Raw genomic sequence first — 72089 nt, forward strand, 5'->3', positions numbered from 1 at the left:
CTGATGTCCTGGGTGTTAGTCTTAGCAGTGCACAGTGGCAGCGTAAGTTATGGTTGCTTAGTTTACCATAACTTGTATTTTTATTTGTATTTATTTTATTTATAGAGCGCACCAGGCCCGAGGGCATCCGGCTGTGTATTTTAGTTACAACATGATAAGGCAGGCGTGGCAATACAATTACAGTTTAAATTACAATAACATTTATAAACATATATACATAATGCAGTTACGGGTGAGCGGGCGGCTATAACCTAAGTACAAGAGGTGTGGGCAGGTGGCTAGCGCATTGGAGGTGGTTGGCAGATAGGTGATAGGTCATGTGCGGTTAGCCAAGCTTTAGCCATGTTTTTGAAACTGTGGAAGGACGGTTCAGATTTTAGCAAGTTGGGAAGCGAGTTCCAGAGTTTCATCGCCATTACTGGGAAGCTGGCTCTGCCAGATTTTTGAAGGTTGAAGTGTGGTATAGAGAGGCAGTTAGTCTGAGCAGTTCTGCAAAGTCTGTTAGTGTTGTGTACGGTGAATCTATTGGCTAAGTAGCGGTGTGCTTGGTTGGATAGGCATTTATGGGTGAGGGCAAGTGTTTTCAGTGTAATTCGTTGAGGGATGGAGAGCCAGCGTAAGTTACGTCTGGTGTCTGAAATGTGTTGGTTCCTAGGGATGTTGAGAGCGGTTCTAATCACATTGTTTTGGGTGATTTGTAACTTGTTTAAGTTACATCTGTTAGTGCCCAAATAGAGAGCTTTACAGTAGTCAATTCTTGATAGTACGAGAGTCCTGGCAAGTGTGACACAGTTGGCTGGTGATAGGAAAGGGCAGCTGGCTTTAATAAGCTTAAAAGTGTATGCCACTGCAGAAGAAACTGCATTTGTTTGTCTGGCCAAGGATAAAGTAGAGTCGAGGTAGATCCCTAACATTTAAGTGTCCCTAGAGGCCTTGATAGTGTTACCATCGATGATGAAGGAGTTGAACTCAGGGGCCAGTTTGGATAGTTTTTGAGGAGAGCCGAGAATCAGGAGCTCTGTCCTCTTGTCATTCAGACAGAGTCCGTGTTGCGCCATCCAGGCTTGGATAACTAGGTAGCTGGCATTCACGCAGAAAGAGTCAGCAACGTAGTCTCCTGAGATTGGGATGAGTATCTGGGTGTCAGCATAATTTGTATATGTGACACCCAGATAGTCCAAAATATCGAATAGAGGTTTTGTGAACAAGTTGTACAACATGGGAGAGACACACAAACTTTGTGGTACCCCACAGGTGACGGGTGCTGGCGATGCTGCTGCTAGTGGAGAGAAGACACACATTGATCTATTGTTCAGGAATGAACTGATTCAGGCTGTAGCTTTATCAGAAAAATGGGCGGCTAGTTTGAGGTGCCGACACAGAATTTGATGATTAACGAGATCAGAAGCCGCAGAGAGATCAAGAAGAAGTAGTAGAGCAAATTTACCCTTATCTTTTAAATCTTTGATCTTTGTTTTGAGGTCGATAAGGGCAGTTTCAGTTTCGTGACAAGGCCGCAACCTAGATTGCCTTAGACCCAGGAGATTATTGGATCTTGAATCTGTAGGTATGCAGCTCGATTAAGGATTTTTAGTAGGAACGGCACCGTGGTGATGGGCCTGTATTTGTGGGTATATTGGCATCCAAGGTTGTTTTTTTTAGGAGCGGGATAACCTAGGCATCCTTCAAATTGTCTGGTCCCTGTGCTGAAAGAAGAGTTGATGAGAGTAGTGATGAATGGAGCTCTTTATCGTTGATTTTGACTTGGAGAGTGGCTATTTTACCAAGGAGAGCATTTTGGATATTAGAGCACCAGGTGCTGTCTTTGATGAATGTGTCAGGTGCAGTGACAGGGGTTTCCAATTCTTTCAAGATTCTGAAGAGTTCTTTAGTATTAGATTTAGCTTACTCAATGTGTTTGTTGTAGGTTACTTTTTTCGCCTGCAGAATAGCTTCCTTATAATTTAATGCAGCTAGAGTGATACTAGATTTATTAGCTTATGTAGAGTTACTCTTCCAATGTGATTCAGCGATTCATTTTTCTTTACGAAGGATTCTTAGTTGGGGTGTAAACCAGGAGTTGAGGTGAGCTTGTGGTTTAGGTTTTCTCAGTTTGGAAGGGGCAATGAGGTCAAGGGCTTTGAGCATAGTATGTTTGAAGGTGTCAACCAGGACAGTAGGGTCTGTGCATAATAGCGCTTGTTCATTCAGGACTGGAAGGATGAGAGGGAGGAGTTTGTCGCAGGTTATATTGCGCTTATTTCGTTTGGGGATAGCAGGTGCAACGTCTGGAGTGGAGCTGATGGTTTTGGCAGGGATGTTAAAGGTGATAAAGTGGTGGTCGGTCCAGGCACAAGGTTGGTTAGCTACCACATTGATTCTGCAGTTGAGGTCAGCTATCCAATCAAGGATTCTACCTTTGGAATGTGTGGAGGTGTTGATGTGCTGGGTAAAGCCTGCGTTAGTAAGCAGGTTGTGAATCGACAGGGCAGCCGTGTCATTGGGGTCAGTGAGTCCCAAGTTAAAGCCACCAGGTACAATAATTTGGGAGCTGGTTTTTGTATTGTCCGTCAGAATGTTGGAGAGGTCTTGTAACGCTCACCTGATTCCCGTAGAGGCGCCGGTCTTGACTGGGCGTATACCGTATCTTCAAAGGTGATGTGTAACACACGGCTGGCTCTTTGGGCTGGACCTCTGTGCACTATATGTCTGATTCGAAGGGTAAGATGTCTGCAGATAGAAAATATGGGATTAAGGAACTGGGTTATTGAATGTCTCTCTCTTCTTCCCTTTCTCTTCTCCTGTAGAACCCCAAAGGTTAACGCTCTCACCTTAGGTAAGTGAACGCCGTGCTCTCCATCTGCCTCGGGGCAGGGTGCTGTAACCAGTTTCTTCACTGGATAAGGGGAGCAGGCCTCTTGACTTCAGAGGACTGCTGTCCGTCGTTTACTGCACAAACGGTAAGTTTCGAGTAATTCTAATGTCTTTAAAGTCTTTAGTAATGATGATTCTTGTTTTGCAGGGTTCCGGCGATGGCGGATGACGGGCTGAAGTGAGTTGAAGATGGAGCCCGTGTGATGAATAGAAGCGCCTGGTAAGTAAGCGCTTGTTGCCTGCTTCACGATGCGCTCTAACTGTCTTTTTATTTTGCAGGTACAAGTTCGGAGCGGCTGCAGGGTGCCGGAATGCCCACTGGGTTAGATGTGGAAAGGAGTAATGGCACGTGAGTATTAAAGTTCCCCAATGTCTTTAAACGCACCTTGTTTTGTCTTTCAGATGCGGGATGCAGCGCCGAAGGCCTCCGGAGCGTGCAAAGAGTTGGTAAGCTTTTGTCTTTCAGATGCCGGAATGCAGCGCGAGGCGTTGGTGACAGCCGATGGACCAGGTAAGTGAAGAGCTGTCACTGAAGACCGTAATGCTAACCTGTTCTTTCTTGTCTTTATAGGTGTTGCTGAAGACTGGATTCAGGATGGTAAGCCTTTTTCCTTAGGCCCAGGATCAGATGCAGAAGACACGATGAGCGTTCTGCTGCAGAGGATGCAGAATAACGCAAAGCAAGATTCATCCATCGGGTGTGGTTTAAATAGCCTCCTGTAGTGCTTAGGTGTCTCCTTCCACAGCCACGCCTAGGTAAGAAAAGAGTTCCTGCTTTCCAGAAGAGTTCCAGTGTTCTGAATCTAGGGAGTGGCTCCTGCCCCACCCAACAGGAAAAGTAGATCCAAACAGAAGAGGATCAGAGGCTCAACTGGCAGGCAAGTAAGCAGCATGGTCTGCTGCAGGTAAGTCCACCCAAGCATTATGAGCCCGGCGCTTCCAGCGCTGGGACTGGGCATATTTATGAGCCTGGTGCCACTGGCGCCAGGACTGGGTCCAAAAGGTCCCAATTGGGACTGGTTGGCACTCGGAACCTGGGTTATGGATCTGCTTCCAAGGGAGTTGAGAAAACCCTGACCTTTTGGAAGCAGAGATCATGACAGTACCCCCCCTCAAGGCCCCTCCCAAACCGGGCTTCTCCGGGGGTTTTGGCTTGTCAGGAAATGTTCGGTGAAATCTTTTGATTAGGCGAGGAGCGTGGACATATTCAGCAGGTTCCCAGGATCTCTCTTGGGGGCCGTAGCCTTTCCAGTCAATTAGGTAAAATAGTTTAGATTTGGAGATCTTGGAGTCCAGAATGCTTTTGACTTCAAACTCGAGTTCTCCATCAACTAGGATAGGTTTTGGAGATTTAGTTAGTCGGGTTTGAGGTTGCACGGGTTTTAATAGAGAGACGTTGAAGACCGGATGTATCTTCATGTGCGGGGGCAAGTCCAACTTGACCGCTACTGGGTTTACTATGGTAGTGATGGAATAGGGACCAAGGTATCTTGGGTTGAATGTGCGTGGCCCTTTTAGAGGTAGATATTTGGTGGATAACCAGACTTGATCCCCTACATGATATTGAGGGGCTTCCTTCCGATGTTGATCTGCTCCTTTCTTGTATTGTTCTTTAGCCCTTTGAAGGTGAGAAACAGCTTCCTTAAAGGCTTGGGTGATTTTAGAATGCAGGTAGTCTACTGCTGGTGTTTCAAGATCTTGGAGGGGATCCAACTCTGAGGTTCGAGGGTGACTGCCGTACAAAAGAAAAAACAGGGTTTTCTCAGTTCCCGAATGGACAGAGTTATTGTAGGCATATTCGGCTATCCAAAGGATGTCTTTCCAAGTTTTTTCAGTTTGTTGCAGCATGCAGCGTAAATACTGTTCCAGAGTTTGATTGGTCCTTTCGGTTTGTCCGTCGGTCTGAGGGTGGTGACTGGTCGATAGTCTCACATCAATTTGAGCCGACCGACAGCAACTTCGCCAAAAATGAGAAATAAATTGACTACCTCGATCCGAGATTAGAACCGAAGGAAAACCGTGCAGTCAGACGATGTTTTCGAGAAATTCTCGGGCCAGAGTTGCTGCTGTTGGCAAGCCTTTGAGCGGAATGAAATGCGCCATCTTGGAGAATAAGTCCACAATTACTAGAATCGTATTGTATCCGGAGCATGGAGGTAGATCGGTGATGAAGTCCATAGAAAGCGTATGCCAAGGGCGAGGTGGGATGTCAATAGGGCGTAAGAGGCCTGCTGGTCTTTCCTTTTGACTCTTGTTTTGGGCGCATACTCCACAGGACATTATAAAGTCTCTGATATCTTTTTTCCAAGACGGCCACCAGAAGTAGCGCTTGATCTTTTCTGAGGTCTTGGCCATACCGGGATGTCCTTCCATTAAAGAATCGTGATAACAAGAGATTACTTTTTTCTGTAAATCTGTGCTGGGTAGGTATAATCGTTCTTGGAAATACAATGAGTTATCCTTTACTGCAAAGTCCTTTCCCTGCAGATGCCAATTCTGTATGTCTGCTGGAGTTACAAGTTGCCTGGCTTTATCCTTAACTTCCTCTATGGATTCTGTGGCGATTACACCCAGAATTCTTTGTTCGGGAATGATTGGTACAGGTTTAGGGTTGATCAAGTGTTCTTCCACTCCCATCCGAGAAAGGGCATCAGCTTTACCGTTCTTTGTACCAGGTCGATAGGTAATTATGAAGTCAAACTCGGCAAAGAATAATGCCCAACGGAGTTGTCTAGAGGATTGGGCTTTTGCGGTTTTCAAATATTGCAGGTTTCGGTGATCCGTAATCACAGTAACGGTGTGTCGGGCCCCCAGCAGATAATGCCGCCAAGCCTTAAAGGCAGACTTGATAGCCAGAAGTTCCTTGTCAGTAATCGTGTAATTGATTTCAGGAGGCGAGAATTTGCGGGACCAAAATGCCACGGGATGCAACTGATTGGTTACCGGGTCCTTTTGTGATAGAACTGCCCCCATGGCAAGGCTTGAAGAATCAGTTTCCACGATGTAGGGGAGTTCGGGGCGAGGGTGTTTTAAGATTGGTGCAGAGATAAATTTAGTCTTCAAATCCTGGAAAGCTTGTTCCGCCTCGGTGGACCATTCAAAACGTTCGTTTTTCTTTAACGAGGCAGTGATGGGCTGGACTATTCGAGAGAATTCGGGGATAAACCTGCGGTAAAAGTAAGCGAAGCCTAACATGCTTTGCACACCTTTTACGGAGGATGGTGATGGCCATTTGAGAACTGCATCGACCTTCTTTGAATCCATACGCACTCCGCCAGGTGATAATATGAATCCCAAGAATTCAACTTCAGTCACGTTGAAAACACATTTTTCCAACTTAGCGAAAAGTTTGTGTTGACGCAATCTTTCGAGGACCATTTTCACGTGTTTCCGATGTTCAGATTCCGATGAAGAATAAACGAGGATGTCGTCAATGTAAACAACAACACACACACCTATGAGCTCTCTGAGGACATCGTTCATAAAATATTGAAAGGCGGCCGGGGCATTGCAAAGTCCGAAGGGCATGACCTGATATTCAAATAGCCCATACTTGGTGCGGAAGGCCGTCTTCCATTCATCGCCCTCTTTTACTCGTACCAAGTGGTAAGCTCCTCTAAGATCCAGCTTTATATATATGCATGCTTTTCTGACTTGGTCCAGGAGTTCAGGGATCAAAGGTAACGGATATCTATTCTTAACGGTGATCTGGTTCAGGGAGCGATAATCTATACAAGTTCTAAGGTCTCCTTCCTTTTTTTTGGAACGAAGAACAAAGCTGAAGAAGCAGGGGACTTGGAAGGACGAATAAACCCATTTGCCAGGTATTGATCCAGGTATTGTCGAAGGTGAAGGTTCTCAGGCTCGGTGAGGGCATAAATTCTACTACAAGGAGGAGTAGATCCAGGTATCAGGTCTATCTGGCAGTCATAAGACCTATGAGGAGGTAGAGAGTTAGCCTGATCCTTCCGGAAAACATCTTGGTATTCTAGGTATTCGGGTGGTAACTGGGGAGTCTCTGAAGAAATTGCTGCCAGTGCAACACCAGGTGGAGGGTGACAAGTAAAGACACATTCTGGAAACTGGACCGTTCTTGCTCGCCAATCGATCAGAGGATTGTGTTTCTCTAACCAAGGTATTCCTAGAATAATCTGAAACTGAGGGGCCTTGATCACATCGAACACGATCTTCTCATGGTGTCCATCTTGACTTACTAGCGTCACCTCTTGAGTGGTATGCGTTACTGGCCCGGAGGCTATCTCCGTACCATCCACCGTAGTAATGACGTCCTTTACAGCCTTGGGACAAAGAGTTAGATTCATCCTCAAAACCATTTCATGATCCACATAATTGCCGATGGCACCGCTGTCGACGTAAACTTCAATTGCATGTAATCGATCCGGATTATCAGGGCTAATGAGGACCATAGGTATCACGAAATGCGATGTCACGGAACTGGTTTTCACGCTCGGCAAGAGGACCTCTATTCTTGTCGGGCGAGGTCGTTTCCCTGCTCAGAGTTTGTAACTTTGGTAACTGCAGCTCCTACTGCCTTCTTGGCAGGTTTCACCGGACAGTCTCGAAGAAAGTGCCCTGAGTTTCCGCAATAGAGGCATAATTGCAACTGTTTTCTCCTTTCCCGCTCCTATTGTGTTAGAGGACCTTTCAGACCCCGTATTTGCATGGGTTCCCCGGAGTCTACTCCTTTGGAAGGAGTTGGCGGTTTGGAAAATACTCGAGCATCAAACTTGGAACGATCGGCCTTCCTGTTCTGCAGTCTGTGCTCTATTTGAACGACTAAGTCTATATAGTCCGAACAATCTTGTGGGGGATTCACTACTTGGGCTAACACATCTTTGAGCTCTCCACGTAGACCTCTATAAAACAGCGTAATCCTTTTGTCCTCAGGCCATTGAGTTTCCACTATCAGTCTGTTGAAAGACGCAATATAAGCCAAAAGGTCTTGATTACCTTGTCGCAACGAAAGAAGCTCATTGTCCAAGGCCTGCCCCTGTGGTAGAGGTTTTGTGAACAAGTTGTACAACATGGGAGAGACACACAAACTTTGTGGTACCCCACAGGTGACGGGTGCTGGCGATGCTGCTGCTAGTGGAGAGAAGACACACATTGATCTATTGTTCAGGAATGAACTGATTCAGGCTGTACCTTTATCAGAAAAATGGGCGGCTAGTTTGAGGTGCCGACACAGAATTTGATGATTAACGAGATCAGAAGCCGCAGAGAGATCAAGAAGAAGTAGTAGAGCAAATTTACCCTTATCTTTTAAATCTTTGATCTTTGTTTTGAGGTCGATAAGGGCAGTTTCAGTTTCGTGACAAGGCCGCAACCTAGATTGCCTTAGACCCAGGAGATTATTGGATCTTGAATCTGTAGGTATGCAGCTCGATTAAGGATTTTTAGTAGGAACGGCACCGTGGTGATGGGCCTGTATTTGTGGGTATATTGGCATCCAAGGTTGTTTTTTTTAGGAGCGGGATAACCTAGGCATCCTTCAAATTGTCTGGTCCCTGTGCTGAAAGAAGAGTTGATGAGAGTAGTGATGAATGGAGCTCTTTATCGTTGATTTTGACTTGGAGAGTGGCTATTTTACCAAGGAGAGCATTTTGGATATTAGAGCACCAGGTGCTGTCTTTGATGAATGTGTCAGGTGCAGTGACAGGGGTTTCCAATTCTTTCAAGATTCTGAAGAGTTCTTTAGTATTAGATTTAGCTTACTCAATGTGTTTGTTGTAGGTTACTTTTTTCGCCTGCAGAATAGCTTCCTTATAATTTAATGCAGCTAGAGTGATACTAGATTTATTAGCTTATGTAGAGTTACTCTTCCAATGTGATTCAGCGATTCATTTTTCTTTACGAAGGATTCTTAGTTGGGGTGTAAACCAGGAGTTGAGGTGAGCTTGTGGTTTAGGTTTTCTCAGTTTGGAAGGGGCAATGAGGTCAAGGGCTTTGAGCATAGTATGTTTGAAGGTGTCAACCAGGACAGTAGGGTCTGTGCATAATAGCGCTTGTTCATTCAGGACTGGAAGGATGAGAGGGAGGAGTTTGTCGCAGGTTATATTGCGCTTATTTCGTTTGGGGATAGCAGGTGCAACGTCTGGAGTGGAGCTGATGGTTTTGGCAGGGATGTTAAAGGTGATAAAGTGGTGGTCGGTCCAGGCACAAGGTTGGTTAGCTACCACATTGATTCTGCAGTTGAGGTCAGCTATCCAATCAAGGATTCTACCTTTGGAATGTGTGGAGGTGTTGATGTGCTGGGTAAAGCCTGCGTTAGTAAGCAGGTTGTGAATCGACAGGGCAGCCGTGTCATTGGGGTCAGTGAGTCCCAAGTTAAAGCCACCAGGTACAATAATTTGGGAGCTGGTTTTTGTATTGTCCGTCAGAATGTTGGAGAGGTCTTGTAACGCTCACCTGATTCCCGTAGAGGCGCCGGTCTTGACTGGGCGTATACCGTATCTTCAAAGGTGATGTGTAACACACGGCTGGCTCTTTGGGCTGGACCTCTGTGCACTATATGTCTGATTCGAAGGGTAAGATGTCTGCAGATAGAAAATATGGGATTAAGGAACTGGGTTATTGAATGTCTCTCTCTTCTTCCCTTTCTCTTCTCCTGTAGAACCCCAAAGGTTAACGCTCTCACCTTAGGTAAGTGAACGCCGTGCTCTCCATCTGCCTCGGGGCAGGGTGCTGTAACCAGTTTCTTCACTGGATAAGGGGAGCAGGCCTCTTGACTTCAGAGGACTGCTGTCCGTCGTTTACTGCACAAACGGTAAGTTTCGAGTAATTCTAATGTCTTTAAAGTCTTTAGTAATGATGATTCTTGTTTTGCAGGGTTCCGGCGATGGCGGATGACGGGCTGAAGTGAGTTGAAGATGGAGCCCGTGTGATGAATAGAAGCACCTGGTAAGTAAGCGCTTGTTGCCTGCTTCACGATGCGCTCTAACTGTCTTTTTATTTTGCAGGTACAAGTTCGGAGCGGCTGCAGGGTGCCGGAATGCCCACTGGGTTAGATGTGGAAAGGAGTAATGGCACGTGAGTATTAAAGTTCCCCAATGTCTTTAAACGCACCTTGTTTTGTCTTTCAGATGCGGGATGCAGCGCCGAAGGCCTCCGGAGCGTGCGAAGAGTTGGTAAGCTTTTGTCTTTCAGATGCCGGAATGCAGCGCGAGGCGTTGGTGACAGCCGATGGACCAGGTAAGTGAAGAGCTGTCACTGAAGACCGTAATGCTAACCTGTTCTTTCTTGTCTTTATAGGTGTTGCTGAAGACTGGATTCAGGATGGTAAGCCTTTTTCCTTAGGCCCAGGATCAGATGCAGAAGACACGATGAGCGTTCTGCTGCAGAGGATGCAGAATAACGCAAAGCAAGATTCATCCATCGGGTGTGGTTTAAATAGCCTCCTGTAGTGCTTAGGTGTCTCCTTCCACAGCCACGCCTAGGTAAGAAAAGAGTTCCTGCTTTCCAGAAGAGTTCCAGTGTTCTGAATCTAGGGAGTGGCTCCTGCCCCACCCAACAGGAAAAGTAGATCCAAACAGAAGAGGATCAGAGGCTCAACTGGCAGGCAAGTAAGCAGCATGGTCTGCTGCAGGTAAGTCCACCCAAGCATTATGAGCCCGGCGCTTCCAGCGCTGGGACTGGGCATATTTATGAGCCTGGTGCCACTGGCGCCAGGACTGGGTCCAAAAGGTCCCAATTGGGACTGGTTGGCACTCGGAACCTGGGTTATGGATCTGCTTCCAAGGGAGTTGAGAAAACCCTGACCTTTTGGAAGCAGAGATCATGACAGTACCCCCCCTCAAGGCCCCTCCCAAACCGGGCTTCTCCGGGGGTTTTGGCTTGTCAGGAAATGTTCGGTGAAATCTTTTGATTAGGCGAGGAGCGTGGACATATTCAGCAGGTTCCCAGGATCTCTCTTGGGGCCGTAGCCTTTCCAGTCAATTAGGTAAAATAGTTTAGATTTGGAGATCTTGGAGTCCAGAATGCTTTTGACTTCAAACTCGAGTTCTCCATCAACTAGGATAGGTTTTGGAGATTTAGTTAGTCGGGTTTGAGGTTGCACGGGTTTTAATAGAGAGACGTTGAAGACCGGATGTATCTTCATGTGCGGGGGCAAGTCCAACTTGACCGCTACTGGGTTTACTATGGTAGTGATGGAATAGGGACCAAGGTATCTTGGGTTGAATGTGCGTGGCCCTTTTAGAGGTAGATATTTGGTGGATAACCAGACTTGATCCCCTACATGATATTGAGGGGCTTCCTTCCGATGTTGATCTGCTCCTTTCTTGTATTGTTCTTTAGCCCTTTGAAGGTGAGAAACAGCTTCCTTAAAGGCTTGGGTGATTGTAGAATGCAGGTAGTCTACTGCTGGTGTTTCAAGATCTTGGAGGGGATCCAACTCTGAGGTTCGAGGGTGACTGCCGTACAAAAGAAAAAACAGGGTTTTCTCAGTTCCCGAATGGACAGAGTTATTGTAGGCATATTCGGCTATCCAAAGGATGTCTTTCCAAGTTTTTTCAGTTTGTTGCAGCATGCAGCGTAAATACTGTTCCAGAGTTTGATTGGTCCTTTCGGTTTGTCCGTCGGTCTGAGGGTGGTGACTGGTCGATAGTCTCAAATCAATTTGAGCCGACCGACAGCAACTTCGCCAAAAATGAGAAATAAATTGACTACCTCGATCCGAGATTAGAACCGAAGGAAAACCGTGCAGTCAGACGATGTTTTCGAGAAATTCTCGGGCCAGAGTTGCTGCTGTTGGCAAGCCTTTGAGCGGAATGAAATGCGCCATCTTGGAGAATAAGTCCACAATTACTAGAATCGTATTGTATCCGGAGCATGGAGGTAGATCGGTGATGAAGTCCATAGAAAGCGTATGCCAAGGGCGAGGTGGGATGTCAATAGGGCGTAAGAGGCCTGCTGGTCTTTCCTTTTGACTCTTGTTTTGGGCGCATACTCCACAGGACATTATAAAGTCTCTGATATCTTTTTTCCAAGACGGCCACCAGAAGTAGCGCTTGATCTTTTCTGAGGTCTTGGCCATACCGGGATGTCCTTCCATTAAAGAATCGTGATAACAAGAGATTACTTTTTTCTGTAAATCTGTGCTGGGTAGGTATAATCGTTCTTGGAAATACAATGAGTTATCCTTTACTGCAAAGTCCTTTCCCTGCAGATGCCAATTCTGTATGTCTGCTGGAGTTACAAGTTGCCTGGCTTTATCCTTAACTTCCTCTATGGATTCTGTGGCGATTACACCCAGAATTCTTTGTTCGGGAATGATTGGTACAGGTTTAGGGTTGATCAAGTGTTCTTCCACTCCCATCCGAGAAAGGGCATCAGCTTTACCGTTCTTTGTACCAGGTCGATAGGTAATTATGAAGTCAAACTCGGCAAAGAATAATGCCCAACGGAGTTGTCTAGAGGATTGGGCTTTTGCGGTTTTCAAATATTGCAGGTTTCGGTGATCCGTAATCACAGTAACGGTGTGTCGGGCCCCCAGCAGATAATGCCGCCAAGCCTTAAAGGCAGACTTGATAGCCAGAAGTTCCTTGTCAGTAATCGTGTAATTGATTTCAGGAGGCGAGAATTTGCGGGACCAAAATGCCACGGGATGCAACTGATTGGTTACCGGGTCCTTTTGTGATAGAACTGCCCCCATGGCAAGGCTTGAAGAATCAGTTTCCACGATGTAGGGGAGTTCGGGGCGAGGGTGTTTTAAGATTGGTGCAGAGATAAATTTAGTCTTCAAATCCTGGAAAGCTTGTTCCGCCTCGGTGGACCATTCAAAACGTTCGTTTTTCTTTAACAAGGCAGTGATGGGCTGGACTATTCGAGAGAATTCGGGGATAAACCTGCGGTAAAAGTAAGCGAAGCCTAACATGCTTTGCACACCTTTTACGGAGGATGGTGATGGCCATTTGAGAACTGCATCGACCTTCTTTGAATCCATACGCACTCCGCCAGGTGATAATATGAATCCCAAGAATTCAACTTCAGTCACGTTGAAAACACATTTTTCCAACTTAGCGAAAAGTTTGTGTTGACGCAATCTTTCGAGGACCATTTTCACGTGTTTCCGATGTTCAGATTCCGATGAAGAATAAACAAGGATGTCGTCAATGTAAACAACAACACACACACCTATGAGCTCTCTGAGGACATCGTTCATAAAATATTGAAAGGCGGCCGGGGGCATTGCAAAGTCCGAAGGGCATGACCTGATATTCAAATAGCCCATACTTGGTGCGGAAGGCCGTCTTCCATTCATCGCCCTCTTTTACTCGTACCAAGTGGTAAGCTCCTCTAAGATCCAGCTTTATATATATGCATGCTTTTCTGACTTGGTCCAGGAGTTCAGGGATCAAAGGTAACGGATATCTATTCTTAACGGTGATCTGGTTCAGGGAGCGATAATCTATACAAGTTCTAAGGTCTCCTTCCTTTTTTTTGGAATGAAGAACAAAGCTGAAGAAGCAGGGGACTTGGAAGGACGAATAAACCCATTTGCCAGGTATTGATCCAGGTATTGTCGAAGGTGAAGGTTCTCAGGCTCGGTGAGGGCATAAATTCTACTACAAGGAGGAGTAGATCCAGGTATCAGGTCTATCTGGCAGTCATAAGACCTATGAGGAGGTAGAGAGTTAGCCTGATCCTTCCGGAAAACATCTTGGTATTCTAGGTATTCGGGTGGTAACTGGGGAGTCTCTGAAGAAATTGCTGCCAGTGCAACACCAGGTGGAGGGTGACAAGTAAAGACACATTCTGGAAACTGGACCGTTCTTGCTCGCCAATCGATCAGAGGATTGTGTTTCTCTAACCAAGGTATTCCTAGAATAATCTGAAACTGAGGGGCCTTGATCACATCGAACACGATCTTCTCATGGTGTCCATCTTGACTTACTAGCGTCACCTCTTGAGTGGTATGCGTTACTGGCCCGGAGGCTATCTCCGTACCATCCACCGTAGTAATGACGTCCTTTACAGCCTTGGGACAAAGAGTTAGATTCATCCTCAAAACCATTTCATGATCCACATAATTGCCGATGGCACCGCTGTCGACGTAAACTTCAATTGCATGTAATCGATCCGGATTATCAGGGCTAATGAGGACCATAGGTATCACGAAATGCGATGTCACGGAACTGGTTTTCACGCTCGGCAAGAGGACCTCTATTCTTGTCGGGCGAGGTCGTTTCCCTGCTCAGAGTTTGTAACTTTGGTAACTGCAGCTCCTACTGCCTTCTTGGCAGGTTTCACCGGACAGTCTCGAAGAAAGTGCCCTGAGTTTCCGCAATAGAGGCATAATTGCAACTGTTTTCTCCTTTCCCGCTCCTATTGTGTTAGAGGACCTTTCAGACCCCGTATTTGCATGGGTTCCCCGGAGTCTACTCCTTTGGAAGGAGTTGGCGGTTTGGAAAATACTCGAGCATCAAACTTGGAACGATCGGCCTTCCTGTTCTGCAGTCTGTGCTCTATTTGAACGACTAAGTCTATATAGTCCGAACAATCTTGTGGGGGATTCACTACTTGGGCTAACACATCTTTGAGCTCTCCACGTAGACCTCTATAAAACAGCGTAATCCTTTTGTCCTCAGGCCATTGAGTTTCCACTATCAGTCTGTTGAAAGACGCAATATAAGCCAAAAGGTCTTGATTACCTTGTCGCAACGAAAGAAGCTCATTGTCCAAGGCCTGCCCCTGTGAATGTCTTGCGAACAGTTTTTCCGTACTGAGCTGAAAAGCTTGAAAATCATGGAGGACCGGATCATCTTGATTTACTAGAGGGATCGACCAGTCTGCCGCATTGCCACTAAGGTACGAAAGCACGAAAGCTACTTTAGCTTGATCAGTTGGAAAGGCTGCTGGCCGGCATAAGAAATGCAACCGGCACTGATTGATAAATACTGCAAACCTCTTTGGGTCACCAGAAAATCGTTTGGGCGGAGCCAGAGGTACATTCCCAGGTAGGTTGATCTGCACTGGATTCATAGAGGATGTAGAAGGAAGATTTCCCCCAGATGCGGGTAACGGGGTCTGTCCGGCTTGTGACTGTAGCAATTGTCTAGCGAGATCATCTGTTCGCTCCTTGGAAATAATCAGTTCCCTTCTTAGAGCGTTCGTTTCCTGACGGGCTGCATGCACCTCTGCCCTTAGTTCCCCAAGTAACTGGGCTAGCTGGTCGGTATCCGAGGTTTCCATAGCGCCTGGACGGGAGTTTTGTGGTTGGCTTTGCGTTCTGTAATGCTCACCTGATTCCCGTAGAGGCGCCGGTCTTGACTGGGCGTATACCGTATCTTCAAAGGTGATGTGTAACACACGGCTGGCTCTTTGGGCTGGACCTCTGTGCACTGTATGTCTGATTCGAAGGGTAAGATGTCTGCAGATAGAAAATATGGGATTAAGGAACTGGGTTATTGAATGTCTCTCTCTTCTTCCCTTTCTCTTCTCCTGTAGAACCCCAAAGGTTAACGCTCTCACCTTAGGTAAGTGAACGCCGTGCTCTCCATCTGCCTCGGGGCAGGGTGCTGTAACCAGTTTCTTCACTGGATAAGGGGAGCAGGCCTCTTGACTTCAGAGGACTGCTGTCCGTCGTTTACTGCACAAACGGTAAGTTCCGAGTAATTCTAATGTCTTTAAAGTCTTTAGTAATGATGATTCTTGTTTTGCAGGGTTCCGGCGATGGCGGATGACGGGCTGAAGTGAGTTGAAGATGGAGCCCGTGTGATGAATAGAAGCGCCTGGAAGCACGTAAGTAAGCGCTTGTTGCCTGCTTCACGATGCGCTCTAACTGTCTTTTTATTTTGCAGGTACAAGTTCGGAGCGGCTGCAGGGTGCCGGAATGCCCACTGGGTTAGATGTGGAAAGGAGTAATGGCACGTGAGTATTAAAGTTCCCCAATGTCTTTAAACGCACCTTGTTTTGTCTTTCAGATGCGGGATGCAGCGCCGAAGGCCTCCGGAGCGTGCGAAGAGTTGGTAAGCTTTTGTCTTTCAGATGCCGGAATGCAGCGCGAGGCGTTGGTGACAGCCGATGGACCAGGTAAGTGAAGAGCTGTCACTGAAGACCGTAATGCTAACCTGTTCTTTCTTGTCTTTATAGGTGTTGCTGAAGACTGGATTCAGGATGGTAAGCCTTTTTCCTTAGGCCCAGGATCAGATGCAGAAGACACGATGAGCGTTCTGCTGCAGAGGATGCAGAATAACGCAAAGCAAGATTCATCCATCGGGTGTGGTTTAAATAGCCTCCTGTAGTGCTTAGGTGTCTCCTTCCACAGCCACGCCTAGGTAAGAAAAGAGTTCCTGCTTTCCAGAAGAGTTCCAGTATTCTGAATCTAGGGAGTGGCTCCTGCCCCACCCAACAGGAAAAGTAGATCCAAACAGAAGAGGATCAGAGGCTCAACTGGCAGGCAAGTAAGCAGCATGGTCTGCTGCAGGTAAGTCCACCCAAGCATTATGAGCCCGGCGCTTCCAGCGCTGGGACTGGGCATATTTATGAGCCTGGTGCCACTGGCGCCAGGACTGGGTCCAAAAGGTCCCAATTGGGACTGGTTGGCACTCGGAACCTGGGTTATGGATCTGCTTCCAAGGGAGTTGAGAAAACCCTGACCTTATGGAAGCAGAGATCATGACAGGTCTTCAGCGAAGGTGGATAATGGCCATGGGGGCCTGTAGAGTTGTGGAGTGCGATGGTGTGGTTGGGGGTGAGGGCGAATTTGGTTGTTAGGGCTTCCATAGATGGCATTTGATGAACAGTGGAAAGGTGGAAGTTGAGGGATTTTTGTGGATGATGGCAATGCCACCGCCTTTAGATTGGCTAGTATTGCGGTCATGTCTGATGATATTATAGCTTGCAGGAATGGCTAACGAGAGTAGAGGTCCAGAGGCTGCGTGAAGCCAGGTTTCCGTGATGGCCAAAAAGTCCAAGTCAAGGGTGAGGATGAGGTCTGCCACCTCTGTGGTGTGGGTTGTGAGAGAAATAGCATTAATTGATGCCTCTTTGATAGTGTTCGCAACAGGGTTTATTGGTTTGACAGTTCAAGGGTTTTTCATAACCATTTTTGAGAGTATTGCCACACCCTTGAGGAACTGCGCCACATTTAATATTAATTAACTTGTTTTTTGTTTATTGCCTTGCCCTTTTAGGATAACACGTGTTTTGACACACCAGTGTCCTTTTCAAATCAGGGCTAATATCAAAGCTACATCAGGTAATCAGTACATACATACAATGATATCAACAAATCAAATGTGTATAGTGATTCAGAAATACAATGCATAGTCACATTGGTGTAGTAACAAAAACCCAAATAATAGTGTTCATGTTGTAAAATCACAGACAGTTAGGAGGGGTAAAAGGGGAGGAGGTTTAAGGTACAAAGAGAGACAAAAATCGGGAGAAAAACATAAAAACATCATGTAAGTCTTTGGTTTAGAATGGACAAGTCATACAAACGTTATGTGATAGGTCATTTAAATATATGGTGTGCAGTTTCAGCCATGGGAGCCTTACCTAAGTTCCAAATCTAGGGTTCCAATACGTTGAATCAAAAGAGTCACGGGATGAATCCCCCTATTAGAGATTAGGTCGAAAATCTCAGGTTAAAAACCGTTTTGGCACTTGGTCATCATTTATTAAATAAAAAATAAAAAATAAAAAATGGAGCTTAATTTGTAAACTTAGTCATATATATAATTCCCCTGACGAGGGTACACATGTATGTCTATTAAGAGTATGCTGGTATACCATGCAAAATTACTTAAAGTCTGTCATTCTCAATGAACTTGTGGTCTACTTTCAAAATTGACTGAATGCGGGTTCGTGCTCAACCTGAAGGAATTACCGATTCGTAAGCAGCCGTTCGCTCTAACGTTATTGCTGCAGATGCCCAAACGCTCCAAAGATATTAAACATCTAAGCACTAGAATCTGTGATAAAATAATGTCTAAAAGCACTCAATCCACTTATTCGCGCGTCCACTGATGTTAAAGCTTACCTTGCGGTTGTTCAGAATATCCTGCCATCGGGTTAGGAAACAAGCCGCACTAACCTGTGTATACGACGGTTGTCATGACGACTCAAGTCCTATTTCTATTTTGATTAAACGTCCTATTCTGCATGTAGGAAAGCGAATGATGTAAGAAAACGAGCGCCATGTTTTGGGCTCCCTTTCAGTATTACAGATAGCATAAGCCGAGGACAAACCTGGCAAGTTCCCATGGTCGTGCATAACGTTTAAGTTAAAAAGGAATGATCATATTTTAAATACCAATTTCTCTGCATATAGGTAGTTTGTGCAGTGAATTGCACCGCTTGGTATTCCCATTCAATTATAGATGAGACATGGGTACAATTAAGTTTATGAATAGCCAGATAGCTATTAGAGGGCTGGGCGGAGATATGCTGCACTCATACTCATAACAAATGATTGTTATATATTACATACCTATTGGACTAATTCACTGAACTGTCCGGATGCATCAAATATAGTCATTTGAATACCCACGCTATCTATCTGTCACCAAAGCAAAATGAGCGTGCTACAATGATAGGACCAGATGTGTATTAATAGCGTACATTGTATGAGTGCAGCCTGTCTCCCCCCCCCTCTAATAACTATCTGGCTATTCATAAACTTAATTGTACCCATGTTTCATCTATAATTGAAAGGGAATACTAAGCGGTGCAATTCACCTTTTTGTCCAATTCATTTAAAAATGTAAAAATGTTTTAGCACACAATATAATGGAATGCACCAAGCACAAACCATAACTGTACACCTCATATTAGCACTTCAGTACAACTCTTCATACAAACTCAGATACAGCAGGAGCTCATTCCAAAACAACCTTGTTCCAAATAGAAAGTACACTGTGTTTATTTCTCTATTATTGCCATGTATTATATTAACATTTCTCATACGGAAATATCACAATGTTTTTATTGTAACAGAAATGGAAAAATTGGAAGAACACTTTCCAAAAGAAGAAATGATTGATGACAACATCTCTAATGGTGAGCAATACATCTTTCAATATAAAGAAAGAATGTAATTTATACAGAGCTCATTGAAATAATAATTTCTTCTTTCTTATAGTACATACTTTACCTGAAGAAACAACACCCCAATTTAATTATGGAGAATCCCAAGACTCACAAACACAATCCCTATCCCCAAGTGTACAAAATGAAATCATTATCTTGTCTGCAAAATTGGATGAACTTAGTAATGGCTTTAAGGAACTTTTAAATTATGTTAAAAATCATATTATTAGAAATACTGTTTACCACTGTCCTTCCTGTACCTGTCTTCTTTGCCACCAACAATTAACCCCATCAAATTCCTTATGTATCAATGAAAGATGCTTTGATGAAACTTCTCCCATGTATTTTTCCCTTTCCGATACACCATCCCTTTCATAAATACATGTATTTGTTTTACTATAAATATCTTGTATATCATTCTTTGATGAAAAAGAAATGTTTAAAAACCCCAATTAGTAGTCCGCAGACACAATGAATGTCCGTTCACGCAATGGGGTGTCTGCGGTTATCGCGCTATGTCTTGACATGTCCGTTCTCTCATGATGCACTTTTAATCAGTCCGCGGACAGGGAGCCCATTTGCAGACATACATGCACATGCACTGCAGTCTCCTGTGCAATGCTGTCTGCGGACACACGTCAGCACTGTGGATGTCCGGGAACATCAGCATTTGACCGCACCTGTGCAGCATGACGTGTCCACAAACAGTGTCTGTGACCGCAAACAGTTTAAAACCACATTTTCTGCCAATGTTGGGAACTTTCAAAGTAAAGTGAAAGTTAACCCTTCCAGAGTTGATAGCTCCATTTTTAGTTGATCTGTCAAACTTTTACAACTTTTCAAGGCCTGTTTTCGACTCAGTAGTCTGTGGACAGTCACGCGGTCCACAGACAGTTCCTCTGAAGGAACTCACCTATTACTTTTAGTCATTCTCAATGTGGCTATCCAGGAAAGAGCAGCTGACAGCACCTGCTTTGCAGTACAAGTTCATTTGCAGCAATGGCATCTACTATGGCCATCCCTGCTCTTTCCCTGGGGCCACCAACATGTATTGCTTTTGCATCATGTGTAGTTGCCCTAGAAACCACTTACCAGACCACATAGACCAACAGTTCTTGGACTCAAGGAGGCAATATGCAACACTTTGACCAATAGTTAGAATATAAGTGGCCCTTTACAGGCCCTTTATTCACATAAAATATAAACACATACACCACTATGTAAATGAATAGGGTTGAATACACATACACATACACATATAAGTAAGGATAAAGATGTTACATCACCGTTAGTGAAGTTGAAGAAGAAAACCTAATCTCGGCCACCACGTCAGTACCCAGTCCCGAGGCAGGTAGGCAGAGAGATCACACATGCTAACGGGGTCTGGAGCGGAGCGTCCTCCCTCTCAGTGAGACTTCATCACCCGGGGTTAAAATTCAGATTCTACCCCCTCTCTTATGAGGACCAGATCCCCGCCACCGTAGGTTGCCAACCATCCTAGCCGAAGCACAGACAGCAGACATGGGGGCACAGAGTGGAAAATTCCCGTTAATAGTGGAGAAACTCAGCTCGCCTCCTGTGTGCTTGTTCCTGGCACCCCTTTACACTGCACCTGCACAACTCTGACTCCCTTCTTGGAGCGTCCATGATTGAACAATGCACTGACTATCCTCCATAATGAGCTGATCTGCTTCCAAATATACACATCACAACCATGGCAGAACTCATGTCTGCTAATTGAGCTTACAGAAACCGAGACTTCCATTGTGGTTATGGAAGTGAATGGCCAAAATGGCCGTACTCTGGCACCATGTTTGTTAGCTCATTTTCGCACACACATTACATAACAGCACCACAACAACCATCTGGAGGGCCTGGAGAGGGCAACAGGTGTGGTGAGGCAGAAGAGGATGAAGAGGAAGTGGAAGATGAGGTAGAGGAAGTGCCTAACTCCAGCAACCAGCGTGAATCATGGGTGTGGCAGTTTTCACCTCCATTGGGGGTGTCCCCAAGGGTTGGGCAGACAAGGTCAGATGCACTGAGTGTTGTACTCAGTCACGTAAAACCTGGTCTGTACTCCTACGGGACCATCTCGATGTGGTGCCACACCAGATTCAATCACCAGAGTGCTCTGAGAAAGGCTGTTCCTTTCTCGGGGAGAATAATAATAATAATAATTTGGCATTTATATAGCACTACGAACCCTCAGGTATCTGAGCGCTGCTTAATATTACCCACGGTGTGTGGTGCTCATTTATCGACCTCGGAAGGATGAAAGGCTGAGTTTGGCCCCGCCAGGATTCAAACCTGTGTTAGCAGGCTCTGCACAAATGTCAAAGTGAGCACTCTACTCGCTGTGCCACTTGAATAAGGTTGACAAGCTCTACTCCATCTTCCTTGAATCCTGTGTGGCTGAGGATCCCATTGGATGCCTCTCATGCCACACAGGATGCTTTTGACCCTTACCCTTCAAGGGTCACAGTACTATGTTTGAACTGCGACATACCAATCTGCAGGGGGGAGCAATTTCAAAGTGCTTTTGAGGCCATGGCCACGGCACACAAGAAACACATTGAAGGCCTGCACAACATCTTCCCCTGGCAATCTGCCCCTCCGTCTCTGTGCTTGGTGCCCCTTCCCTCCATTTCTTCACTTCCCCCACCTTAGCTCTCCTATAAAAACAAAAAAAGCCACCAAAAATAATTACAAAATACAAAATAAATTTTGCTTTAGGAGCCACCGTTCACATTTTAAAAAGTAGAACTGAAAAAAAAAAAATCACACAACCCTTTTGCAGTCTGCATAGTCCGCGGACAGTGCTAATGTCCGGGGACATCTCGAAAATTCCAAGAGCGGGGTGGGGGAATTAAAATCAATTAAATTGTTTTTCATTAAAAAAAATGGTGGCTCTTAAATGAATCATTTTTTTGTTTTTGGTTTTTATATTTTTTGGGCATTTGTGTTTTTTGTCGGAGAGGCAAGGTAAAGTGGGGGCTGGAAGAGAGGGAAGGGAGTGAATGGGCAAATGCTTGATTACATATTGTATATGCTCAGAGAATCTGCATGAATGGGTTTTGAACATTTTCAAGATAATGCGATCCATCTCTTTGGAAAAAGTTGACACTTTCAAATTTTATATTTGGATCATGAAAGATGTCCTGCCAACATCCAGGAAAAAAGCACATGCTGCTTTGTTAACATTGCACCTTGCTATATCAATTTGAGGACAAAATAATTTTTAACGCATCCACATTTGTCTCTGAGCTTTCTGTGAAAAAACTATTTTAGAATGTGGAACTATTTCCATGAACTTCCCAAATGTATCCTTTATTTCAAACTGTAATGACATTCCAGTGACATAGCCCAAACTATTGCCTCCAAAGTGAACAACAATAATGTTCGGATGTATCAAATTAACCATTCTCTCACAAAACGGGAGAAATTCTGCCAACTTTATTCCACAAACTCCATACCATGAAACTTCTAATTGTTCTAATCCAAGATTCTCAGGCGATCCATACTGCTCAGAATACAACTTCAGCCAATGGATCTAAGAGTCTCCCAGAATCCATACACTCTTCTCCCTCAAAGACATAGCCATAGCCATCTTCAGTTCTCCCAACAAACAAAACTCCTGCTACCCTGTCTTCCTATACACCACAGCCAAGAAATCTGATTAGCTAATCCCTGATATCTGCAGATATCACGACTGTCTGTGGTCTCTGCAATCCCCTTTCCATGCTTGGCATTTTCAGAGGACCCACGTGGCATGTGCAGTGTCTGTGGACAGCACAACCAATTAAAGTGGGTGGGCAGTGTTACACTCTATATAAAAAAAAATATTCTACAATGGTGGCAATTAAAATAACCTTTTTGGGGGGGTTTCGGTTGTCAATTTATTTTTGTTTTTCTCATTTATTTTTATATCCTACACCTACTAACAAATGCTTTGCTATACCCTCCACATTTTTCCATTAAGTTGTCAACTTTTTCATAGCAATTGATACCCAACATCATTTAAATGCACTCCATCGCTCCAAAAAGTACCCTATCCAACATTATATTTTCATTCTCAAAAGATGCCATCCCTGAAGCATATAAAAAAGCAGATACACCTTTATTAACAAGTTTCGTAGCTTTTTCCATGTCTGGACTGAATGCATATCGACATCTCCATATTTGCCTTGGATTCATTGCAGAAAAATCATCTGCACAAATGGAAACAGTTCCATTAGCATTTCAAGTAATCCTTAATGGCAAACTGCAACGATACAGCAGTCACATGGCCCAAATTGGTCCCTCCACAATACACAATAATAATGTCTAGATGTTAAAAGTGAGCCATACTCTCACACAATGACAATAAAGTTGCCCAGTTTACCCCACAAACGACATACCGGTAAACTTCCACTTCTTGCAATCCAATACTGCCAGAGATGCCACAACATTCACTCTAAACCTTCAATGAAGGCACCCAACAATCTTCCATCATCCACATGCTCTGCTTCTTAATAGCAATAGACACATCCATCTTCACTGCACAAAACAAACAAAACACCTGCTGCACTGTCTTCCTATGAACCACAGCCACAAAATGTGATTCGCTATTCCCCACAGTCGTCTTTTCATGGCAGGCATCATTAAAGAACCCGGATGGCATGTCTGATGTTCGCGGACTACCGCGGTGTCTGCAGATCCCATAGCACAAGGTATCCATTCCACACTTTCTACTTTCATGTTTCAAACACTCCCTCATTTGCTGCTTTCAAACAGTCACACATCCATCCACCAATCACATCCAAAAACTCTACACCTAACCCTGTCATCTCAGTTCCACACTTAATGCCATATATGACAGCACTCTGCAACTGTTAATAATATGGCAGTTACTTACATGCACTGACAACATATTCAAGTTCCACACACCAAGTGCCACTTAAAAATGTTCTACACATCTTTCACATCAGCCTTTCCTTTCTTTTACAAAATACTTAGACACACTGCTGCTGTATATGCGCATATGCATGTTTTTACATTCAGCAAAATCCTTCCCAAACTAAACACTTTCAAGTGGACATCATTTTCCTTTCTCATTACATCCCTTATAGTACCACCATTCTCCACCTGCTTTCATATACGTTTGTACTACCAAAGGGCCTGATTCATCAAATTTTGAGCACAGTGCCAAGTGATTTTCCACTGCTAAAAAGTACATTTGCATTGCCAACACAAACCCTTATTTACGGTACTGTGCAACATCTATTTTTGTAGTAGAAAGTCAATGCAAACTCACTTTATATTGCAAAAATGAATTTGCACTGACTTTCCACTGCAAAAATACACTTTGCCCAGTCCCATGAATCAGGGTTTCTATCGGCAGTAGAAGCTCACTTTTCAGCAGTGCAAAGTCACTGTGCACTATGCAAAAAAATCCATTAATTGGGCCCAAAGTATTTATATCCAACACTTCCCTTTACATATAAACTATTGTTCTTTTCCAACCACTACTATAAGACACCAAACACTGTTCCAACTATAATCTGCCATTGCATTACCACTAGACCATCATTTCCCTGTTCTTTAAAAACACTACAACACATTACAAATAAATTGTACCACAAACACAGCCCTTCTCTCATTAAAATCCCCATCACAAACATACCGTAGATATGCATAATGTTTACACACCCATTTTTCCCTACACCTTATAATGTCCCAAACAACAATACTCACAGTGCCTCATTACAAGATGACCAGCAAAACCCACAGATAGCCAGCGTGTTGCCATCAAATCTCTGTTTCATTACCACCACCTGACATCCTGATACTACCAAAATATCACAGTCAGTACACTAAGTTCCCATTCCGATACAGTCCTATAGGACTCCATGGGAATGGGAACCATGAAGCACCTGCACCATTAGCAACAATGCCAGTGTTGCAGTGTAAAGCCTGATGGTAGTGGCCTCAACCACCAGCAGCTAACACTACTCAGCAGTACAGTGCCCCTACAACAAAACACAGAGTGAGCCGGTACCTGTACCTTTATTACAGACTAGCTCATTCATAATAAGATCCATAGTCCAATTTTTCTAACCAAATACTTAGCACACTTTACTACACCACCCATAACCTACCTTTATTAACTCTTTTTCCCAACAACTTCTATTACCTTAATAAATAAAAAAACTCTCTTACTAAAAGTACTTCGACATTACCACATATACCCACTCATTTTGTTTAACAATTACAGGAAAAAAGAAGATTGAAGAAAACAGCTATTGAAGAAAGAACACTCTTCACATCCTACCAAGTAAGTACATGATTATAGCATGTTCACTGCTCTAATTGTTACAATGTACTTTCACTGTATATTAGCCTAGCATATTCTGTTCTACCCACAAACAGTGTATTTCACTGTTACTCATTATATTGCAACATTCACACTCTTTCGATTCCCATCCAAACACTGTTCTTTATTCAAAACACTGCCCATTCCTTGCTACCTAACAACGCAGCCACCTCTCAACAACTTCTATACTACAATTTACTTCCTTAATATTCCATACCCCTATGCACGTAAGGTACTAATTCCAATGAAATAACTTTGAAACTCATTGTATTACTAAACACTTGCACACATTAGCGCACACAGAGGCACTTATTCACCCCTTTTCCATTACATCCACACAACCCTCATACCTATGCAGTAAATCACACCAATATAACAACCATTGTTTTGCTAAAAACATCATAATGTCTCTACTATCATACCACCACTCCCTTACTCACTAACCCAAGCCTATCACACCTATAAAGCATCTTACTCTTACAACCTTCTCAACCACTCCTATCAATCCACTGTGCAATCACACACACAAACCCATGCATAATACATGCATAAACATTCAACAATTTTCAAACACAATCTTTCTTTTTTTAGCAACAAGCAAAACACAATGCCTACTAAAAATCAACTCTGTAAAAAACAAAGAATAAATAGAGCTGTTAAAAATAAAAACAAGCCATATAGTCATCCTCCTCTAAAACAATGTATACAAAACATTAAAACAAAACAGTTAGTAATTTCAATCAACAAAATTAAACCAGCTACCACTAAAAAAACAAACGCCACTCGTGCAAAATTTAAAATAAAAACATTTACAAAAGAAACGGACCAAATAATTAACCTAACAAAATATCTACCAATATTAATGTAGCCACAGAAAAGCAATCCAAAAAATGAAAAAAATTATTTTACCAAAAAATCTCCACCGTAGATTTCTTAACAATCTTATAACAAAAGCTACAAAGTCGCGATCTACCCTTAAAAACTACAGCAGAAAATTAATTCAAGAAGCTCTAATTTAAGGTATTTCTACTAAAGAGAAAGTTGTTTGTATTAAGATTAAACAGAATGAAGCCACAAAATAAATGTTTCAATAAATTGCTAAAGGTTCTTCTAAACATGCACAAAGTCAACAGATATACATTTTGATGGTGAATAGATTGACACAAGCAGCACAGAAACATATTTCAATGAAGACACTTCTAAACAAGAACCAAGAAACGCAATTGCCATACACAATAATGGCAGAGGCTATGAAATGGTAGAAGACACCATTATGGCAAAAGAAATCCTTATATAGGAAAATTCCCCAACACACTTTCAAACCCAATATTTCTTTTGCCCAAGCAAACCATCCAGTATACAAATGGACGTGCAGCTCAATACTTAATGTACAACAACAATCCTTCAAATCCTTACCACAATTCCTAAATGACTATGTGAAACTAAAAGACAAAAATAAATTAAAAACGTTATAAAGCAGGACTCCTGCCCAGTGCACATCCACACAGGACTGTAAGGACATTCATTAACCTGCATTTCAGGAAATGCTTGCAAAAGCATGTTCCATCACATCAAAATGTTAGCAACACACTATTCTGCTATAAAAAAATGTTGTTCATAGAGTATACTATCCAAAATGTCCTGCTCTAAAACTGCAACATTTAAATAGCATTCCCCTACATGGCGTTGCCAAAGAACTCCTTTGAGAAATAGAACAGATCCAAAGTACATATTTTTGAACTGAAGCTGACTTACAAAATTCAGTAACTTTTGAAAACATTGGTGAAAACCTCACAAACAGTACCTATCTTACAAAAACTTGCAAAAAGGAAATAGCTAAGTTTTAAAACACATATGCTGAAATACCAGACAAAGGGCCTGATCATGAGTTGGGTGGTAGCCCTCACATTTTTAGCTGTAGGTGAAAATCCAATTTAGCACCATGTTTTCAGCGTGATTACCGCTGGCCGCATTAGCCTGCACTATTTGCACTGAAAATTCCCAATTGGGTCCATGGGAATGGGGATTTACCATTAACGCCCAACCTGTGATCGGGCGGTAATACCGCTGGACTGGGTGGCGCTAATGCTTTTACAGTTGGGCGGTATTACAGCCGGGATACTGCCCAACTGGTGATGAGGCCCAAAGTATGTCTGTGCTGTAGAACATTTCATAAAAAGAACACAAAAATAGTAGATATGGCCTAAAAAATAGAAGACAGTTAGAATCCCAATGGTTCCAATTAGCTTTATATCTAACAGCAGAAAATAAATACAAAATAACTGACCCCTCAATAGTTTCCGCATACTGCAATACAAAGCTGTACAATGACCAAATGCCATCATATGCTATTACAAATTACTTAGAAGTCTTCCCTCTTCCAAAAGCACTCCAACAACTTAACTTGCATGAGAGCATTATAATCTAAACAGTGCACCCATTCCAAGCTATAATACGCCTTCAACCAGACAAACAGACAAATTGCCTCAATCAAGTTACTAAGGCATTTGTGGCAAAGTAGTATATTTGTCATTTGATTTTAAAGAAAATGTAGAATCTATAGAAGTAGAATAGCCAATACATCAATCATTGACTATACTAATTAATGGTGCACCAACAAAAGACAAAACAATTTGGCAACAACTAGTTGACTTAAAATAAGTTAGACAAGACCTACAATACCTTAAAGCAAACAATGGATACTACAAAGATATAAACATTGAGGAAAACTTAAAAGAAACCACACAAATAATTCAAGATTCCCCACAAACTGCCCAATTTCAATATGTAGATCCTGTTACTGCAGCCAACATTTTAGACCAGTATAAAATGTATCCACTACACTGCAAAGAAGATGCATTAGAAACATATCAAATGTGTCAATAAACCCCAATCAGCATACATGAGAAACGTGTAGAAGCACATTCTTTCCTCTACTCTTTCCTACAGGAAAAGGAGGAAGATATGATGAAAGATCCACACAAATTAGTGCATCAGAATATATTTACTTTATTAGCTTTAGTTTCAACAAAACATTTTTAAAAAAGTACATGGTTAATAAAACACATCAACTGCAACATCGTTATCACTTAACTCATAGGTCACTTCCACTCAGAGTACAAGTTCATCATTTTAAAAGAGAGAACAAATAAAAACAGAGTCAACATGTACCAAACATGACAGCTCCTAGAACTAGGTTTCTTTACCGCATAGCATTATTCAACCCTTTAGCCTTTCTCATGTGAATCCTTCCTGACCAACTCAAGTAACTCATAGTGGCATGAACAGCCTCATTGTCTGCTGTGTCCAGACATATTGCCATAGCAACACCTAATGACCTGCAGGCACGACTTAGGAACAAAGGCTTCAGGAAGTGCTTCCTCAAGGGCTAGTGACCGGAAAAAGTAATAAGTGGTGTTGCACTGTCTATGCCGAAATACGTCAGTTGACAGAATTCCAATACAGAACTTTAAATATAAAGCCCTTTCCCACCTAAGTAAGACATAATCCAGCTACTCTTTGCAACCTGTACATGTCTTAATTAAAGGATATCCGACCAGCTGCCCTGAGGGCCTGGATTTGTGGAAAAAATGTCCTCCCTGGACAATGCCCCTGCTGGACTCTTAATCACTTCTTTGGAAACAGATGTTATCACTGAGGGATTTGCCAATACTCATCCAATCCCAACAAGCCCAAAAAGCTTTTCACATGACCAGCCCACTTTAAAGAGCAGCTCCCTTGCTGGGACAAAACATCCATAACTGCCTCTTTATATTTACAAAGGTGATGATTGGACCACAGACGGAAGACCGGGAGCAATTTGCAAATCGTTTCAAACCCCTCTAATCCAGTTTCCAAAAGCACTGGGATATTCGGGGTAGCAGTGGGCAACCAAAGGATGTTTTTAAAAAATGTTGTCTCCGCTACTACAAGGGACTTAATCAGAATATCGCTCTTTACAAATGTAATCTGAAGACCCTAGATTTACATGAAATTGAGAATAGAATTTCCACCTGCTGTTTGAAAGTGAACTAACAACGCAATGTTATGGAATTGCACACTCATTAAAAACAGACTCTAATTTTTCAAACACATCTGCTACCCAACTGCTTCAAAACATAAAAGACAAAGATGAAGTATTGTAGTCATGTATCACAAATCTCATGGCAAACATGCGTGGTACAAAAGAATACTGGTTCTGATGCCACACTGATGTAAGATGTATGCTAAGGAACCTAGGCCCACCCACATTGTTTGTTACTTTAAGTTGTGCAGAATATGCATGGGATTACTTGCACAAATTATTACGCACTGCAAACCAAAATAAGGAGGGAATAGATATAAAAACACCAGGAGAACTTTGTTCTCTTGACCCTTTGAATGTATCAAGATACTTTCACCATCGCTTCATTGCTATGCTGGACTTCATCTGCAATAAAAATACCTCTCCACTCGAAGTAGTGAAACACGTCTTTTGGAGAAAAGAATATCAATCTAGAGGAGCACCACACATCCACATGCTTTTGTTGATAAAACATGCTCCCAAGTTTGGCCATGACAGTGATGCCAATGTTTTACACAGTATTCAAAAATACATTACCTGTGACATCCCTTCAGAAAGTACAGATATGGACCTACGTACACAAATCTTACACCTCCAAAAACATAAGTGTGGCAAATACTGCTGGTGTCGATTTAAGAACGAAGGTAAATACTGTACCAAAGGTTGCTTTGATATACTTAGACCAGTGTGCACAGCAGGAAAAGTAAATAGTGTAATGTCTTCTGTTAGAGACAGTGTAAAATGGAAATCCCATAAAAACACACACATCATTAAAAGGGACTTAGCATCAAAGTACATCAATGATTACAATGCAATCATTGATTTCTTGTGGAATGCAAATATAGACATCCAATATGTTGCAGACAATTCCACTGCATTTGCAAGATATGTCACAACAAAGCTGACAAAACACTGTCACAAAAATCGCACAGCTTTGGTATAAAAAAAGCCCTCCCATAGAGAATGTGGGTGATACAAAGCTGCAGACCATTTAACAGGTAAAGCCTTATATGGCAACTCTCAACACATTGGGCCTCATTACGACCCTGGCGGTATGGAGTGAATGGCGCCGTAAAAGGTTCCGGTGCCGTTCACTCCGTACTGCCGCATTACGAGTTCCCCTCGTGGGACATGGTAAGCACGCCTGGGAAAACCAGGCGTGCTTACCGGGTCCCGTGAGGGGAAGAGGGAGAAAACTACAGGCCATCTCGTAATGGCCCGTTGTTTGCTCCCTATCCCATTCCCATTCAGCCCTATGGGGGCTGAAATTGGAATGGGGAAGGACCATGTCTGGGTCCTTGGAGGGAGGAATTACCGGCCAATCCGAGTTCGTAAGTCCTCATTCCGTTCAGAGGACCCGGACCCCGACGCGATTTCGGCGGCAGCCATGCCGCCAATAGCGGCATGGTTACCGCCGAACTCGTAATGAGGGCCATTGTCTGGCCAAGCCTTGGTCCAGCTTAATCCTAGTCCTGCCAAGAGTTAGAAACAATAGCCACACATGATTCTAACAGCCGCGACATTTTCAAAAAACAATTTAATTGACACATACTACCCAAAAAGAAGTACTATGTGTGAAAACATGTGTCTACACTACAAATCCCAAAACTACTCCTACAAAAGCAATGTCACACCAGATGAGACAACTGGCAAATATTCAGTCTCAACTTGTAAAGGAAGCCTAGTAAAACTTACAAAACCCAGCCCAATTAATCATATAAAGTTATCATTTAAATCTCTGCAGTAGAGAACTTTGTTACATGGCCCTACTACAACTTTCTAAACCCTCGAGAAAAGAAGAAGAATTATAAGCTGAGCATGACTCATTTGAAGCTGCATTCAAAGCAAATGAAAGCAGGTATAACACATGTCAATTTCAAACAATACAAACAAATGTTGGACATGAACTCCAGCAAGAGGAAGACATTGAAGCTATACTAGATAAAAATACTCCTGAGGGCAGTCAATCTTCCCTTACTGGAAGCTAAGAACCACTTGGAGAATCATATATTCTAAATGAAGCAGAAATAGCGATGGCTGAGGTAGAAAATGCCATGTATCAATCTTAATAATCTGAAGAAGACTTGCCAGTGCTCAAACCACAGCTAAATGATGAACAACTCACCATTGATCTAGAAGTCACTGAAGAAATTGAACATGGTCTTAAACATGAAACAAAAATGTGTATATATAAACCTCTGCTCCTGTATCTAAGTGATGAAGCTGGTTCTGGTAAAAAGTTATTTATTAAAATAATCAGCAAATGTCTACAATACTTAATAAACAACAACCTTTCAGCTGTTATAACAGCCCCCGCAGGTTTAGCTGCCTACAACATAGGAGGTGTAACATTACACTGACTACTGCTTCTGCCAGTAGAACACCAAAACAAACTAAGGTACTACAGATTATCAGTGGAAGCTTCTGCTGATGTACCAGCATTCTAAAACAAATGAAAGGGCTCTTGATAGATGAAGTAAGCATGGTTTCCAACCTCAAGCTGGCTTTAATTAATCTCAGAATGCAAAAAGTCCTAAAAACTGACTACAACTGTTTGGAGGAAAACACTTCATTATTTTCAGAGAACTCCAACAGTTAGCACAAGTAAAAGTTGAACCTATTTTGAAAACATTAGGACACAAACAATGCCGTAACACACTTGGAAGCATTGGAAATGTTATTATGTGGCAACATTTTCACTACAGATAACTAACTCAAAACATGCACCAGTCTGCAGATCTCACTTATGCTAACATTTAAAAAAAAGCATTAGAGCTGGTCTGCTTAATAAAGATGCAAAATCCATCTTAAAAACAAGACTAATCAATTAAATATATGGGCAAAACACATCTGCCCCTGATGTCATTGGACCAATTACCTCAACAATATATTAAAAGCATGTCCTTAATGTCAACCCTTGCAATCTGTAATCAATTCAATGATACAATGTTGAAAAAAGAATTGCAACCGATAGTGCATATCAGCTCCACAGACAAACTTGAAGTGCACGACATGACACTCCCTATGTGTCAACAAGCAACAGCACAAATAAATAGCTAAGAAAAAAGCTGGCTAGAAATAGTATTAACTCTGTGTCTAAACTATAGAGTAATCCTAAAACGTAACCTTGACGTACAACAAGGTTTAGTCAATGGAGCAATTGGAACAGTTGTTGCCTTCAAATGAGACCAGCATTCAGTTTGCCAGGATCCACTTTGTCAAACTTGCAGATTTTAAGAAAATAGGCCGCACAATAGCACGCTCCTTCTTTTCAAAGACATGTACTTCCACAGAGAATAATTGTCTCTAGAACTTGCATATGCAGTCACTATTCACAAATCACATGGTCTAAACCTAGATCACACATTGATTGACAATAGAAACACAGTCTTTAAAGAAGGTATGTGTTATGTAGGACTTTCACCTCTCTGTACACTTGATGGTATATTCCTACATAACTTTGATGCAATCAAAGTCAACGCTGACATTCCTTGCATCCTAGAATACAGCATGCTATGTGCACTGTACACCCCCCACCTAGCTATGTACCCTGTACCTGAAAATTAAAGTTTTAAAAGAAAACAAATACAAACACAACCTATACAAGATCTCACAGCAATACCGCTGAAAAACAAGCTACTCCATCAAATAATACAACCACAAAATTCTCCATTCCAAAAACAAATATACATCCATCAGAAGACAAAGAGAAAACTGTCTTCTCAACAAACAACTGCAGGCCCATCAAAAGATACAAAAGCAGAATTGTATGGTCCATTTTAATTCAGAAACACAAGTGGAGTAACTTGCTATGCAAATGTAGCAATCAATCCTCTCTTTCAATTGCCACCATGTGTATACGAAATTCACTTATAGAGCTCTGACCAGTTGTGTTTACAAAGGCTCCTCATTCATAGAAGTGCCACAAATTATCCTGAAAACACTTACAGTGTCTCATGTATAAGGTAAGAATTAGACTACTGTACAGTAATGTTAAAATTCACCTTAAACACACAGGACGATCCACATCCTAATGTACTTACTACAAGTAACAGAAAACAAAAACATCCCTATAAATGAAATCTTGCAGATTTCATACACATATAAACAGACATGCACTCTCTGCAACCATGTATCACAAGAGCACATCCCTAATGAACGATGTGTGTATGTATCCATACGAATTGTGAATCCATTCCATTTCAACAGCTTTGCAAGAATGTAAATCATGGCATATTATGCACTTCGTGCAATTCAGACAATCATTCCAGTATACAAATAAACTCAAAAGGCCAATATGTCATGCTAATGCATCTAAGGTACAATGCAGATAGAACCAAAAATAACTGTAAACTCTTTAGCTTCACTCACAGCCAAGTATATTTTGTCAAGATACTTTAACAACAGAAGGCATAATCTATCACACCGGTGCCACAACCAGTTAAGGCCAATACACTGCATATTTTTGAAAAAAGGTGGTTTGTGTGAATGTAATGGCACATCCGTTACTCCAAAACATAGTGCATCAGCAAATCTAACAAAGGCCTACTTAATATTCCTTCAACTACATTTTTTCATTGAAGTATAGTACATTAAAGGGTTAGACTATGCCAGCCGGTATCAAACTACATCCATAATACTACATTAGTTATTTTAATATCCAAGACAGATAGAATACAATGGGCCTCATTACACGTAGGCGGAGAACCATGGCGCAATTAGCGGCATGGTTCATGCCGGTAAAATACTGGCACCGCCTTGGTGGAAAGGGGAATTACCGCCCCATTCCAAGGTTGGTGGGGCGGTTATTCCCCCTTCCACCATTGCCCTTCCCCATTCCCATTTTTGCCCCATAGGGCATAATGGGAAAGGGGAAGGTGCTAATTACGGCACCGCAAATTGCGCTACCGTAATTAGCTTCCTAGGTCCCTTTGCGGGTTGGTTTTTAACGCCTGCAAAAAGTAGGCGTTAAATTCCCCAACCCGCAAAGGGACCTCGTAGTAAGGCGGTAAGGATTTACTGGTACCGGTAAAATACCGGCACCGGTAAACCCTTACCGCCTACCGTGTAATGAGGCCCAATGTCAGGTATCTTACTACTTTAGAAATCCCTTTCATTCTAACACACTTCAAATATACCATACCACTTATTGTTACTGCAAACTTAATCTAAAATCCACTATAGTTTGAATACCCCAAGGGGTATCTAATGTCTTTAAACGCATCTCACAACACACTTCAAACAAACATCCTCCCACACCTGCACTCAAAACACATATCAATACTACCTCACACATGTACCCTGTAATATGTATATTCTTTAAAACGTAGTTGTTTTATTTGTATCCAATGTAGAGGTAGAACCAAGTACCCCCACTCAAAACTCTGCCCCCATGTTGCCTATATGTTGGAAGCCAGAGTGTGAGACGTGCAGTGACAGTGAAAATACCTATACCAAAAAGAATCCTGGAAGTGAGGTACCCATTGAGGAAGCCATATATGCACTCACAACAATATGATGGTTATTTGAATGAAATCCCAGAGGAAGTGTGAAAACGAGCAAGAAAGAAGATTGGTGACGTCATGCGAAGCAGAGCTGACGCATACAGAAAAGAGGCTTACGACTATAAACAGCTATTATATCTAGGGAAGAAGTGTTAAGGTTGAGCAAGATTTCAGGCTCGAGATGAAGATGTTCATGCTTCAGAAATGATGAAGAAAATGCAATTTTACAATTGTACAGTCGCAGTAACGCAAGCAGACAAAGGGCCTCATTACGAGTCCGGCGGTAACTGAGGCGGAAAAACCACCTGGTTACCGCCGGATTCGTATTACCATTCCGTATTACCATTCCGCCAGATTCCGGGAATTAACAGTGCATTACAAACCTGGCGACCCGGGAATTCCGGAGGCGGAATGGTGCAAATCCCCATTCCCATTGAGTCCCATAGGACCCATAGGACTCAATGGGAATGGGGATCATGGAAATGCGGCACCATCTCGTGCAGGAGTCGTGATCACCCGTTATGGAAACAACGGTGGCGGCGGATTTACCGCCACCGTTGTTTCCATACCGGGTGAGTTGTAATGACGCCCAAAGTATTCTTAAGGCTGGCTACATAGTGAATAGATTGCGGCAATGTGCCAACGTATAATCAAAGGAATGTGTAGACTATGGATCTTCCACAATGCACTTTAGCAGAGTCTGGACCCTTGAAGAGAAAGGCTCTTTTAGTGTTGCGCAGTTGGAAATGACTTAATGACGTAGGTGAATTTGGCTTGGCTGGCCCAGAACCAGGAAGTCAAGGCCACTGTGAGCTTGGATGTTCATGCAGTAGGTACAAAACATGTGAAAAAAACAAACTCCTGTCTGTGGTGAAGAGCAAAAACATTGAAGATGTCAGAGGTTCATCATTTAATGCTATTTCAAATACAGAAAAGCTCTGAAACATGGTCTGCAGTCACATGGTCCAATGAAATTAAATACTGAGTTCAGCTACATCGAAACCAAGAGACAAAGTATGCCTATACTCCCTTTTATTCTCAGGCACAGAGAACATTTCCGAGGCCATGTTCAAAGCCGAATTTACTGGCAGACAGCAATACTGATGATAGATGGCAGGCTAATTAAGTAGGAGGCTATGGTTATGATCAGCCCACCAGCACCTTGGTGCCAGCCTGCGTGCTGCTAGCCTGTGTGGAATATTACAGAGGGGTACAAGGGTGCCAACCAATTGTAGAGGGGCACGTAATATAGAGCCCTATAGTTTATATAACCAATAGGATGTCATATATTTGTTGATGTTCGTAGTGACTTGTACTAGAGGAGGGCTCAGTTGCCCAACCTGATGTTAGAGACCTAATCACTTTCCTGAACAAGTATGTAACGCTTACCTAGATGTTCCCTTTAAGCTTACCACTTTCGCAAGTAGGTTTTTGTAGTTTGTCATGTGGATTGACTTCAATGATGAGGAGTTTGTGCTATATAAACTGCATTTTTTATTAAACTCGCTGACTGAGAAGACTGAGCGAATGTTCGTTGATGTTCATTATACTCCCTGTTTTAGATAATTGATATTAAAACAGACATACTTTGCCAACTTCCTGAGTCAGTCTGATTATTGATGTTTGAGTACATTTTGCATCCCCATCCATGTAAAAGAATTACTACCTCCTCTTAAAGGGCCCAGTCATAGTGTTGGGTACACGGGTTCACCACTATGGATTGTTTTCTCTATGACCCAATGATTATTTCAAGTCAATGCAACAACAGTGTAACACACACTAATGTTGTACCAAACATAGTACTTACAATGTACTGTTTATGAGGACCTAAAAAGTAAATATCTATGCCATGTGAATGCAAATAAATGTTTTCAACTATCTTGTTTAACAAATTATACTGTTTTATTTTCCACAGAAAAAGAACCAGATATTCCAGCTTTATTTCCATATGCAACTAAGTATCCATACCCAGTGCTACCTTTCTTTCTTTTCTTCACCTACAGATTCCAGAAGCACTAGCTGCAATTCTACTACATACACTTCAAGTATATCATCCCATCATATTGGAAATACTGTATACTCCCCTTACATTACCTATAAATACTATACACATATTACTATAGTGTTTCTGACTAATTGGCCAGATTCTTGACGTAAAAAACTCACCAAAAAATTACAAAAGTATAGAGAAAAGGAGTGTACATCGGTGCAAGAAGTAAGGCAGTTTTATTCAAGGCCCCAGGCGCAGCTGGGACAGCAAATTCAAACAGATCATTTAAGAGAACTGTATGAAAAGATGCTGTCAAAGAAACACCCCTAAAATAAGAACTTTTATGCAAAGAAAAGTAATTAGCCTTTGCGACATAAACAAATCTCCCCACACAGAACTTATTGGACTTCGCACTTTGGACCCTCATAGAAAACCATACATTGCAATCAACTATTGGGTCCACAAACCTTCCCACACTGCCCTCAATTACAGCTTGTGATGTCACAATCCACCCCCAATTCCCACAACACAAAATTAAGTCATTGAAACATTTGAGACAGCCAGCGGCACTTTTATAAACTGCTCTAGTCGCCTCATCCTGATTCTCATGAGAATGGCTGCCCACCATGAGACCACCAGAGCCTTGAACCATGGACAAACCGCTGCAAAAATGTTGCATATCGGGGCCATTCTTACCCTTTTGCGAAGGGAAAATGTTCTACATGGCGATTTGAAACTGTTCTGGTTCTTTTCGGCTCCATTAAGAAATCCCATTTCATAAATATTTTTGAATTATAAAATGGCCATGTTACACTTATTCGTTGGTGGGACCTGTGAGCTCTAATCTGTGACCTCAGAAAATAACAACCACTGTGTACTTCTCTAAGCACTGGTCTGGGATCGCAAACTCTGCACTAGATCACAAGCCACAATGGCCTTTGCTGCACATAAAATGCTAACACACGTTTTCTGCAAAAGCAAGCTATTAAGGCCTATTTACTGTGTTTCATTCTACCACTAAGTTTGATTATACTTACCTGTGCCTCAGTATTTGTGGATTCATTTTCTTAAGCATTTACTTCCAATAACACCAGAAAAGAGCCCTCTCTCCTTTTGCAATGCTACTCTCGCAACTGATAAATGTGTTCCTTCATACCACTCTGAACTCACATTTTAATTACATTATTACCCCTTTGATTAATTAATTCATTAATAACTACATCTTTTTGGGCTTCTCGTTCCTTTTTAGCAACTTCATCTTTATGTATCCAGATTTTTTCCAGTCTGGTTATGTCTCCCCCATACACAACCTATCCCATCCTTCAGACATTGGGGCTGATTCATGGAACTTGTGCGCCGAAAATTGAGGATTTGTGCACCATTCTGCCCGCAAATCCCCATTTGGTGAATAGGGATTTTCGGGCATAATGGCACACAAATCCCCGTTTTTCGATGCACAAATTCCATGAATCAGCCCCATTGTATTCAGAATTCATTGTAATTCTCAACTTCAGCAGGTTGTGTTGTGTAAAAACCCACCCATCAGGACCCTTCCCCTCACTTTCCCGCATTATTTTCTTCCTACTCTTCATTTCAAAACTATGTTTGTCTACACTGAAGGATAACATCAAATGTCCTTTTTGCTTGTTAAAATATACTTTAAAAATGTTCTTAATAATGCAGGTGATGCAAATAAGCACTAACATGGGACAGTCACTCGAAACAATGCAGAAAGTCAGGTGGATACTACTACTACTCTGTCCACCCAGTCTGCTCCCTGCACTTCATTAACCTTGCTTGTCACCTTTCGCTGGAGTGTCTATAACTCTTGTATAGCTCCACATAGATTTCCATCAGACACATCACTGTCTGATATCACAGTACAGCAGCTTGTCCCCATATTGACACAAACACCTCCTTCCATGGCTGTCAGGAGGTCCAAAATAAATCTATTTTGAAAGGCCACCTAGTGCAAAGCCCTCAACTCTTCTTTGATTGCATTCAACCCTTTTGCTGTTGAGTTAGCCAGCTGCAATAGCTCGTAACAGGTTATCTGCAACCATTTGGAATTTGCTGCAGCCTGTACTCCTGGAAGCAACAACAAAGTAAAAAAGGCACCAGCAGTAGAGAACAAGCAGTTCTCATCCAGGAAAGCAGACAGTTTATCCTCACTCTTCCTGGAGAATTAATTATTTTCTCTTTTCCTTCTAATCATCATTTTTTGCTGCTCATGTTAATGTGCCAGATTCCCCTGCAGTGCAATCTTCATGGCAGTGCTATATCGAGGCATCACTAGCGCAGGTCTGTGCAAGGTAATGATAGCACACAATCCACTCCAGTCAGGCGCATGCTAGCATATGCTTTGGATCCACAGGCCTACCAATAATCCATTATCGCTGCTGTTTTCCATATCAGTGCTTCATCACCTTGGTGCATCCCAAATTAGTCCCCAGGAAAATTGACCCACTTGACATGAAATACAAAGGTAATCGTGTAAATCTTGTTATCTCAACTGGTTGATGTTTTTCACGTAACCACGTTAAGCATGAAAACATTTTCCCCAAGTTGCTCGGCAGCTTTCATTAACCTTGGCTGAAATGTTTTGCTCAAAGACTACCAGTCCTTCAGAACGACACAGCATTATTCCCCACTCCCATTTGTCCCCATACCATAATGCTCCTTCTATCCTCATCAGCAGCAGTGTGTGACAAGAGGGGAAACTTGTTCCTTCTTTAGTTGTGCATTGCAATCTTTTATGGTCTCTTATTTGTAATTCCCCTTGTTTAGGACGCACAGTGACATACTCCGCTACCTTATTCAGTGTTCCCTAATTTTTAAGCATTTGTGTTCATTGTACAACATTTTCCTCATACACATTTTCCTCTTCATCCACCCCGTGAACAGATACTTTCTTCCCATGGAATAAACTTTGAGTTCTACAGAGACACAGGTGCATCAGGCATCCTGCATCCTCATAGGACACAGTTTGGGGCAGGAAAGGCATGGCTACTCTTATTATGTGTGGAACGAAGGAGCACACATAGCAGGTTCCATTTACTCTCTCTCTTCCCACATGCATCATTTCATCATACCAAATATTGCCTGTTAATGAAGTATGCTCTTCCTCAGTGCCATGGTGGAAGTCTTCCTCATTCCTCACATGTATCGTTCCCATTTATTTGTTTCCATTGAATTGTATTTCACTTTTTTCTTTAAAAAACAAATACAACAGAAGCATTAAAACTACACTAAAACATATTAACATCATTACGCTCCAGAAACCTGAACATTTATTTTTCTTGGTCACACATTTTGCAATATAACCTTCTTCAGTTCCCTCGTTCAATGAAAAGAAAACTCAGCTATTCTCCCAATTAGGTTGTGCTTTGGTAGACAGTACTTTTGTCTCTGCAAACGTCCATTATGTGGACCCATCCACATTGTCCCTGGTGTTTTACAGATGTTGATGTGGAATAGATGATGGTGTGCAGGCCTGTGTAGCGTTCCTCTCTCCACTTTCTTAGGTGGTTGCGCACAAATATGTGGTCACCCGGATAACAAGTTGCTGCTTGAGGGAAATGTCTGTTTGGATCACCTGATTGTCCAGATTGGATTTTAGGCCTCCTCTGCAAGGAGATATTTTTACGGGACTTGGAAATCTCTTTGAGCTGCAGATGAAATCCCCCGAGAATAACAGAGGTAGAGTGAGTATCAGAGATTGCACACAATGACGGAATTGCCGCATGCATTCTCCACCAAGCAACAATCTCATGAGAAGTCAGGTGTTGATCTCCTCCAGGCGTGTGTCTTAACGCAAACAACGCAAGAGGCAAGCATTGCACACATGACTTTTCAAACATCTGCGTCAGCTTATCCAATCCCATTTTAAGTAGTCCATTCATCTTTTCAAGTTAACCAGTGGCTTGAGGATGGTAAAACGTGCATAGTGTATGCTTTATCCCCAGGAGAGTAATGATTTCCTTGATAAAATTATTGGAAAAGGCAACCCATTATCAGAGCGAATTTCATCTCGAAGACCCCACCTTGGAAACACCTCCCTCACCAGAAACAGAGCTGAAGAGCGGGCATCATTGTGGGCACAGGGGCTTGTCTCAAGCCAACGTGAGAATGGACACAGCTCTACAAGCAGGTACTTGTAAGAATTACACCTTTCTTGCATATCAACATAATCAACATGCCAGTGCCGGAAGTGGCAATGTCCCCTATACAACTCTCAATGTGGGGTCTGGCAGAAACTTCTGGCAGGTCATACAATTATTGACGTATTCAGTGACATATTCAAATAGATTTGGCGCAAACCAGTCTTCACTTAACACTACAGCCACATGCTCTTTCAATATGTCGGAAGGATAGTGAAGCTATTCCAATGTGAATTGTAACAATTTCTCCAGCATGACAACCTTTCCTGTGCTGTCATGTCACTCAGTTTGGAACAAAGAACATCCCCTCCTTTTCCACAGATCTTTTTTCAGTATCTAATAGTTCTCCCTGCAATTCTATTATCTGCAATATTGGGGTTGCATTAAAGTTATCTGGCAATGTGTATTTTTCTTTGCTCACTTTTAGCACTGCTATTAGAGGTATCTTTTCTTCTTCGCTGGAGAAAAGCAGTGGTGATCATTCTGACATATATGTTGCTCATTTTGCTGCTCTGTTTGCTCTTTCATTTCCTAGTGATATAAAATAGTGCCCTCCAGTATGGGCCTTGCAGTTTATCAATGCTAACTCTACTGAGAGCTGTTCTGGATGGTCCAACTACCCCAACTCGCTGTGCCTGGCATTTCCTGGGATCAGGAAGAGACACTCTGGAGCAAGCAGGACACTCAGGCAAGTTTCAGAAGTCATCAGGTATATTTTCTTCCTGAAGGAAATACACATCATACACCAGGGACTTCTCAGGAGCTCTGCTCTAAATCACTGAGTTCCCCCACCCTTATATACAGTCCTAGGGAGGTGAGGTAATGGTTTGGTCATAAAGACAACCCCTTCCTGTCTGTGATTCGTTAATTTTACATGGCATGATCAATGTGCTGTCCTTCTCCCTATTTGTGATTTGCTGGCCTATGTGCCACTCGACCTAGTCTAAACCGGTTCTAGTCACTCCTTGCCCCCTCCTTTGTCCCCTGCATGAACTCTTCATGAATTAAAACTGTCTAGTTAGGTCACTGTAATCCGGGATATTGGCCGGTAGTAGAGAACCTCCCAGAACCCCCTTGAGTTAGCACAAAGTGAAGATTTTGTCTGTTCAAACAAGTATCCATTTTGAAGTGCCTGATCTTGTCACAAAACCTAAAATGGCTGCACTTATTACAAAATGCCTGACCTACCCAAATTTACCTAAAACTTAATTTGGATTTAGAATCTTTGATAATATATCATAACATTTACTACCGGACACATTCTCTACTGTACATAACTTTCTGACTCTATAAACATGGATCGGTTTTAAAGCACTTCGGTACAAAGAACTATAATTCTTATTTCTTCAACATTTAGAGTCCTTGATCACCCCACCAAGTTATCTACGTTCAGTTTGAGGGGGAGTGGGTCTATCTCTACTACATTCAGTTTGGTGGTAGGGTCTAAGCATTTTTGTACACTCCCCCCACTTGTATAATATTTAGGCATCTACTCAATACTTAGAACGACACCCATGTCCACCCTTCTCAATTTTCAATGTACCTACACATTTCTGACCTAATCACCTTTTCTCTAAACACTTTACTTCACTCTGAGAGGTATCCTAACACATTTCTACAACGTCAGTACTAACACATTATACTCTCCTAGTCTGAACATGTTTGTGTCCCTAAAACTACTTTTATTTTCTTTTATTTAAGCCCTACCTCCATTCCCCAGATTTACTTTAAACTAACTATATGCTTCAGATAAACTAACAGCCACTATGCCTTTTCTGAGAAACAGTCACTGCTTGAGGTAACCCAACAGCCCATCATCTGCAGACAAATTGCCCAATATGTGGCTCATTTTCCACATCCTTTCCGCAACTCCCAACCCACAACATCATTCCTTGCTCCCATTGTCTTGCCCATTCATATTTTCAAATGCACAAAGTAAAGTTTTTCCTTTTTTTTCTTTTCACTGTTAAATCTTCCACCCGACTCATCTCGGTTTGGCATCCGCGGACCGTCTGTGTCCTGTCAATTTTGTCCTCCTTTTTGAGCTATTTTGCATCAAGTTCTCAGGCCCTTTACTTTCATAGGCCAGTTCTTTCACTTTGGAGTATTATTTCTATGTCCATTAAATGTCAACGGGGGGGGGTACTTTAGGGAACACATGGATGGGGGAGCCTTTTTGCAGAAAAAAGTAAAGTGTCCCGGTCTGTGGATCACTCACGTCCCCTGCACACTCAGGAGATTGTACAAAGACAAACAATTATTAAGTAAAGTTCAATTAGAAGTTACTAAGAAAGTACTATAACCTTCAAGGTTAGATAACAATTTGTCGAGAAAATATTCAAAGATACAGTTTTTTAAATCGTCCAGATATATAAAATATAAAAGTATCCAAATAATTAATTATAAAGTTTATTATTACTAGAACTTTTTACTAGATCAACTCAAATAGAATTAAGTTCAAGAATGTAACATTAGTTTTAATGTGATTCAAATATTGTGGAGCAAAAGAAACATTCCAGCTGATAATACAGAGTTACAATATTACTTTCATATTGACACAATGTGATCAGTGGTGATAATTATTATTAAAAACTCAACACGTTTCGGAAATACAATTTCCTTCTTCAGGAGTGGTTATTTGTGAATATATTCAACACATTCAGTGATCCAGATTTCTGATATCTGTAGGTGATAAGACAAATAATATCCTCTTCGATTACACTTTGGGAACTGATACATTTGTAGCTCTTCAATTAACTAAATTGAATGAAAAAGACAATCCTGGCATAGGTGCCCCACTAAGATACTGCTTGTGGATAGTGATCCGATTTCTTAAATGAGATGATTACCTGTGAATATCCCAAAAAGTTCTTAAGTAACTGTACTAGCGGTTTTACATGAGTAAAAGGGGTCATATAAAGATAAAGGACCTACCTCTACTAGAGAAGTCGGTTCATGCGTGGAAGGTGATAAGTAGCTTATCGATGCTCATAGTTCTTGAACCTAATCATCAAGTTTCCCAATATTGGGGTCTTGTTCCCTTGTGTTATGGCTGCAATAAAAGTAAGGTATGACTTTGCACAACGTGTCATGACCTGAGTGCACAACTCGTATGTATTGAACATTAAGGTAAGCTTACCTCACAACGGCAAGCTTAGATCATGTGTGCTGGGAGTTTCAGGGTCTCGGGTCACAATCACCCCGATTGGTGTGTGGTCCTTTGTTGCTTTTTAGAATCTTCCAAAGGATACCAGTAACGTCTTCCTCATTAGAGGTTAGGTCGAAAAATGATGCTAGAAGACCATGTAAGTATGAAGTGAAAAAATACTCATTTAATTTCTATGTAAAAATTGCATAGGTTAAAAATGCAGGAGTTCCCTGCCGATATGCATTGAAGATTAAATGCGGCTTAAGTGTCAAAAAGGCTTAGTGCCTGTGAGTGTTGCTTGTCGGGCCATCACCATGTCGACCTCATCTTGATGGAGAATGCCAATGTGATATAATTTCATGGGACCATAATCCCTATAGGTTAGATTAAAAGTACCATGTGGTACCTATACGGTATGATTTTATGTGATAATTATTAGCCCAGTGCGGGGTGAACAAAGTATGTGGAGGTGAATTGCCAGTTGCAGTAGTCGACGGTGCCGCTATCCTGTCAAGGCTAGCCATTTTCAAAGTAGCCGTAATATTTGTTTTTTTTAAAAGCAATAACCTTTCTTAGTTGCAGACGGAAAAGAAGTGCCTTTTGCACATAATGCAATATTGTGTGTGTAAAGCGTGACGTGCTGCAGTGTTAACAAGAGACATTCAAATGGACAAGGTATCGATCCGAAATTCGTAATATCAAAGTAAAATGAAATCAAGGTCCCAGTATATGGGAGACTTCCTTGTGTTATCTGGCTGCTCAGATACATGTAAACATCTGACGTCATCATGCATCGCGTCATATATTAAAATACTTCCCATACGGGATCTTGTAGCTATAAAGTATCTAGCAACTTGGCTACTGCTTAAGAAACAAAGTAAATACTCTAGAAATACTAATGTGATAACTAGTAGATAAAGAATTGGAGTAACACGATTTGTGGGTATTGAGAGAAATGGGTTCCCGTAGGGAGTACAACTCGATCGGTGTAAGTGCATCAATGATATTGAAGAAAATGTTCCACGGTACTGCTGGTGGAATACGCAGTCTGCCTGTGGGGCACCTATGCTCACAGTCTCTTAAAGGGATATCACGTAGTAAAAACAGACTGATCAAACCATACTGCATATAGTCAGTGTACCTGAGTAAAGGTTACTTGAATAATTCAGCATGACATATGTATATGAAGACAAGCATATCTCTACTGTGGTGTTATAGCAACCTAACACGTTCATATAGCACACGTATTACTTAGACAACCTATTGTATAATGTTGGTAACGTTTTGGAATCAAGAACACTCATATATGGTCTGAATACTATCTGTTCTTAAAAAAGTTGGTCCGTGGTGTACATTACTCACAAGGTGATTGGTCACTGTCTACAACATTAGTATAGGAAAAAATATTCCAAGACACTTCTGATAGAATACTTAATCTGACTGTGGATCACCTATGTTCACCATTTCTTAATAGGATGTAACACAGTAAGAACAGACTGGTCAATCTATAATGCATATAGCCATTGTGCATAAATAAAGGTTACAAAAACAGGTCTCTTGCATCAATCAGCATGACATTTGTATATGTAGCGAGGCATATCTTTACTGTAGTGCTATGATCACCTATACTGTTCATAAAAACACATATTCGCTATTAAACCTTTTGAGTAATGTTGATGTAGTTGGGAATCAAGAAAAACTCATGTTGTGTCTGAATACCATCAATTCTTGGAAAACTGGTCAGTTGTATACCTTACTCACAACGAAATTGGTCACTGTCTAGAGTGTGCGTGAGTTATTCGTCATCTAGCGGTAGTGCTATGATGTTCTGTTCCAATTATGTGAGATCTTTTCTGTATTTTAATTACCGCAAATTGATTGTTAATATGATGTTCGTTAGTGTCAATCCATACCTAGAGTCGTAATAAGAATACAATGATCTTGAGAGATGAATGTCCTCTTTAGCGCTTAGTTTTCCCTACAGTATGTACCGTTGGGTTCAAAGAAAGGGAGTTCAATTGAATTACGGAAAAACATCCAGGTGAAAGTCTTCATTCATTCCATGGGGACTCATGCTGTCTAGCTTGTCAATACAATATAATTCTCTTTGGTCAATTCTTTTGGCATGGTTACCACCCCTTGGGGCTCGGTGGACTACCTCCAAGATTTGGAAGCGGAGTTGAACCACTGAGTGTTTCTTCTCTGCGAAATGCTTTGCCACTGGCGAACGTAGGTTGTGAGTTCTGATATTGCTTTTGTGCTCATTGAGCCTTTCTTTCATTTTCCTTAAAGTTTGACCCACGTAATAAATTGAGGGCATACACAACAGATTTGGTATCACACGTGGTGTAATGTTTCAGTTTGATTTTTGCACCTGTCCGTGAATGTCTTACATAGACGCCTTTTCGTGACATTATTACAATTTTTACAGTGTAGACAAGTGAAGGTTCCTAATTTCTTGGTTCGTAATGTAGCCTGGCGAGGTTCTTGAATTGGTTCAGCTTTTACCAATTGGTTCCTAAAGTTCTGGCCTTGTTTGTAGGCTATCAGTGGAGGTTCTGGGAAAAGTTTCAGGAGTTGTGGATCCATTTGAATAATCCTCCAGTTTTTGCGTATTAGCCTGGTGATATGATGGATCTGGCTGGAATATTTAAGGGTATACACAAATGGTATTTCTTTGGTTTCTGGCAACATTTTCAGTAGTTCAGTTCGAGTCTTCAAAGCAGCTCTGTCTCTGGCTGTGGTAATGATCTCCTCAGGGTAACCTCGTTCAAGATATTTCTCTGCTAATTTGTCCATCTCCAAGACTTGTGTAGGTTCAACTGACATGATTATTTTGGCTCGAAGGAATTGGCTGTATGGTAGATTATTGCGTAGATGCCTGTGGTGATAGCTCCGATAATTTAAGGTGTTGTTCACATCTGTGGGTTTTGAAAATAAATTTGTCACAATTGTACCTCCCTTGACTTCCAATTCCACATCTAGAAAGTGCATTTTTGGATTTCCTGTTTCCATAGTGAACTTTATCCTGTCATTGACAGAATTGATATATGTTAAGAAGCTCCGTAGTTGTTCTTTGTCACCTCTCCATATCATGAAAACAAGGTCGATATACCTCATCCAACAAATGAGTTTAGTTTTCCATCTTTCGTTTGTAATGATGTGTACACTTTCTAGATGATACCTAAATAGGTTGGCATGGGCAGGAGCCATTGGCGAACCCTTTGAGGTCCCAGATGCTTGCAAGTAGAATTGATTATTAAATCTGAAGTAGTTGTGTAAAATAATGTTTGTGAATTGTAAGATAAAGGTCTTCTTGGCTCTACAGTTTGGTTCTTGTAGTAATGCCCATTCTAGCGCTTCAATGCCTTTAACATACAGAATAGACGTATATAGACTTTGGACATCAAGTGTGACCAATAGATCATTGGGGTCCAGATCCTTTAAACTCTGTATGATGTTAATGAAATGGGTGGTGTCACATAGATAAGTACTGGTATTTTGGACAATAGGTTGTAGAACCCGGTCTACATATATAGCCAATGGGTGGTATACACTGTCAGTTCCAGCGACAATAGGTCTCAGGGGTGGTCTTAGAAGTTGCTTATGGATCTTTGGCAAGCTGTAAAATACGGGTATGATCGGGTTTGTTTTGTACTAGAATCTTCTTGTTTTTTCTGTGATCGAACTGTTTTCGGCTGCTTCCTCTAATACAGAATCAATCAATGTAGAGATTCTCAGTGTTGGGTCCTCGTCAATCGGCATATACGTATTTCTCTCATCCAATAATGTCATACACTGTTTGTTGTAGAAGGTGGTGTCCAATATAACGATAACTCCACCCCTATCAGCTGGTTTTAGAGTTAATGTATTGTCGTCCGCTAGTTCTTTGATGAGTTTGCTTTGATGTTGCCTGATGTTGTATTTCTTGGTTTTATTGTAGTTGATAGTTTTGAGTTGATTCAGCATCTGAGTTTCAAATAATTTCAATGTGGTATTATGGAATGGTGGATCAAAGGTACTTTTGGGCTTGATCTCTAAGAACTCAATATCAGGAGAAATACTCATCGGCGGCTGTACATCAAAAAACACTTTAAGATGCATCTTTCTCATTAGTCGATATAGATTTACCATTTCTTCTAGGTGAGTAGTATTCTGGGTTGGAGTAAATGACAGTCCAAGGTTCAAAACGTCCAATTGTGTCTTAGTCATTTGTTTGGAAGACAGGTTAACCACTAGTTGTTGTTGGGTTTGTTCTTTGACCTTAGTTTTCTTTGTCCCTCTTCGTGTGGTCCTTTGTCTAAAAAAGTGTGTGGTGTGGCTGATGATGTCTTTTTGTAGACAACAACTCTGAACGAAATTGGGCATGTAAATTGGGTTCCTCAGTAACTTCTCTCTGCTTATATAGTTGGCCAATTGTCTGAGTCACACAGGTCCCTCTGCTGGAACTTGATTTGTTTACAATTAACATACATTTTTAATCTCCTCATTTTTCTCTGCCCTTATGACATCTGGGCTTTCTCGTTACATACATCATTTGTCCTTTGCGAGACACGTTTCCTCGTAAGGTCGACACTTTCAGACCAAGGAGGCAAAAATAACAAACAACAAATAAACACATTGAAAAAGACATTAAAAGAAGGGCTTCTTCTTCTTCTTCTTTTTCTAGGTGCATCCATAGCAGACAAGATCATTGCTGGTAGTAATCCCTGTTGTCTGTAGAAAATCGAAATAGAGACAAAATGTCATTCATGGACCGGCAAGGAGGTTGTTTCTTTCTAACCTAAACCCTTTCTCCTTGCTGCTAACGAAAAATACATTCTAGATTCACTTCTATCTTTTTTCAGCCCATTTAACTCATAGGCCTTCCCTAACTTATTGGTGCACCAAAACAATAATACTCTTCATCAGCCCTATTCAATGTCAGGACTAATACTCAATCTGTGTTTCTTCTTTGCTGCATGTGCTTCATTCTGCTCAGCTGTAAATGCTTCATTCTGCTCAGCTGTAAATTCTTCATTCTTTTACTTCTCCATCTTTCTCCTGATTGCGTTGGACCATGGTCTTTTTCTTATGTGCTTTGCCTTTGTCCTGTAACGGCAAAACAGAAGCGTTTTGCTGCAAAATATCTCCTCCTTATCCCACTATGCTTAATCTAGTCGACCCTTGTTTTTCTAGACTATGGCACCAATTCTTCCTGCGTGCCTTCATTTTATCATAAAACTACATTGTTTGCCTATTACTAAACATTTTTTATACACTTGTCAAGTCTACCCCTTTTTGTGTCCGATAAATAGAAAATGGTTACCCACCTTCAATTTGACTTTTGTTTTTTGCGTATTGTCTGAAGTGGCCATGCTTGCATCTATTTTCTACTCTCTTCACACCTGATTGCTCCTATCTTGGGAAAATGGCTACACAGTTGAAGACACTGGGTGTTAGGCAGAATCGCCTGCAGTACCCTTGGGAACACTACAAATGTAAGCACAATTTCACCTTCGGTACACTCCTGTACTACACAGTAAAGTGGTAGCAATGGCTGAACAGCTAGACTTATCGCAAGAGTTTAAGTGAGCAGTAGAACAAGTTACACAAAGGACCAACTAATAAAGTGATTCAAACAAACACTTACTCAAGGTTTCTTGGTAAAAGAATATGCATTTATTTACTGATTCAATTGAAAAACATTACACTAGCATAAGCAGCTCAATATTACACACTAATAAACCATAGCAATAGAACCGATAAGTAAATGAACACGTTTTAGCTCCTGTGAAGTGGGAGCAAAATGGCACTTCAGATACTTATTAAAGGGGTAAAAAGACAAGGGTATAAGAACAGACAGCCAAAACACATTCATGGGCAGGACAAAGGGTTTCAGTTAGCTACAACCAGCAATTCTTCTCAATAGACCTGGGCCAAAATCAATGGTTCTGAGTTTTTGTATAGGATAGCACAGTTTTGGTAGATAACGGTTAAGTCTTTGCCACAGAGTTTAGAAGAGTTTGACTAGGCGAAAAGTTTGACAAATGTTTAGGGAAGGACAAGCCTTCGAAGTTGAGAAAGTTTCCACAAACTCTCACAATGGCCGAAAAGATTTCCAGACCGCGTTTGCACAGTACCTTGTTATTGAAGAAGAGCTGTAGCTGAGGCAGTTGTTCCTGGCAGTTTGAGCAGATCTTGCTGTTCCTGAGCTTCAGTCATGGGGACAAGAAGGAGGACGTCGGGAGGTTCATGCACTGCCCAGGGATGAGGACAAAAGCTTAGCAAATCGACAGTTTAAAGTATGAGTGCCTTAAAGTCCACAAGCTGGTTTCCTTACCTCTGGCTATCCGGTTTTCAACAGCACTCTGATGAAAATTCGACCAGATGGGGACGGTGTCCAGGTGGTTTATGAGTTGGTTGTTCCCACCAAACTCAAGGGAAGAAGTTAATCTTGAAGGGCTTCTCTGTTGATTGGAGTTTCAGGCAATTCGGACCTGCAGCAGGGCTTCACTGGTCATCCAGGAGTTGCAGCAGTCCTCTTCCTTCAGCTCATCTTTGGTTCTTTTGTTCCAGTGGTCGACTCTGCTTTCCATGTCCCAAAGACCTGCTTTTAAACAGTTTTCCCCCATTCATTCCAGCCTGGCTGTCACTCACACAGCAGGGTGGCTGTCCTTGCCAGACAGCCAGCTGGCCAATCATGCCAGAGTGCATTCAGGTCTCCTAGGAAACAGAGCACAGGGAGTTTCGGGCATCCCCCTCAAATCCTGTCTACCCCAGACACTCAGGCGCCAGAGGAGGGCTTCAGTACTGAAGCCTGCCAAAGTCCAACAAACAAAGGGACCAAACCTAGTTTGGCACGCAGAGACAAACACAAGAAGGACGTTTCCCAAAGGAAATGGCAAAAAAAGATGACCAGAGTCTGTTTTTACAGTTAGGTCTTGGGTGCCATGTTGAAAAACATGGTTGACCTGATTTTTGTCTACCGTTGTTAGCGGTCGGGAAAAATCACGGTAGTTGATCTAAACCACTGCCACCGGCTACTTAAAGTAGGAAAAGGTAACATTTGACTGTTACATGAGTGTTTTGACTCAGGGGAAGCTAGGCAACCCCTCCAGCACTCTATAGTAAGATAGTGTGTGCTGGGTCAGTAAATATAAAAAGATTAGTAAAGCCAATTTAACTTTACATGCTCTGAGAGACATTAGTCAGTCCCAGAGAAGGTATTTAAACCTTAGGAAGTCTGAAAGACACCCGTGTGCCACTGCACTGAATGTGCTGTGTGACACACAGAAAAAGATGATGCCTATGTAGTTGTTTTAAAACTCCATAACCAAAGTACACAAAAGTAAAACACACACAAAATACATGGAAGAGTTGGAAAAAAGGGCTCACACTCTTCCCTGGTAAAAAAAAAAAATCCTAGAAATCCAGCAAAGTTGCTGGGGGTCTCAACAGGTAAGGGAAATTAGCACATATTGAGAATCCTCCCTAACACTGGGCCTCATTGGAAGTTTGGCGGTATCCTTGCCTGTAAAACCAGCAGGCTGCCGCCAAACTTCTGAAAATTTCTGGCGCAAGTGAATGGCCAATTACTGGGTTATTACGGCCCTGCCGGACCCAGTCATTGTTCTTTCACGGGTGCCAGAACGGAAGGCTCCCCATTCCCATTTGAGCCCCACAGGGCTCAATGGGAATGGGGAGGTCAGATGCACCAGCACCATTTATAACGGTGCTGGTGCATCTGACATTCTGTGCTCACGGGTGCCTTTCTGCCCGCCAGGTCCAACCTGGTGGGCAGAAAGGCACCCACAAGCACAACTCGTAGTTTGCCAGTCCGGGAACTACGGTACCAGCAAGCTTACCGGTACCGTAGTTCCTAGACCGGTAAACCTATAATGAGGCCCACTGTGTCTCTATCTACCTCTTTTTTTTAGTAATGATCAGCTGTGTGTCCACACCCTTGTGGTGTGAACCAGTACTTAACTCTTTTTTTCTTTTCTCCCTATCTAAAGCCATGCAGACATTCCTCCTATGTTCATGCAAGGTCCACGATTTTCATCTGTAACATAAACCAACATCGCTACAGGCACTCAAAAAATGGTAATTTACTTACCCTTGTATTTTCTTCTTAAATTGGCTCTGTTCACAATATTCCTGGGTTAACGCAATTTTGGTCAACCATACCCCTTTTCTGGTTCTCCGTTATTTCCTGATGCTTTTATTGCTCTAAGCAATGTTTTCAATGTCAGCTTGGAATCCTCATTGATACTATTTGTTTTCCATTTTTAGATTGTTTGCTTATTTTATGCTCTTTATTTAATCCCCTATCCATTCATTCATTCATCCAATAATTTTTCCATTCATTTTTCTCTTTAATTAAATTTTTCTTGACCTATGCCAGAAAGGTCCAAAGTCTACCCAATGTTTTTTGACACTTTTTCCAATATTTCTTTTTATCCTGGATGCTGCTACATATTTGTCATGCATATTAAGAAAAAGATTATTTCCTTTTAGTGTGTGATGCTCCTTAAGAAAGCATCACTTCATACTCAGTTAAGCCCTATCTAGGTATATCGTCATCTGTGACATTACTTAACCTAAACCTTTTTATGTGAACCATTACTGTCCTTCATGATCCATTTTTATTATTCACTCCTTAATTGTTTGCCATGTTCTTTCCTCTATGGCTGTCTCTAATTTCATGGAGGCCATCTGTCCCGCCTCTTTGCTCATAAATATCCGTAGTCTGAGACTGAATTCATCATATACTCCCACCACTTGTCCATTAGGTCACACAATTATCCATAATACAGCGCTTTTACTACAATAATAACAACCCCTTTGGTTCCTATCAGGACCATCTCATCGGCCTTCTGCTTTGTTCATGTCTCTATAAATATACCCATATTCAAATGGTGCATTTCTCGGAACAAAACAAAACACGCTTTTCTTTGATTACCTAAACAACATCATCATGCTTAGGCTTTGTCATCCAATCCTTCCCTCAACCACTGCCAAATGCCTGTTACGCATATACAAAAACTTCATCATAACACACTCTCCTCCAGGGACTGCTAATTTCTTGCTAAACAAAACGTACACTTATACAGGCCGATTCATGGAATAATTAGCGCGGCGCAAGTGGCCAAAAACGTGCGATTCGCAGTGGAATAGCGAAAATCGCAGTGGAATAGCGAAAATCGCACGAAAAGCAGCGCACATCGATTCATGGAAGGCCGTGCGCGAGAAAACCATCGGACGTGCGATAAGAAAGTGCGCGGCGCACGTTGGCGCACAGGCCATCTAACGGCATGCGCCAGGTCACAGCGAAAATCGCACAGTCCACAGCGAAAATCGCACATAGCGCGGCGCACGCAACAAAAGTAGGCGGAACACGGGGCGTAACACTTGGAATGGGGAACAACTTGCCAAAATGTGGGCGTCACGGGGGAAGCACAGGGTAAAAGTGCGCAGAACGCCCACACGCTCGCCTACAACACGTATTCATGGAATAGAATAGGTCAAAAAAGCGCACGCTCAAATCAGCGCACAGGCACAAACACGACCGCCACAAGAAAGCAGGCGGTAGCGTCTCAGCGGCTGTAAGAAATGTGTGCCAAAAGGTGCGCCAACAAATAGCACCCATATACTGCCATGATGAATGTCCTATACTGTGGCCCTCCAGGACAAATGAGGTACAAAGGGGTACCCACACACACGGACACGCTGACAAAAAATACGTGTGCGCGGGAAGTCTCACACGCGATTTGGCCGGGTACGTGGATTTCAGGGGTGCGCGGGAAGGTCCACACGCGATTACAGCAGGGTACGTGCATTTCAGGGGTGCGCGGGAATTTCCACACGCGAATAGCCTGGCCGCGTGTATTTCAGGGGTGCGCGGGAAGTCCCACACGCGATTACAGCAGGGTACGTGTATTTCAGGGGTGCGCGGGAAGTTCCACACGCGAATAGCCTGGCCGCGTGTATTTCAGGGGTGCGCGGGAAGTCCCACACGCGATTACAGCAGGGTACGTGTATTTCAGGGGTGCGCGGGAAGTTCCACACGCGAATAGCCTGGCCGCGTGTATTTCAGGGGTGCGCGGGAAGTTCCACACGCGATTACAGCAGGGTACGTGTATTTCAGGGGTGCGCGGGAATTTCCACACGCGAATAGCCTGGCCGCGTGTATTTCAGGGGTGCGCGGGAAGTCCCACACGCGATTACAGCAGGGTACGTGTATTTCAGGGGTGCGCGGGAAGTTCCACACGCGAATAGCCTGGCCGCGTGTATTTCAGGGGTGCGCGGGAAGTCCCACACGCGATTACAGCAGGGTACGTGTATTTCAGGGGTGCGCGGGAAGTTCCAAACGCGAATAGCCTGGCCGCGTGTATTTCAGGGGTGCGCGGGAAGTTCCACACGCGAATAGCCTGGGCGCGTGTATTTCAGGGGTGCGCGGGCATTTCCACACGCGAATAGGCTGGGCGCGTGTATTACAGGGGTGCGCGGGAAGTCCCACACGCGAATAGCCTGGCCGCGTGTATTTCAGGGGTGCGCGGGAAGTTCCACACGCGAATAGCCTGGGCGCGTGTATTTCAGGGGTGCGCGGGAATTTCCACACGCGAATAGCCTGGCCGCGTGTATTTCAGGGGTGCGCGAGAAGTCCCACACGCGATTACAGCAGGGTACGTGTATTTCAGGGGTGCGCGGGAAGTTCCACATGCGAATAGCCTGGCCGCGTGTATTTCAGGGGTGCGCGGGAAGTTCCACACGCGAATAGCCTGGGCGCGTGTATTTCAGGGGTGCGCGGGAAGTCCCACACGCGATTACAGCAGGGTACGTGTATTTCAGGGGTGCGCGGGAATTTCCACACGCGAATAGCCTGGGCGCGTGTATTTCAGGGGTGCGCGGGAATTATCACACGCGATTTGGCTTGGTACGTGTATTACAGGGGTGCGTGCGAAGTTACACACGCGATTAGGCTGGGTGGGTCCTGTCACCCTCGACGGCCCCTGCAGGCAGCCCACAAAACAGGGGACTACCCTGCACACCTGCTCATGTCTCCCACCACCCCCACCCCCCCAGTCACCAGGGTACCCTCCACCAGGCCCCCACTCATGTCTCCCACCACCCCCACCCCCCCAGTCACCAGGGGCACCCTCCACCAGGCCCCAACCATGTCTCCCACCACCCCCACCCCCCACCATCCAGGGGCACCCTCCACCAGGCCCCCAACCATGTCTCCCACCACCCCCACCCCCCCAGTCACCAGGGGCACCCTCCACCAGGCCCCCACTCATGTCACCCACCACCCCCACCCCCCCAGTCACCAGGGGCACCCTCCACCAGGCCCCCACTCATGTCACCCACCACCCCCACCCTCCCAGTCACCAGGGGCACCCTCCACCAGGCCCCCACTCATGTCACCCACCACCCCCACCCCCCCAGTCACCAGGGGCACCCTCCACCAGGCCCCCACTCATGTCACCCACCACCCCCACCCCCCCAGTCACCAGGGGCACCCTCCACCAGGCCCCCACTCATGTCTCCCACCACCCCCACCCCTCACCATCCAGGGGCAGCCTCCACCAGGCCCCCACCCATGTCTCCCACCACCACCACCCCCCAGCAGTGCAGGGGCAGCCTCCACCAGGCCCCCACTCATGTCCCCTATCACCCCCACGCCCCCGCCACCAGGGGCACCCTCCACCAGGCCCCCACTCATGTCACCCACCACCCCCACCCCCCCAGTCACCAGGGGCACCCTCCACCAGGCCCCCACTCATGTCTCCCACCACCCCCACCCCCCAGCAGAGCAGGGGCAGCCTCCACCAGGCCCCCACTCATGTCTCCCACCACCCCCACCCCCCACCATCCAGGGGCAGCCTCCACCAGGCCCCCACTCATGTCTCCCAGCACCCCCACCCCCCAGCAGTGCAGGGGCAGCCTCCACCAGGCCCCCACTCATGTCTCCCACCACCCCCACCCCCCACCATCTGGAGATTCAACCGTGAAAAGCATATCAGCCTGAGATTGTTCACCTGGAAGTGTTACAATGTGTGCATCCCTACCCACACACAACACCAATGCAGTTTTGTGAAGGAACACATTCAAGCAGCCAAAATTAATACCCACTTGCTAAATGCAACAAGAGGACAGTGCCATGTCACCCAACCCATCCCCAGCACCGCCACACAACACACCGTGCCATGTCATGCTATGTGCAGGTAAACAAAGTAATCCCCACAACGTGACAAGTGTTGCGATGTACAGTGTCCCCAATTGAAACTTCCTACACCTGAAATGCTCACTGCAATGCAGGACAAACAACATACTTGAGCACGTACTACCATAAACATGACTTCAGTAATGTAATAAATCAGTTGTCTCACCACCTGGATATGCCTGCACTCCCACCACTTCCAACTGAACAGTGTTGGTGCCATGTAGAGTTGTAGGTGCACTGCTGCCAACAAGGACCCCATCTCCAGACTAGAGGGCCTTGTGTAGACATGAGGAAGGGACCTGCAAATTGGGAGGCAGACACAGATGATGAGTTACACATCAATGCAACATGCAGTGTACAACACAACAGCAATATGCACTAGGAATGTATACACAGTATTGACTAGACTACCCACACATGTAGTGGGAGTCCAATGTCACCATGTACTTCAATGTCACTTGAGCACACCCTTTGCAAGCCCATGGAAACGGGAAGCTGGAGGGGTGTGTGTGACTCAAACCCAGGCATCTGAACCTAATACATGACAAGCCTGCATGTGCCCAGCCACAATGCAGCGTATGCCCACAGGAGCCACGGAAGCCAACAATGTGTCCCCAAAAAATTGGGAAAAATATAAAAATAAAAATAAAAATTAAAATTTAAAAAATATAAAAATAAAAATAAAATCAAAAATGGCCATTAAAGGGCCCGGGGGGGTTGGGGAGGCCACCCAGGAGGTCTGAGGTCAGGGTGCACACCAGAAACCACCTGTGTGGATCCTGGGAAAAAAAAACACCTCCATGGGCTCATGGCCCACACGGCTACCCTATTGTGGGAGTATCACTGCTGTCGCTATTATCACCCTGTGCAGCTGCATCCGGAGGTGGTTGCACCTTGGGAGGCAGCCCACGCAAGGCCCTACTCTGTTCCTCCATGGCTGCAAGCATGCGGGTGTGGTAGGTCTCGTTCTGGAGGATGAGGGTGCGGAGGTCCCCATGCAACAACCACGGGATGCCCGGACCTCCGCCCTCGTTGCTTGCATCTCAGCTGAGAGCGTACGGGTGAGACGCTCCAGCTGCTGTTCTGTCCTTTGGTGTGTTGAAGCCTCTAGCTCAACAAGAGTCGTCCTGAGTTGATGTAGCTCCTGCCTCAGGGCTTCCCTGTGGCCCTGGGACTCTATAGAGATGGCCTCCTGCAGAGTCGCCAGTGCCGCCCGCCTGTCCCTGTTGGACGCCAACATGTCCTCCCTGTGTGACTGCCAGATGGAGTCGGTTGCCTGCTCTAGTCGCTCCATCAGCCTTTCAGGGGGGACAATGGAAGTGGCCACCCTATCCATGGCCTGAGCCATCATCTCGGATGATGCTGCCTGTTGGGTAGCCATACCGTAAATGGATTGCTCCCATACGGTATTGCCAGGTGGCGTACGGCCACCACGTCGGCGGGCACCACACCTGTCTGGGGCAAGGCGGACTGCGCCTTGCTGTGCCGGCACTGCCTGAGGCTGCAGGACTGCATTCCCCCTCTGATCTGCTGGCCCAGGAACAGGATCAGATGTCGCGGAGTGTGACCCTGCATCCGTAACCACCAAAGGCCTAGCTGCCAACACTGACATCCCCATTGAGGGTTCTGACCCTGGTGCAGGTGGGTGGGACAGAACAGATTCCCTCCCTGGAACACTCACCTGCGACGGCACGTAGGTCTCATCATCCGAGTCAACAGCTGAGTACAGCTCGGGGGAGGTGCAGCCAGAGACACCCCTTGAGAGCACGACCTGCAGCACTTGTGGGTTTTCACCCACCAGCACACCACGTCCCTCACTGGTGGTTGGTCGGCCCTCGGACCCCTCCTGGCTCTGCACCATCTCCACAACCCCAGCAGTATCAGGTGCGTCTTCCCCTGCAATGACATAATGACAAAGAAATGGAAACCCGCATTAGCACCATGGCACACAATGAGGGCTGTGAAACAAGAGAACCAGTACTTGATTGACACATGTCCCACATGACTAAGACCCTCCCATGCATGCACCCTCACTGCGTATGAAGGGCAGGCAAATTGCACACACTCATTACACAAAGATGGAAGATGAACACATTTCATGCATGCTGCCTGGCAGTGGCATCACACATTGCCCTGTGATTGCCGGTGACACACACATGCCATCACACAGATGGCATGTGCCATTGCTATTGAGTGTAGATGGAGAGGAGGGCAGCACTTATTCATTCTGTCCAGTTCCCACATGCAATAGCTTTTCTAATTCTGACAGGTCTGCTTTATCACCTGGAGCTGCCAGTCCAATATGGTCCAATTGCACAGGGACATGTGTGAACATATGATATCCAGGTAACAAAGTAACTCCACTTTACCATGGCCATGCCATACATGTGACTAGAGGACTGAGGAATGCCTAGTATAAGAGGTGGAATGCATACAATCTGTCTGATTGAACATAGGAAAATAATCAACAATGTAGTGGCAAGGTGACACTTCAAGGCCAACTTGGGTGCTGTTGGGCTAGATGTCTACTGTTGGCAGAAGGGATACTGCAATGGCGAAATGCAGCTGCCCAGGATGTCTTGCATGAAGCACATGGCTGACCCATTCGACTCAGGCGCACACACTGTCACCTGGCACACAAACAGATGCCCTCACACACACACCATGCACATGGATGACACACACATGCATGTGCACTCACCGGACAATGCCTCATAATCAGGCAGATCTCCCACGCCTTGGATCTGTTCCTCCGTGACGTAGGTCCCAGCGACTGACTCATGTGGAGTGAGTTCCATGTCTTCTACTGGAGACCCACCTCCAGTCACTAGAGTTGCGGCATGACTTGAGGCCAGCTTCTTCTTTGCCCTGCGCTTTAGGTCATTCCAGCGCTTGTAGCAATCATTGGCTGTGCGCCTCACGATTCCAAGGGCACTTACGATGTCCGCAACGGTCTGCCAGTGTGCCTGGCGTTGTGCAGGTGTGGTCTTGGATCCTGCAACAATGACCATCTCGTTATCATGTCCGGACACATACTCGACAAGTGCATTCAGTTCCACATCCATGAAGCTGGGCTTCCTCGACGGACCGGACTGTGTAGCCGTGTCGGGGGCATCAGCCTGTGCCGGACGAGCACTCTTCCTCTTCCGCTTGGAAGGTGGTGGTGATCCTGAGTGTCCTGCGCCGCTCTGGACACTAGGGGCATGAGCCCTGGTGGGCTCTGTATCAGGTGTGTGGGATTGCACACTCAGCATGGGAGTTGGTGCAGGCATTGGCTCAAGTGTAATGGTGTCATGGGGAATGTCAGCAGAATGGACTAGGACGGACACTGTCCTGGCTGGGTGTGTGAGAGCTGGGGTGGATGGAGCTGCAGCTGCCCCTGCAGCCTCTCCGCCCTGCCTACTTGGGGCAGCAGATGACCTTGCTGCCCCAGATCCACGTGGCATGATAGCATCAACGTGCACCAGCGCACGTGTCGTAGCCCTGCTGACCTGGAAGTCAGCCATGGTTTTAGCCAGGTCTGGTGCCACAATGGGCTGGTCCAACAAGGGCTGAGCATGGATGGTGTCAGCCACTTCAGCCTCAACGGGAGGGGGGGAGGTGGGAGAGGGGGGGGATGATGGGTGCCCTTGACTGGTCCTCCACACATGGGGGGACAGGCTCACCCTGCAAGTTACGACCACGTCCCCTACCGGATCCACCACGGCCACCACTTGTGGCTCTTCCACCTTTGCCACCCTTACGGAATCCTCGCCTCCCAGCCATGGCACTGATATTAATGTACGTATGGGAGTGGCTGTAGACAATTGTCCTGGGCAATTGGGGGTCAAAGGGGTTGGGTACCAGATGGTAATTGTACCCTAGTGCTCTGGCACGGCTGATTGTAACCCCTGGGGAAAGATGACGGGTCACGCAACGCACAGGAGGCCCAAAAAAGGGAGATGACGTGCACGCAACCCCTCCTAGACCACGTGTGCAGAAAGAAAAACCTGCACTACGCTGTGGCACCCAGTAACACAAGAATGAACGTATGCGTGTCACACGCAGCCTAGAATGACCTCTGAAGGGGTAGGCTACACACGGGGCAAGCACAGAAGTTGGATACGTGCGTGACTCACCGTCTGCCAGGTAAAAGAGCGTGAAAAATGAGCGCGTTTGGCTGGCTAAACCCCCGCCAAAAGAAGATGTGTACGCTGTCTGAGAAGACAGGACAACAGTAGAAGGGGACACTGTTTGAGGGAACAGGCCCAGGTAAACCAGTACAAAAATAGAGAAAAAGCTGTCAGAGGTAACAGGGAGTACGAACTGGAAACGCCGTGAAGTAAATCGCGTGTGAAACGACAAGAAGTACAGAATTCACCCACTCGCTCTCCACGAAAAGCACGTACAAGGAAATGGTGTTCTACATGTACCTTATATACAGGCCCACACGTACAGCGTCACTTACGCGGCGTGTACGTTCACCAATCACACGCTTTGTCACTCCTGCGTGTAGATCCATTTTCACCAATCACACGCTTTGTCACTTCTGCGTGTAGATCCATTTTCACCAATCACACGCTTTGTCACTTCTGCGTGTAGATCCATTTTCACCAATCACACGCTTTGACACTGGGACGTGTCACGCAACAATTTCCTGCACGTGCAGGTGACTATAGGCGCGCATATGCTGTTGACGGGTTTACGCGCTAAGGGCCTTTCCTCGATTCACACGCTGACGTGTGGGATTTCACTCCCTATCAGGCTGTCCACGCGTTCACACACGAGAGACCACGCTCCTGGCCAGGAGGCCAAATTACTGCCCCCCAGAGCCCTGAGCACGCTCCCACCTGCCATCTGCTGCTGCCTGACTGCCTGCTGGCCACGTGCCCCACAGTGCTGGTGGGTGGGGGTGTTGGGAGACATGGGTGGGGGCCTGGTGGAGGCTGCCCCTGGTGGCGGGGGGGTGGGGGTGGTGGGGGGCATGGGTGGGGGCCTGGTGGAGGCTGCCCCTGGTGGCGGGGGGGTGGGGGTGGTGGGAGACATGGGTGGGGGCCTGGTGGAGGGTGCCCCTGGTGGCGGGGGGTTGGGGGTGGTGGGAGGCATGGGTGGGGGCCTGGTGGAGGCTGCCCCTGGTGGCAGGGGGGGTGGGGGTGGTGGGAGACATGGGTGGGGGCCTGGTGGAGGGTGCCCCTGGTGGCGGGGGGGTGGGGGTGGTGGGAGGCATGGGTGGGGGCCTGGTGGAGGCTGCCCCTGGTGGCGGGGGGGTGGGGGTGGTGGGAGGCATGGGTGGGGGCCTGGTGGAGGCTGCCCCTGGTGGCGGGGGGGTGGGGGTGGTGGGAGGCATGGGTGGGGGCCTGGTGGAGGCTGCCCCTGGTGGCGGGAAGGTGGGGGTGGTGGGAGACATGAGTGGGGGCCTGGTGGAGGCTGCCCCTGGTGGCGGGGGGGTGGGGGTGGTGGGGGGCATGAGTGGGGGCCTGGTGGAGGCTGCCCCTGGTGGCGGGGGGGGTGGGGGTGGTGGGAGACATGGGTGGGGGCCTGGTGGAGGCTGCCCCTGGTGGCGGGGGGTTGGGGGTGGTGGGAGGCATGGGTGGGGGCCTGGTGGAGGCTGCCCCTGGTGGCGGAGGGGTGGGGGTGGTGGGAGGCATGGGTGGGGGCCTGGTGGAGGCTGCCCCTGGTGGCGGGGGGGGTGGGGGTGGTGGGAGGCATGGGTGGGGGCCTGGTGGAGGCTGCCCCTGGTGGCGGGGGGGTGGGGGTGGTGGGAGGCATGGGTGGGGGCCTGGTGGAGGCTGCCCCTGGTGGCGGGAGGGTGGGGGTGGTGGGAGACATGAGTGGGGGCCTGGTGGAGGCTGCCCCTGGTGGCGGGGGGGTGGGGGTGGTGGGGGGCATGGGTGGGGGCCTGGTGGAGGCTGCCCCTGCACTGCTGGGGGTTGGGGGTGGTGGGAGGCATGGGTGGGGGCCTGGTGGAGGCTGCCCCTGCACTGCTGGGGTTTGGGGGTGGTGGGAGGCATGGGTGGGGGCCTGGTGGAGGCTGCCCCTGGTGGCGGGGGGGTGGGGGTGGTGGGAGACATGGGTGGGGGCCTGGTGGAGGCTGCCCCTGCACTGCTGGGTGTTGGGGGTGGTGGGAGGCATGGGTGGGGGCCTGGTGGAGGCTGCCCCTGCACTGCTGGGGGTTGGGGGTGGTGGGAGGCATGGGTGGGGGCCTGGTGGAGGCTGCCCCTGCACTGCTGGGGGTTGGGGGTGGTGGGAGGCATGGGTGGGGGCCTGGTGAAGGCTGCCCCTGGTGGCAGGGGGGTGGGGGTGGTGGGAGACATGGGTGGGGGCCTGGTGGAGGCTGCCCCTGCACTGCTGGGGGGTGGGGGTGCAGGGGGACATGAGCAGGTGTGCAGGGTAGTCCCCTGTTTTGTAGGCTGCCTGCAGGGGCCGTGGAGGGTGTACAGGGAACACCTGTGAGGACCCACCCAGCCTAATCGCGTGTGACTTCCCACGCACCCCTATAATACACGTACCCAGCCAAATCGCGTGTGATAATTCCTGCGCACCCCTGTAATACACGTACCCTGGCCAATCGCGTGTTAAACTTCCCGCGTACCCCTGTAATACACGTACCCTGGCTAATCGCATGTAAAACTTCCCGCATACCCCTGTAATACACGTACCCTGGCCAATCGCGTGTTAAACTTCCTGCGTACCCCTGTAATACACGTACCCTGGCTAATCGCGTGTATAACTTCCCGCCTACCCCTGTAATACACGTACCCTGGCCAATCGCGTGTTACACTTCCCGCGTACCCCTGTAATACACGTACCCTGGCTAATCGCGTGTATAACTTCACGCGTACCCCTGATATGCACGTTACCCGCTTTGCGTTCCTTGTTTGGCAGCCCTGTAAACTGGTCCAGGGTTAGCGCAGCCCTTTGCGATGATTTTGCGATTTTGATGGCTTTTCCTTGCGCAAGGGCGTTCTTGGGGGCGTTACTGGCGCTGCTGCAGGGTCGCTGCGATACTCTGCGCCACGGCTGGTTTGGGAGCCTAAAATCCATGAATACGCTGTGCGCGGAAATCGGTTTTAGCGCACGTGCCTGGCGCAGTCAATCGCACGCGGACACTCTGCGCCAGCCGCTTGCGACACTTTTCTGCGAAATTCTATGAATTACCCTGATAGTCTTCAACAACCATCCTCAGCCTTCTAATATTAATTCATCACCTTTCTGTCTTTGTTGTATGGACACACAGTCCCAATGTCTACCACAAGACCAAAAATTGTTCTCTCTTTGCCATATTGGTTCTTGGCACCTTTAAAACCTAGTGCCACTAACAATTCTGAACGCATCAGGTCACCCTGTGAGCCTGTCCTATTGTGAATGCATGCATACTCTATTTTGTGAAGGCATTCCTTCTTTTAAGACTAACACCTTTTATTCACATGTTTACACATTGCTGAGCCTGCACGTGGGTTCACTTACTTGCCCTCTGCAGTAGATCCATTTTGCATACAGTGCACTTTACTTACAAAATGCAACATGTTCTTCTTCCCTCAAACCCAACCATTCCTGGCACTCATTGCAGCGTGGTTCTTTTCTATTATCGTACTCTAGACAGTGTAGCTATCCTATCACCCTACTATAATGGCTACTGAGAGTCGTAGTGCTCACTCCCATGGGTCTATTCAATAACGCTGCATGCTGCACAGGTGTGCCGCCCCCTCGGAGGTCACCCCTTCTTTTCCAGCGTGCTAGTTCTGCGTGTACTGTCGACGTCACATAGGCAGGGTCACTGTACACCATCTGCAAGATTTCGATGGCGTGACAATCAGTGCCACTAATTCAGCAGCCTATAATGAAAAGCAAGACGGTAGGCCTACATTTTATCAATACCTCAAACATCTTCATCAGTCATGAGCCTTACCCCAGCGGCACCTGTATCTCTAAGTCTATTACCCTGATTGATTTTTAAAGAACCGTCAAAAAAAGAGAATCTCCCCCACTGCCACTATCTCTTCCTTTACCCTCGAGGGTTTATCATCAAATTTCTCAAAATACAAACAACCATGAGCTTGCTCAGTTTCTGCTAGTGCTTTCTGCTGCATCCATGACAGAATCTCTTTTCTATGTCTGACTCTTTGATCACCAGTTTTAACATAATCCCCTCATAGGAAGTAGCCCTTGGAGACCCCAACATACCCTTAGCTTTTCCTAAACAGAAAACCCCCTACATGTTTAATACACTATGTCACAAAATTATCCAGTGCTCGATGCTCCCGGGCTGTGTGAGCGCTTTAAAAATGCAAATAAATAAAAATACATAAATCTTATCACCGTACTGTCAGCCCTCATACTGGCATACTCAACGGCTGTCATCTTTTTATTCACAAGGGGAGTGACCCCTTATTACTGGGTCGAAAAAACCCCCCGTAGTGTGCACGAGGCCCACCCTAATATGAGTCTCTGCATGTGCATATTTATTATATCAGTTCCATTTGCAAAAAGGACCTTTCCTCAGTATTGTTTGAGCATCCTTGACCCGGAGTCAACTCAGTAGTCATTCATCAAAGCCCCTTCTTGATTTGTGAGCTATACACTAGGGGGCATGCTATCTCCCTTCTTGAGAATTCTCCATTCTGCACACGCGTGTAAAGTGCTTTGACATATATCATGTACAATACACAGGAGGACATCTCCTAACCTGTCCATCCTGCATATTTTGAAAATCACCCGGGTTACTCTGAGAATTTCCGTAATTATTTTGGATGTCTCTTATCCTAGAAGCTTCCCCTGCCTTATTTTTCTTGCGATTCTTTCCTTACAAGAGTCTGCACTAATGCACAATGGTCAGCTTTATCTCTGACCAGTGCCTTACTTCCAGGCTCACTAATTTGTTAGGCTGTGTCAGCACAAGCTCTGACAGCCTCTGGTATTTTGATAGTTCTCCTATCTGGCGAGGCTGGATACAGCCAGATTACTGCCCTACAATTGTTTAAACAGCGCTCCAATATGACCGGTAATGCTTAAATATCTCACCTTTGACCAACTGTCATCAGCTTTTGTCCACAAAAATAACTGCTAGAAGACATCAACTGTGTTCTGTGGCTAATGTGCCTCTTTTTGTGATGTATCCATTTCTCAGCGCTAGAAGTCAAAACTCAGGAGTTTGCACCTTGATTAACCCTTACCCATCTGGGGTCAAGGTACATACTATGATCTGATTTGCCCTTTCTCCAGCAAGGGAAACTGTGAATCCCCAAACTCATTCTCATTTTTCATTATCTGTCTGTCCATAGTGAGGGCAATGGCTCTGCACCGCCTTCTACCTGGCAATGATCTCAATGTTGCTGCCATGAGATAGCAACTTCTCTGCTCTCATCATGAAGTTGCCGTTTAAGGTGCTCTAACTGAGCTTAGCCAGTGATTCTGACGCCCGAGCTAGAAATGTATCTAAACCTGAACATCTCTTTTTTTTATGCACTGAAAAAAACACCCTTCGAGCCCACAATGTCAGGTTGCTCTGTCCTGACCTGCATACTTGAGGCAGAACAAACCTTTCACATTTTCAATCTATATTGGTGCACGCTTTTGACTCAAGCAAGCCTGTCAGTGGAGCACTCACTTGTATGCAATTTGTAACTCTCCCCATTACTTCTTAAATATGTTTCCTGTTTAATCAGCTGTGACCATTGCAAGCTGTTGTGTACAAATGCTTTCTTAATTATATTTGCCTAACTTTTTTCCCTGCTCAAGAATCCTTGTAGATCTAATGTGATTCCATACCTTACAAAGCCTATCAGCTTCCTAAAGGGTCAGACCTCATTAATATAAAGGATTTAATCTCCTGTCTACTTGCAATTTTGTACCGGTGGGCTTTTTAAGTGACTACGCATTTTTCAGCAGTAAATCTCCTTTTGCTTGCCACAGGAGCTGCGTAGCATAATTGCAGCTCCCTGCCCTGCAGTGACATAATTCAGAAAAAAGGGAGAACCTCAGTCATTATTTTCATCTCGTGTCAATTCTATTTTCTGCTAGTTTCTTATCATATTGCCGTATGAGGTTCACAACATAAATCGGCTTGTCTAATTTCATCAAATGTAAGAATAACCTTATACTTGCTGGACATTGATTTTACAGCGGCTTAAAGAGAAGCAGTTTCTTCCAGGTTTTTCCATTTATTTCAGCCAAATATTATTTTAAACAACATTGAAACAATGCAAATCTATTTACTTTGATCCATAATATATTTTTATCTCACTTATTTTCATAATTGTTCACTTTTAATTTCTGGCTTAATGCCAATTTTTGAAATCAACTTCAACATGCATTCTCTTATCCTTAAATCATAAACAAAAATGTACAGTGCACACATGTGACATAAATCACAACACATAAAACAAAACAAACAACAACAAACATAAAAAAAAACGACTCGACCGGTTACATTTATCTCCTATGGTCTCCTTTCCAAGACACATCTTGCCCTCTAAAAATACTCCGACTGGAGATTAAGTTACCCCGTTAAAACCGTCTTGAATCTGTTTCATCTTCTAGTATCCCGCTATGGGTTTAAACTTCTTCTAACACTCTTTAAAGTTTAGGAACAGGGCGTATCCTCTTATCATGGCCACACTCACGATTTCTGTTACTCGGCCATACTCAAGTACATTTCTCACTACTTCAGTTGCTTGGCCTCTCTCAAGTCAATTGCTAAATGTATACACTACTCATTTCATTAAGCTACATTTTATCCCATTTTCCGTTACACCCTAAAAAAAAACATTTTCCCCTAATAAGATCCTACTGGGCATCCCCTGTAGTAGTGATAACCTTGTCTATAAAAGCTGCGCACACGTTAACTCAAAAAGTTTTTTTCTTCTAAGAGTGGTTTCCCCAAGTGACTAGTATTTTCTTGAAAAAATTGAAAACATGTTTTTCTATAATGCTTCTCCCAAACATGGATTTTTAAATTATTAATTAAAAAGTATGTGGAGACCCTCAAATTTTCACTCAATTTAAAATTTCTTGCAACATTTCCAAAAAAGGACTCTGAAATAATTATTCTTGGAAATTTGGCAAAAAATAAATAGTCCCCTTCACTGGCCTAGAGCCAAGGCCCTCTGCCATGCTGCTAGGGTTCTGGGAGAACCCTTCCTTTACTGGGGTGTGGGCATCTACAGTTTGCCCCCACCTATAACGTCTCCCAAACCGCCATAGCATAGCTTACCTATCTCTCCAGGATCTTTAGGCTTGAAGAGATGTCATCTTAAGCATCCTGGCTCTAGCTCGCCAAATGTTCTGGATGGTCCAACCATCCCCATTCACTGGGCCTGGCATTTCTTGGGATCAGGAAGAGACACTCTGGAGCAAGCAGGACACTCAGGAAAGTTTCAGAAGTCATCAGGTTTATTTTATTCCAGCAGGCAATACATATCATACACTAGGGACATCTCAGGAGCTCTGCTCTAAATCACTGAGTTCACCCACCCTTATATATAGTCCTAGGGAGGTGAGGTAATGGTTTGGTCATAAAGGCAACCCCTTCCTGTCTGTGATTCATTAATTATACATGGCAAGATCAATGTGCTGTCCTTCTCCCTACTTGTGATTTGCTGGCCTATTTGCCACTCAACCTAGTCTAAACCCGTTATAGCCCCTCCTTGCCCCCTCCTGTGTCCGCTGCTTGAACTCTTCATGAAATAACTGCCCAATGAGGTCACTGTGAGTTACCACAAAGCAACCATTTTGTCTGTTCAACAAGTATGCATTTTGAAGTGCCTGATCTTGTCACAAAACCTAAAATGGCTCCCTTATTACAAAATGTCTGACCTATTTAAATGACCCTAAAACTTGGGACCTGCGCTAATTTGGATTTAGAATCTATGATAATATATCATAACATTTACTACCTGAGACATTCTCTACTGCACATAACTTTTGGACTCTTTAAACATGGATCGGTTTTAAAGCGCTTTGCTATGAAGCAGTATAATTCTTATTTCTACAATATTTAGAGTCCTTGATCACCCCACCAAGTTATCTACGTTCGGTTTGAGGGGGAGTGGGTCTATCTCCACTACATTTAGTTTGAGGGGGAGGGTCTAAGCACTTGTGTACAGACCAGTCACATTTGCAATAGTTTACTCTATTCTGATGCATCTTAAACAGGAGTACAATCACTTCCTTCAAACCATCTTGCTAGAGGTGACATAGGCAGAGTCAGAGAAGATGTGCACTCCTTGTCCCTCAGACATGTTTAATGCTTCAATCAATGCCGCTAATTTGGCTGCTTGTGGAGAGGAATGGTTTGGCAGTCATGTCTGTGAGTACACTATCAATTCCTCCCCCTTGTGAATAACTTGTCTGTGCCCCAACCTGAATGCCTTTGCCTTGTGGTCTGGTCAATGCTGGAATGTACATCAATAAAAATCATGTCCCCCCTTCTTTCACTTCTTCCTTAACTAGGGGGTTACCTTCGCTTATGTAAATGCATGCTATACAGTCATGTGCATAGTCCCCTTCTTCTATTATCTCTGCAGTGAACTCTGCTGGGTTTATTGTTCTGCACCTCACAACTTCTATTGCAGGGTTTTTCAGTATTTCTTCGTACCATGAAGACCTCTGTGTTGTCAGTGTTTATTTTGTTTTCTCCAACATGGCAAATAATGCATGTTCAATGTACAAAGCTACTCGGCACCCCATAGTTATTGTGGAGGCCTTCCAATAGCAAATGCACCGGCAGCAAGTGCCTTCTCACATGCTAAGTGTCCCTGCATTACTGCATCCAGTTACTCATTCTAGTACGCAAGTGGTTTGTGCCCCTGTCCCTTCTTGTGTGTCAGTACTGCTCTCATTACTTTTCCATCTGAATGTGAGAACTGGTGAAATGTTTCTTTGTAATTGCGAGTTGCTAAAACTGGTGCATGTGCTAACTCATGTTTTAGCTCATCAAAACTTGCGGCCATTTCAGCAGTCCATTTTATGTGTGTTTTATTTTTCTGTCCTTCCTTTGGTGCTTGAAACATTGGCCTGGTGTATGTGCAATAATCAATAACCCAGTGACTGCAGTAGTTGCACAAGCCCAACAATTGCTGCATCTCTTTCACTGTTTTTGGTTGTGGAGTGTATGGCATCTACTTTTTCTGGTGTTATTTTCTCCCATGTCCTGACATAATCTGACCCAACTACACCACCTCTTTTTGACAATTTCAATGTCTCCCTGTCTACCGTGTGTCCTTAGTTCTACTAGCAGAGCCAGTAGTGTCACTGACTCCCTTCTACACTCCTCTTCTGTCATGCTGCACACCAACAAGTCATCAACATACTGTATCACTGTGCTAGCAACCTGCAAATTGATCAAGTCCATTTGTATTACTCTGTTGAAGATGCTAGGCTCTTTGCAGTACCCCATGCAGCATTCTAGTATGTTCGGACTATGTCCTGCGACATGTAAAGGTGGTGAGATACCTGGAGTTTGGGAGTAATGCAATGGAGAAACAGGCTTTTTTTAATTCAACTACTGTAAAATAGTGTGCCTCTGCAGGAACACTGCAAAAAAATCATAGCAGTGTTGAGAACCAATGGACCCTCTGTCTCAACAATGTCATTCAGTGGGCATTAATCCTGCATGAAACATCACACACTTCCCTTTGCCTTCTTAATCAGATAGATAGTGGTGTTGCAAGGTGATGAGCTTACCTGTATTATGCCTTGCTGCCACAGGACATGCAGTGTTTCATATATGCCCTTATCTGCTTCTCTTGAAATTGGGTACTGCTTTACTCATAGCAATAGTGCTCCATCTTTTAACTTGAAGTACACTGTTCCTGCTCCTTTAAGTATTCCTGCATCATGGGGTCTTGTTGTCCAAAGGCTCTGGGGTACATTTACCAAGTCTTCCTTCAAAGATTGTGCTTTCCTTTTTGTTATCTAAGTCATGTGGGGCACTGCCCTTTCTTGTATGTGTAATGGACAAGATATTCTCAGCTCAAACACCACCTCTCCTTCCTCGTTGTCTTTTGTTGCAAATAACACTGTGTGACTTACTCCTGTCAATGTCAGTGTGTGATCGATACATAATATTGATCGCCATTCCATATTATTCTCATCGGTAACAACCAGTATAATCATGTCCTTCCATACTACTAATTCCTCCAAGTACAGTAGAGTGTGTTTGCCTGAACTAACTAAGGAGGGACACTGAGGCCTGCACAAAAATGTGTTGGACAGCCAGAACATCTTCCCCTCAATCCCTGGAAACCATCCCAACAACAAGTGTACCCCGTACACAAACACGTACATGTGTGTAGGTATACCCTCATTGTGCTGTGTGGTTTTGGATATGTTTTGTGATTATACCTATCACTTCATGGTATGTTTGTTATGGCGGTATTGGATGGTATTTGGATAGTGGTAATATTGTGGAAACTCATTGGGGTATCTTTATAGTTGAGAATATTGCCTAATAATTGTTTTTACCAGGGTCACTAACAACAAACACAATACTGGATTTGATATACTCTGGATGAATGGCTTGTGCCCCCTCGTGGTATCTTATATACAATACCACAATACACCCGTTTGGCCAAGTTTCAACACTTGTAAAACAGGCAAATTGAAAAACAGCACTTTCATTCAATCTCTCTAGCTGAACAGTTCACAGCAGTTGCTTCACTATGAGATATTTCTTACCATGCACCTGTCTATTCATGCATATCAAATAACAAGGACTGACTGCAGCAAAATTGTAACAAGAATATAAGTTACTTTGAAATCTGTTTTTTTTTATCATAAAATAGAAATATGCAAGTTACACAGAGTGGCACTTATGCCCACATTATATTTCACAGTGTGAATACCTTGAATCAGTTTTCTGAGTTTTATCAGTGCCAGGTCTTTTCAACTGTCCTTGGTAACGTGGCACTTGGCAAGAGAAATACACTATGGAACAAGAAAACAAAGCATACATTTCAAACTATAAATGCAGGGTTACATGCATGTTTTAAAATAGACAGCACATAATATGAAATGTTCTACTTAGCCTTGACTAACTGACCCCATTCGGAACAGCAGCTCCTCATTTAAACCAACCCATATTTACTTAGAATGTTGGCAATGTTTCTAATTTAGTTTAGCATGGAAATCTTCATTACTCTTTCTGGCTGCTTCGCCCAGGATCACTCAGATAAGGACATCTACAGCATCAGACAGCACTGAATTTCATCTGCCTAGTTTGCCTCTGATACCTCATCTCCCGGGGCCCAAAGATGTCTGACCGTCCCCCCTCCCAAAACCCCTTTATATTACATCCCCCTGTCATTCCACGTCCCCTTGAGCAGATCATTCCACTGAAAACAGCACGTGATTTCATTGCTGGTTAGCAAAAGATACATTTGTCCTTAATCTTCCTGCTTCAATACAATGCTATGTTTTCAGTTAAATGGACCTTCACGTTTATTTTTTATAACCCAGTGCCAATTCAGCCTGCACGTTTCAATTCCCATTTTAAAGAGCATCATGCATTTTCGACTCTGCCCCCAGGCTATTTAATTATGGACAAACTTGCACTAAATGTCAGGGGATTCAGTTACATGTTACTGGGGTTGAGTTAGTATGTTAATTTATATTAGTATTATGTTTAATGCAGCTTAGCCCATTGAAATCAATTTTAAAGCTATGTGCAATTTCAATCATGTGCTCTGCACATTGCCATCTATTTAATTGTGCCTGAGACCCCACTCTTGAGTCGAGAGCTGAGTTTCACCCCCTAA

Source organism: Ambystoma mexicanum, chromosome 7q, assembly GCF_040938575.1.
Source record: "Ambystoma mexicanum isolate Mex_15411 chromosome 7q, UKY_AmexF1_1, whole genome shotgun sequence".
NCBI lineage: Eukaryota > Metazoa > Chordata > Amphibia > Caudata > Ambystomatidae > Ambystoma > Ambystoma mexicanum.